This window comes from Chroicocephalus ridibundus, chromosome 4, assembly GCF_963924245.1.
Source record: "Chroicocephalus ridibundus chromosome 4, bChrRid1.1, whole genome shotgun sequence".
Classification (NCBI taxonomy): Eukaryota; Metazoa; Chordata; class Aves; order Charadriiformes; family Laridae; genus Chroicocephalus; species Chroicocephalus ridibundus.
This window is the reverse complement of record NC_086287.1, coordinates 21,222,905-21,294,233: the sequence shown is the minus strand read 5'-3', so window position 1 is coordinate 21,294,233 and position 71,329 is coordinate 21,222,905. Positions and strand designations below refer to the sequence as shown.

The 71,329-nt window shown below is 42.1% G+C and overlaps 2 protein-coding genes across 6 annotated transcripts; one reads left to right on the top strand and one right to left on the bottom strand.

Annotated features, from left to right (window-relative positions):
* Window positions 1–36,962: 36,962 nt before the first annotated feature.
* On the bottom strand, window positions 36,963–41,152 carry LOC134514231 (basic proline-rich protein-like). Its single transcript, XM_063331736.1, has 5 exons — window positions 41,144–41,152; window positions 39,935–40,199; window positions 38,737–39,386; window positions 37,812–38,108; window positions 36,963–37,475 (listed from the first exon to the last, which is right to left on the bottom strand). Exons 1-5 carry the CDS (start codon window positions 41,150–41,152, stop codon window positions 37,350–37,352), a joined length of 1,347 nt encoding a protein of 448 aa, XP_063187806.1. The 3' UTR covers window positions 36,963–37,349.
* On the top strand, window positions 39,085–70,664 carry KMT5B (lysine methyltransferase 5B). 5 transcript variants are annotated; one of them, XM_063332035.1, is made up of 10 exons: window positions 39,085–39,763; window positions 47,644–47,886; window positions 48,717–48,864; window positions 58,721–58,886; window positions 60,032–60,141; window positions 62,091–62,257; window positions 62,869–62,888; window positions 63,046–63,182; window positions 65,768–65,964; window positions 67,304–70,661. In XM_063332035.1, exons 2-10 carry the CDS (start codon window positions 47,727–47,729, stop codon window positions 68,770–68,772), a joined length of 2,574 nt encoding a protein of 857 aa, XP_063188105.1. In that variant the 5' UTR covers window positions 39,085–39,763; window positions 47,644–47,726; the 3' UTR covers window positions 68,773–70,661. The 5 variants fall into 5 exon arrangements, with proteins under 5 accessions (XP_063188105.1, XP_063188104.1, XP_063188106.1 ...); XM_063332034.1 differs by having other exon boundaries at window positions 47,641–47,886; XM_063332036.1 differs by lacking the exon at window positions 39,085–39,763 and adding an exon at window positions 41,747–42,840.
* The last annotated feature ends 665 nt before the right edge of the window (window positions 70,665–71,329 follow it).

Here is a 71,329-nt window from a genome sequence, read left to right as displayed (position 1 = left end):
AAATCTCACACCATCCTGTCAGTATGCAAATCTTCCCTCCTTGAATCAGATTCCCCACCCACCCCTCAAGTGTATAACACAATACTTGAGGTACTTGGGACAAGCACTTGCCATTGTGTTCATGTGTCATTGGTTTTTTGTCATTGTGCCAGGTCATATGAAAACAAAGTAATTTTAAGTACACTGGGTGTAATTGTTACAAAAATAGTTGAATGGGCTATTATAGGCACCGTACTTTCTTTTGAAATAAACTCCTCTTGAGATATATTGTAGGATGCTACTAAATTTTAGGTAATTTTCCTGATCTGAATGCATGGGAATATCTGCACGTGGGTTTTAGAGAAAATAAATTGCAAATGCTTTGCAGCCCACCTCCTGATGTCTCATAGACCACAGATTAAGAACTGCTGTTCTATATCAAACCATACCACTTTTTAGAGCCCATTTCAAATTTCCTTTCTTACTTAAAAGCCTATAAAGATAGCAACCTGTAACGGATAAAATACCATAAGCCTTCAGGGTGCTTGAAAATAATGGTAAGTATGGCACAGTCAGCTTCCTAGGGATTTTCAGCCAATCTTACTAATCTGCTGCGTTACGCAACTTTTTTAGATACGTCAGCTTCAGAACTGATAACAAAATAATTCTGTGAATTATTTTCAGCTTCTGAATCTATTCTCATTTTCCTTGTCCTGGGCATGCACTCAGATGTATAGAGTTCATTTTTTCACCTTTTTCTATGATTGTGAGCAAGATGCAAGGAGCCACATCAGCCAGCTGATATGCATTTAAGTCTGCCAACGATACCTATCATTTTCAATATTGGATGTGACTGATGGGGATGGGCTGGGCACACATGGCAACTCAGGGTGGCTCAGGAAAATACGTTCTTATTAGCCTACTCCTGGCTGACCTGGTGATATCTGTCTCAGCATCTCCTACTGGCTCATCTCCTCCATCAGTCAAGTACTGATAGCCCAGCATCATCCACCCCAGTCCAGGCTCATGGCCTCTCACATGATACAGCCACGGGTCACTCACATCCTCACAAAATACTTGAATTCTGAATTTTCTGATGAAATTGAAAATTGTTCATGGAGCACTCTCAGTCCTTTCTCCTGACGATCTCTGTTCTTTTGGACCGGTCCATGCTTGCTTGCTTTTCTTGCATTTCTGTTGTGCCTTCATTGATCTACATCCAAAATGCAATTTCTCTGTCTCTTCCTTCTGGATATAGTCATTGCTCTTCTGCTGTTCAGTCCAGTAATTTCTTATCATATGATCAGAGGAATCAGGGCTGTCAGAGGATATTTTGGCTGCCAGTTTAGTGTTGTGCTCTATCCCAACAATTAGCCACAGGAACGGGCCATTAAAATGAATGGGAAAAGCATGGCCAGTGCCCCTTTGCCTTCCTTTTTGGCAACGAGGCTTTGTGCACCTGTCAAAAGCCTTCCAGTAAGAGTTCGTTTTTACAGAAGAAAAATGGAGGATGAAGTGGTGAAGCTTTGTCTCCTTCCTTAACCTGTAACAAGCTTGCAGCCTTTATTTTTTCTACCTGATTCACACTCCAGACCCATATGCTCGGAGAAACAGAGATACAGTGGCCTTATCATGGGTGTGAAATGTCTGATCCAGACCATCAGACCGTGTATTGCCAGATGGAGCATATACTGTCATGCATATTTATGACCACCAAGCAGGACCTGCATTGCATCGCCAGGATCACCAAGTATTTATTGGTTTTGGATGTATCTTTGGCCATACTTCTCCAAGTCCTTTTTTTGTGCCCTGGAGTCCACTGTTCTGTTTTGTATTCCTCTCTTTCACATGTCTCTGTTTTGAAAATAAGGTCATACAGAAAAGTTGTGCAGATGTCTACAGCCATATGCCAGACTTCGTGTCTCTCTCTCAATTTTTTTTTGCTTGTTTACAGCTACTGTGCACCTGAGATTGACAACCTGTTCCATGGCACTACAACTGTACTTTTCTTTGTCCTCCTTTTGGTATCTGTGGACAGCCTCCACGGATAGTTTTATGTCTTCCTGTAGGTCAAAAAAAATTCCAGAAGTGATGTTCATGTCAGAACATACTTGACATTTTTCAATTCCTTCACGTTGTAGCCTACCCACTGGGTGACATTGTGAAGGAGTGGCATTTTGAATTGTATGATCATCAGTGTATGAATTTACTGACTTAACGTGAATAACAGTTTCATGTTTTTTTTCAGACTCTGTGTTTCAGATTGTATGTTCAATATTGCTTGAGTCTTTGCATCCTCAACTAAATTTCCCCTTTGAGAACAGTCTCACCCTCCAAATGAAGTGATTTCATTCTTTGAAACTGATATTCAGCCTTGTTTGGTTTAAGCTTACTAAGCTCTTACAATTTCCAGTCCTGTCCTCTACTGTTGTTGAGGTAAGGGGCCCTGCTGCCCAGTCTGTTAGGCCATCGATGTAGATTTTCTTCTCTGCTAGACATAGCGTTTGGGCCCATTTTACTGCAGCCAGAAGGACTGTGCTGAATATATTCAAAAAGGCCATTTAAGAATGCAGTAGCTGCCAAATGCTGCTCTCAAAGTGTGGATCTTGGATCATGTTGTGTTCAAGGAGATCTGTTAAAATCCTGCCGTTGCATTCAATTTACTTAAGAATTTGGCTCGTGCCATCTCAGAATGGTTTTTATTTCTTATGGTCAAGTGAAAGCATTCCCTTTCATTTGTTTTTGTTTCGCTCCTTTGAGTTCGCACGAAGTCCGCTATGTGCTCTTTCCCTGATCGCTCTGGAGTCAACCCATGGTTCTTTTACTCTTCAACGTGTCATGCAACTTTCCTTCTAGCCTCTTTTTTAAAACTTGCAGAAGTTGTCATGCAGCAGGCCCTGCGAGCGTTGGGTCTGCTGTTGGATGCGGCGGGGAACTTCCCATGCAGCCTGTGAGTCTGTTTAACGCCCATATATGTGGCTCCAGTTTGTCCTTATGAAACACGGCGGCATGTAGCCTCTTCAAACTGAGGCACATACACATTTAAGTCCACGCTAGATGGCTTACATCTTAATCTTCTCACATTTTCCCTTTCTGTTTGAATGTCAGGGTGTGCTCTCCCAGCTTGGGCACTCTTCTTCCAAATGGCGCTTCTTTGCGGATGTGTTTTTGACCCTTCCATTTTGACACACGCCTTGTGCTGACTCCGCTGTTGCCAGTGAAAGGCAGTTTGCGACTCTCAATTGGAAAATCCTTTTCAGTTTGCTGCATTGTGTTACAATCCTAAAAACATATCATCATTACATAAGGAATCCCTTTCCTCATTCTCCAGGGACATTTTCCTGCATTTTGTAAATGTTTTAACAGTGGCCTGGGTCTGTTATAAGTTCTACATATTTCTTGCATCATTTGTGCTGATTGCCACATCACTGGTATTGTTTTCTGCTTTCCATTTTTCTGCCCTCCGCCAAATTTCATTCTGTTGACTTTTTCCTAACCAATACAGCTATGTGCACTGAGGGATCTTTTCAGTACCTTTATCTTGGACTTGTGTTTGCATTTCATCTTTTGACTTAGTGTATTCATATGGGCCTTTCCCAGGGTCAGTCTCACCAAAGTAGCTGTTTATGAACTTTTTTATTGCTGTGCTTTGTGATCATCTGGTCAGTAAACTTTTTAATATCCCTGATGGATAGAAATAACCTCTTAGACCTGGATAAATCTCTGTACTGTCCTCCTTTTGTTCCATGCTGTCACCTTGAGCCCTTCCCTGGTAAATGACATCTTTTGCAAGAATACATGATCCTCTGGTACTTCCAGACTTGCCATAAAATGCCCTGCCTTACCCCCCTGCCACCTTCACACAGCGCGACGGCTTTACCTCACAATTCCAGGTCTGCGCTGTTGAGCTCTCTTTTCTACTCCAGTTTAATTGTCCCAGTAACTTTTAATTCCCATTTGACACTTTTCCAGATATCTTTATTGTGTCATCTGGCTCTCAGGGCTGCACAGGACCAGCAGCAGCTTTCAGTATCACCTCTCTTTCCAGGTCTCTCACATTTTGTATCGCTGTTTTCTTGATGAGCAAGGCCGGTTTCATGACAAATGAAAACTACGCATGGAATAAATTTTGAAAGTTCATAGCGTATATGCCACCTTAATTCTGCTCTCCTCATGCAACTCCAGATTGCTATATAACCAAATATAACCGTATGCATTTTTCAGTAATATTTGATAAAGAAGTTCTACACTGACATGTTCACAGTGCAAGAAACTGTTACTATTAAATGACTGTGATTCTACCTTTTCAGACCGACTATCCGGACTGGCCTTGGCAAAATTGTGCTCGGCCAGTTCATCTTATTGAAATAAATCGCTCGGTGACACATTAAGACATTATGGACCCGTTATAGACAAGTGAGAAAAAAAAAAATTAGTTCAGCTTTGGGACTTTTCTCTGCCTTTGTTGTATCAAAAAGATGTGTGTGGCAGAGGATCCCACGTATAAAACCTTCATTCAGTGTCATCCTGCCCTCTGCTTAAAGTCAATATCCACATGCTCATGGCTAAGGGCTCCAGGAAGAATTGCTGCCCTTCTGAACACAGTTTACAACATCAAAAGCTTTCCGCACGGCTGGAAATTTTCTCTGCTCCAGGAATTTCATCGTAACACAAGCACGGATCTGTCAAACCAGCTCTGCCTCTCCTTTAGCATGTTAGCATCCAAACACCAATCATGGAAAAATACAAGCCAGCGTCAACAAAACTCAGACCTGAAGAACGAGCCTTCCTTCCCTCGTTCCTGGCCTGCAGCCGTGCTGGGGCTGGCTGCGCTCTCGTCACACGGCATCCTGCAACCTCAGGAGGGTCAGCTGGGGTGGCTGGGGTGGTAGCTTACACCAAACTCAGCTGCTGAGGGGTCAGAGGGGGTTTGTGGCAACTGGTTATTTCGGGGCCTCAGCTTGTGTTTCCCTTCCCTGTGAACTTCACTCTCCATGATGTGGAGAAGGTTGGCCCCGGGAGTGGAGGAGGTTAGCTCAGCCCACTCTAGACGATGGCTTCTGCTTCCTGCTGTCTCACCTGCTCTGACAGTTTCAGTTCTCCATTTACAAACCCGTGTATAACACCAAGGGTCCGAAGAACACTGGTGCATGTGTAAATATGTGTGTAGGAGGAAGGGGGGGGTGGAGTACTTCCAGTTTGCAAAGAGCTTCTAGATCAGTCTGTGGCAAATAAGATGTAAATGTAGCCCCGCATATATACATACACATATGTATGTGCACATATACACATGCAAAGGTCCATACCCTCTCATTTATACAGCTACTTTAATCTTCAGACTATCTCACAGTAATAAGAACATTCTTCTGAGATAAGATAAAGGAGCAGGTAAGATATGAAGCAGAACATAGAGGTGTGAGCTGTATCTAGAAGAATGAGTCCCCCCAGCCTAATTTGTATGCACTGAAACCGAATTATTAAAACCACTGTAGCAACTTTATAGAGGGAAGTTTATGGACTCAGATGAGAAAACTGCCCTTCCTCAGATGGGCAAACAAATTCTTCCTGGGGCAGCTTGAGATATCCCACCGCCCTTAGGTTTCTGCTAGCCCTGCTGCGGCAGGAGCGCAGTTGGCAGAAAGGGAGAAGTTGCTGGATGCTCCAGTTCACAGACTAATATCTTAGTTCAGATTCCCCTTTACTAGCAACTGAAGCTGAGATGTTGGACTGTGAACGAGACGTACGCTGTGTGCATTTTGGGCCATGGCTAGTCCCATCCAGCAGTCACACGTTCAGAGTTAGTGCCGTCTTAAACCTGTGCAGACAAACGTGAGTCAGAACCTCACGTGGGACACCCACGATGGGCCCAGATTAGACCCTGGAGCTACTCTGGTAGCAGGGTGTTTCTGGACAACAGATTGTACTGTGATCCATTAGCACCCCCAACAGATATCATTCAGGGCAGGGCTCATTTTCCCCAGGCAGGATTACTAACCTCTCTGGTGTCAGAAAAGCATCACACTGGGAAACTAGACAACTGGACTTTTGCACTGACCAGCTGTGTGGCTTCAGATAAGTTGCTCTGCACCCCTCTGCCATGCTTTCCTTACCTCTAAACGGAGCATACGCTGCCAAGCATACAAATACATGCCACTCCTCATCACAGCTCAAAGCAAAGAATTCACCACGTTGTGGTGGTTGTGTCCAGATGAAGACACCAACAAAAGCAACAGAGCAGTTACCCTGTCTTCATTCTCTCCCTTCCCCCTATGTTACTGTGCTCAGTGGTAAAATTTACAGTCTTAATATTTGGAAGTGCCCCAAATGCCTTTCCCTTAGATACCCTGTGCAAATTGAATTAGGTCTTAGTTTAAGAATGTTAAGAAATTTAACAGCTCTGCAGAAACAAGTGCAAATCACCCAGTCCCCTACCTCCCTTCCCCAGCCAGCGAGACAGTCGTGGAAGCGCAATGAGGCTACCACAGAACCAAATCTGCTGTAGTCCTTCTGGACGGAATTTAGTTCCGGAGACAAAATTTCAAAAATGCAAAGGCTTCATTAAGCAAGGAAGACTCAACCACCACCAGCAGTAGAACAGGGAGGAGGAGCGATAAGATACACATACCTAATGATAAGATTTGTGTTACTGGTGGAGATCATTGATGTAAAATGGAGCCCATGGCACATGCTAATTGCTCTTCTTAGTGCACTCCCCTCACTTCAGAGCAGAAAGGGGTCATACTATGTCAATCTGGGCTTGGTTTTTCACCTTGGCTTCCCACTTGCCTGCTGGAAATTCAGATTCTGTGGCCAATAAGTGCTATGATTCAGGTTATCCCCAGTTCGCTGAGAGACTTTTTTTGGCAGCCTTCTGGGCTAGGGAAAATGAGTCTGTGATTCATCTCTCTTTCTGTTAATGACGTGAAGGGACAGAGCCAATCCATGGCTTCAAATTCAAACTCTTTTAAGGCTAAGTTTTTAGGACTTGAGTGGAAATCTGAGCGTGCCTTAGACTGCCGTGTGAACGCAACAACTTGTCAGCTCAGGAAGGATCACTGCTACTGCGTGGAGGGTGAGCTCATTTCATCTCCCCTGAACCTGAGCCAAAGCCCCAGTCACATCTTGGATGTTGGCACAGTCCAATATAAACCTCTCGAGACCAGCTTGTCAGCATCCCTCCCAGACCTGGCAGGAGCTGTTGCTCAAGTTGTGAGGGTTCACAGTCCCCTCCACTCTACACCCTTGAGGGCAACTATAAGCATCCGTTATGATGTGTACACTGCCTGGCAATGGGCAGCTCACATTCCAGGGGCCACCCAGTCCTCTACGACTTCTTGCCGCTACAGGGATGGACTGCATTTCAATGAATGCTGAAGAAAGCACATATTTCCCAGCTCAACCCAAAGTTCACTCAAGTCACTGAGCTTTGGTACAAACCCTAGCGTTCCCACGAGTCATGACGTGTAAGGGGAGTTTACATTATCAACTTTTCCTCTGTCTTCTTAGCAAGGAACACCTCTTTGCAAAGGGCATTATAACGTAAGCTGAATATTTTGTGTCTGAGGGACCTAAAAAAGGGCGTGAGTCACACATCCCTTTCCATCATGCTTTGCAAGATGACGGGATATGACTTTGAGCAGTCGCAAAGAAATACAGTTCTTTTCCCTCTTAAAGAAAAATGTTTATTTTATTTTTCTTCCATAAAGGAGGCTCAAGCTTCGGGTCATGCTGAGTTAAGCTCCTTGTGAAGAGCAAGGGGCCAGCATGGCTGGTTTTCACAAGGCAAAAATAAACCCGGTGTTAAATGGAGAAGTTTATTGCTAGCCATAAAAAATTAAATTATGTTGTTCAAAGCTTTGATTTTGTCAATGAAGAGACTATTTTCCTACAAAGGTTTTCCAGAGGAGATTGATTCTCTAATTGAAAATAAAATGATGCAGAGAAAGGTCAATAAGCTTTCTACAAGGGTCTAGTACTATCACTGCCCTCTGTGTCAGTCAACAGCTCTTTGGCTTCACAGTTCAGTTAAAACGGGGATCCTGTCATCAGAGCTTGTGTTGTCTAGGAGTCTTCAAGGAACATGGCTAAATGATTATATTTCTGATACTATGCATGGGAAGCAGAAGGCTGGTTTATGCCTCTGGGCCAAATTCGGTTCAATAATTTGCCCTGCAGGCATGGCAAATATCCCTCACGCCAAGTGAAACTGCACATGCTTGTACTTGGGAAGAATTTGATCTTGCACGCACCTCTGAATTAAACTGCAAAAGACTACATTGCGATCAAGTTATATGTCATATGAAATCCTAAGTAGGGTTTAGAATTGCTAACGTCCAGAGAATACCTTGAGATTCTTGAAAGAATAACGCTTTTCCAGCTCATATATTAAAATAAAACCTCAGACCTTATCATCAACACAATGCCAAGTGGTGAGGAGGGGCCTTTGTTACATGACAAGTGTAGTGCAGGCTGCCGTGCATGTCCTCGGCCATGCTGGAAACTATGTAGTTCCAGATGCAGAATACCCTAGGTGTGAAAAGGGACAAAACCATCTTACTTGCACCTTTCATGAGAGCGAGGAGTTACAACTTAGGCCAGATATTGTGGATGGGTCTGCACAAAGTAAGGGTAGACAATAGTGTGTACACTAGCGTGATGGACACTTGCAATATCCAAATTTCTGTACTGACACCTTACTTTATGCAGTACCATTCCTGTTGCTTCTCAGGAGATAGCTAATGTCAGAATCCAAAAGCATTAGGGTCAATACCCTACCTACAACTTCGCAGTTAAAATGTTACATCACTTACAGGTTTTGTTTGCCTTTAAAGTGTTAAGTATTTTAGCACCTAAGAAAATATGACCGCAGGGTAAACAAACTGCTGATCTGATCCAGAATCTGCTCTGCGGTCCTCTCTTGGTTGGTGGAGATAGGTTTCTAGGCAATTCTCTGCTTCAGCCACAAGTTACAAGACCGAATTCAAGACTTAGAGAAAGAAGCTTCTCTCTGTTAGACGGGGAGGATGCAGCTAGGCAATAATAGCGATACTTTCCCATTTAAGTTTGTGACTCTGCCTTTCTGCATTAGCCCCATGGGAACAATCACACCGATCTCTGAAAGCAGCAGATCTTATAAAAGAAGAAGTAGTGGGAAGGCAGGATGATCTTCATGGTAAAGCTGACAGTGGTGGCGGCTGTTGCTTAGGAATGCACATAGAAGCAGAATCACACGGTGCCTGGGAGTGCTTTCCAGAAAGCAATGGCTGGGGTTTCGCCACAGAGACTTAAAAGCTGAACCCCAAGGGAAGAGGAAAGCAAACTGCGAGCAATGCAGAAGATGATTGCATTATCAAGCAAAGCTTACGGAACTGAAGGACTCTGAGATAAACAAATGTCACGAGATGGACAGACAACTTATTGTGATAAATGAAGTCAAAGAAGCGATTGTCTCCTCGGCAAGTTGATAATTTAGAAGCAGGTCAGGTACAAGCTCCTAAAGCTCTGATGCGCTTCAGAACCACTCTGCTCCAGGCCACTGGTACCTGAAGGGAAAATCAATGGACAAGGAGGGAAGTGGTAAGGCACACAAGAGAGGGAAAGGAGGAAGTTCTGGCAGAGAAAAAGGAGAAAACAAGAAAAGTTTGTGCTTGTGGAATCCAGAGGGTGCTTCTGGTTAGTGCGTTTCTGTGGGCACTGCGATCAGCCCGAGTGGCCATGTCCAGCCACCTTCCTTTCTGGTGTGTCCCCTTCTACTCAACAACAGGAGGAAATAGAATATGAAATCAAAGAAATTAGTGAGAAATTGGCTACTCGATAGACTGTGGGGTCTAAGATGCCCCCCTTTTCTTCCTAATTCTAGGCTAAGTGTCCTTTAACACATGACAATAACAGAGTGTAAGCCAAGCACAAAATTTTATTGACATTTTCTGTACGTCTCTGTGGTTTAGGAGAAGCCATAGCTTTCAGGTCATCATCATCTATCCTGGATTGCTGATTGCTAATATTTGCTGAATGCCAAATTATATAACGTGTTTTATATATTACATGTAATGTAATTCTACTTAAGTTCCTAGCTTTGCCTGGTTGCTGATGTATCTGAGTGCCTCCATCACTGCATTAAATGAATTGATTAATGTCCACCACATGCTAAATGGTTCCTCATCTTCTTTCCAAGAAGTACGTGCAGTAGAGTATCTTCTATCATGCAGGCACTTTCATGTCTGTTGTAGGGGGTTCTGTCATGTTTTTTTGGAAGGAAAGAAGTGTTTTTGTTTTCTTCCTGTACATGTTGCTCTTTGTGTCAGGGAAAAGAAGCAAGTTTTGCTCTTTGTGGAGAATCTTGCAATGGTGCTTAGTCCTAGCTGGCCTCCATGCTGGCTTCTGGGGAAGTTGTCTCTCTGATTTGGGAGAGCCCCTCCCTTTGTGAATAGACCCCAATAAAGGTAAAGGAGATGAGAAATCACACACCTAGAGTCATACACAGTTGCTGATGACTACAGTCAAAGTATGTTTCTGCCATGGAAGACACCCACTGAAGAGGCTGCAGATTCTGAATCTCCGTTAAGGTCCAATTTATTTTACAAATTCTTATTGTCCTACCCCCACCTGAAAGAGTCCATGGGCACTGACCCCTGCTCTAGCTCCTCCAAAACAGCTCCACTGGGAAGTCCATCAAACTCCCCTGGAAACACAGGCAGACAAAGTGATGGAAGGGGATGCTCCCCATATGTAAGAGGAAGAGCATTACAGACGTGGGGTCCCTGGGCTGAAATGCTCTCTGACAGAGCCTGAGTGCTGCCAGAGAAACTCTCCAGACGTTTCTGCAGGCTCATACAGCCTCCCATTGCCCTCCCCATCACCCGGCAGTGACATTACCATCAAGTGACATCTGCCAGATCTCCCTGACACATGACCCTGGGATCTCCTGCGCTGACAAAGAAAGAAGGTGAGCTAGCCAAAGCACAGGCAGGAAACATCGATCCTCTTCTGGGAACGCTCGCGCCAGAGTTCCAAAACCAAATTAGGGTTGTTCAAAACTCAATGGCCATGTTTCTATAGTCTCCAGCCTGCAGAAGGACTTCAGGGTTCAGTGGGGTGTGGGAATATAATCCAATGAGGGCAGAGTATTCACACAGCAGCAGAGCAGAGCTGCTAGCAAGTTCTACTGCACATGCAGGAATAGTAACTTTCAGAGTCTTATAACACAACCAAATTGGGCAGGATTTTTTCAGGGATGACAAAAACCACGTCTTTGACTCCAGGAATATTTCCTTGCCAAACCTCAAAATCCCGTGCCAAACCCCTAAGGTACTGATACTTCTTTCTTTTCTTTTTCTTTTTTTCCCTCTTCAAATAAATGTTAACATTGGCATAACTACCTACATTTTCCCAGCTAAAATGGTTCTCTAAATTAGCCTGAAAGTGTATGAAGAAGTTATCCTGAACCTAAGCATGCTTTATCTCAATAAGTTTAAAGCTCAAGACATTCTTTTGTGATTGAAAAGGAGGGGGGTGCCCTGGGAAGGTGTTTGACATATTAAATATAACTCCTAGACCCCACTCTTGCCCAAAATGAAATCTCAAAAGATGCTGGGGTGGGTATATGAAAAGCTCTAATTTTCAAAATAATTTCTACTGAACTTTTTATGAAGGAGAGGGCCCACTGCAACGCTGGAGCTGCAGCTATTTGACCTCATCTCTGTGGGAAACTGGACAGGGATGTCCACTGACTCCCTTCTTCCTCCCTGGCCAAGACAGCATTAGCTAGGCTTCCCCACGTGGTGCCTCCCCAACTAGCACTATTAAAACTTTTCTCACTCTTGGGGAGACAGACAGTGAGAAAAGGGGTGGAAGCTAGAAGGAGGAGGGGTCTGATCATTAAGTTTCCAGAAAGAGCTGGCTTTGGAGTCCCCTCTCCTCAAGAAGGTTAAACAAAAAGCACACTGTGATCACTAAGCAGAGGTGGCGTTCCACTAGCACAGGCTCCTGAGCATACGTTAAATAAGACTTTTTGTGATGTTTTTTTTTTGTTTGTTTGTTTTTTAAATAAAAAAAAGGTAACTCGTCTGAGTTTGGGGGAAGGTTGTGTTTGCGCCTGGGCGGTGTGCAAGGAGGGAGCTGCTCCACCGGCGGCTCAGACCCAGCGCTAGGGCAGAGCCACAACACGGGAGTGGGGCGAGAAAATAGCGGGGAGGAGGCACGGTCCGACTGCACAGAGATTAACTCCTTCCCTCCATTTCCCATCTCTCCGCAAAACTGTGCCGGAGGGAGAGGAGAAAACTCCATTAAAATGCCTTCCCCTCCCGTAGCTGGCCAGGAGCACGTCGTGCTGGGACTGAGACGGGACCTACTGAGGTGGGACCCGCTTGTCCCCTCCTCGCCTCCTGGCATCCTGCGACGGGGTCACTTGCAGTGGAGGCGACCACACGGTGCTCAGAAACACCAGCCGGGTTTTCCTTTCAGCTCTCGTCGGAGGCTGCGCCGTTCCCTTAATTCTTTGGGTTAGTTCCCGTTTTCATTATCTCTGCCTTTGTCTTGCTGGTGCTGGCTGCGTCCCATCCCTGCTGAACCCGGGCTGTGCCGAGCGGCGGTGACATCCCCAGACACGGAGTTTGGGGCCACCCCCGGCCACCGTGGTTTTAAACTTGTCTCCTTCAAAAGGGGACAGGAAAGCCTTCCTTTATTGTAAGGCACAACCTTGGGAGGTGAAAAGAGGATCAGCAGATTCCGACGTTTAACTCTTTCCGAGGTGGTTGATGAAATACCAGTGTAAATGAAAAAACAGGGTTCACCCGCCACCCCCACCCCAAGTCTGCACTTCTTGCTGGCTCTTCCGAAGCACTTTGCTCTGAAGGTTTTTGTTTAGTCGGGATGCTCAGGGAATGGCTGCTTTTCATACAAATAGCCGCATACCGATGCAAACAGTGCATAAACAAAGCAACTGCCTCTTACTCCTTCACTACAGTCTTCCTGGATTAAAAAAACCCAACAGCCATCCAAGACACCGAGACCACCAGTTACCCAGTTGATCGGTAACTAATTTCCACACCTCTGTTTGTTTATTCACAAACAAACCATAGGGTCAAAGTGAGTCAGTAAGGGCGGGTGGGCTTTTTTTTTTTGGCTCTTTGTTGGAATTCCTGAGGTATTTGAGAGAGGACACAAAGAATTTCCCTCTGCTGCTGAATCACATCATCACCACCAAACATTCCCCTTATCCATCTTGGAACAGGTTGCCCAGGGAGGCTGTGGCTGCCCCATCCCTGGAAGTGTTCAAGGCCAGGCTGGATGGGGCTTTGAGCAACATGGTCTAGTGGGAGGTGTCCCTGTCCATGGCAGGGGGGTTGGAACTAGAGGATCTTTAAGGTCCCTTCCAACCCAAACCATTCTATGATTCTATGATTCTATGATCTCCTACACCATAACTGGCAGCTAATTCAAACCCGCAAGCCTGGGCACACCTGTGGGATGACCACATGTGATATGTTGGCATCCAGTGGCCTCCCAGTCCAACAAGCTAAGGTCTGGGTCTAGGAGCTGGACTCTGGGTCTGGCTCTGCTGACAGTCGTCTGGGCCATTGGGGCAAGTAACTTCTCGGCCTCACTTTCTTCTGTCATTCTTTGTGTTGTGTCTTGCAAGAGCAAGCACTGCAGAGAAGCAGTTAATATGTATATACAGTGCCTTCCACTATGGCACCCTAACCCCAAGTTTTTCTCCAGGCTGTACTGTGATAATTGTAACGTACAGAGATTAGCCAAGCCATGATACTAAAAGCAACTTGAACGCACTAGAAGAACTTCCAAAAGACTAAAGTAAAAGGAAAGTAAAAATTACATATTTTGCTTAACAACCACAGCAACAACATCAAACCCATGAGCAAGTAGATTTGATAGCCAGGGTGCTGTCTCATTCAATCAGCAGTATGAATATATATTAATTGGCAAGCTCAGAATAGACTTCCTCGAGTTGGGGCAGCGGGGGTCCAAAACAGAGGAAGGTCAGCACTTGGTCTTTCTCCAGTTACCTCGGTTTATTTAAAGTGTAGCAATTCCTTACTCCGTGCAAGTCAGATTTAGATTCCAGTGAGACCCAGGGTTTATGCAGAGCTGCAAACTATGCGTGCCTGCCAATGTTTTGATAGGATTGCTGCTGCTAAGTGACAGTCCCCACAGAATGCTTCTGTCTGCCATTTCATGCACCATATCACTGAATATAATCTGACTGCACAAGGCAGTCAGATTAATAATAATTCATACCGTATTAAAGTATGGTATGAATCTTGAGTACTGGACACCCAGCTTTGGATTTCAACCCGTGTATCTGTGCAAGTGTATCCTGATTCCTGAACTAAATGGAGAGTAAGAAAGAGTGAATATTTAACCTCCATTTTCATGCCAATCCTGCCTCTCTATAAAAAAAGTGATGTAGAACTAGGATTGCACAGCTTCTCAATTTTTCCATAGGAAAATCACAGAAGTCACAGTGCAACATAAGAGAATACAGGCCAGGCGGAGAATGGATTGAGAGCAGCCCTGAGGAGAAGGACCTGGGTGTGTTTGTGATGAGAAACTCAACATGATCCGGCAACGTGTGCTTGAAGCCCAGAAAGCCAACTGTATCCTGGGCTGCATCAGAAGAAGCGTGGCCAGTAGGTCGAGGGAGGCGATCCTCCCCTCTACTCTGCTCTGGTGAGACCCCACTTGGAGCACTGCGTCCAGCTTTGGAGTCCCCAACATAGGAAGGACATGGACCTATTGGAGCAGGTCCAGATGAGGGCCACAAAGATGATGGAGAGCTGGACCACCTCTCCTATGAAGACAGGCTGAGAGAGCTGGGGTTGTTCAGCCTGGAGAAGAGAAGGCTCTGGGGAGACCTTATAGCAGCCTTCCAGTACCTGAAGGGGGCCTACAGAAGAGATGGGGAGGGACTCTTTATCAGGGAGTGGAGTGATAGGATGAGGGGTAACAGTTTTAAAATGCAAGAGGGTAGATTTAGATGAGATATCAGGAAGAAATTCTTTACTGTGAGGGTGGTGAGGCACTGGAACAGGTTGCCCAGGGAAGCTGTGGATGCCCCATCCCTGGAAGTGTTCAAGGCCAGGCTGGATGGGGCTTTGAACAACCTGATCTAGTGGGAGGTGTCCCTGCCCATGGCAGGGGGGTTGGAACTACATGATCTTTAAGGTCCCTTCCAACCTGAACCATTCTGTGATTCTATGATACTATGAAAGCTGAGAAGACTAGGGGAAAACAGTAGAATTAGCAAGCAGACATCGTGAGAAGGCAAGACCTTTTCTATCCTGCCTCTGTAACCTAGCTGGAGCATCTGCTACCTGAGTTGACAACAGCAGTCATAGAATCATAGAATCACAGAGTCCGGCTAAAAAGAAATGCCTCCTGGCCCGTACAGCTTCCGATGTGTTGCAGCAGATGCTGTCAGTTCGAATTAAGCAATGCTGTTTTCACGCTGCATCCTGCCTGCTGCCCGGCTTCTTGCACTTGTGTGTGCAGCTGCATCCTGCCCTGGCAGAGGCTGGTCCTGGCGAAGCAGCACAGCCAAGTCGGCAAAGCACTGGAGTAAGGACCGGACTTGCCTGGCTCTGCAGCCCTCTGGAACTAGGTTCCTTCGCTCCCTGTTTCTCTCTCCAACTTTTTTGTTTAGGCAGAAAGACGGGACAGGAGCCTGGTGCTTGTGCAGCCCCCAGCAAACAGATTTCCAGGCTCAGCTAAGTGCGTGGTCCCAAATGAACGGCAGCAGCACGGAAAATAAGTGGAGAGTGCCCAACTTCTGCTACACTGTATATTTAAGTGTTCCATGTCCAGATGCTACGAATAGATACAATACTGTACCAAGGATTTTTAGAGGGGATTAAAAAATCTCCAGCTGTCAAGATGTAAAATTTTGTCCTTTTGAAAACTGGAATAGGTAAAACCCATATAGAACATCTCCAGACTCTATGGCTTGCCCTCACAATTCTTATGGTCAATATCCTCTTGGATCTAGGACAAAGCACTCTTCATTTCCTCTCAACTATTGTATGAAATCACCGGACTGTCGAGCACAAGAGATTAGATCACAGCAAATACAAATTTTCCCCCATGACATGCTGGGGATCATCCTACCAGACTCTTAAGCACTACCAAATTAGTGCTCTGTTTCATCTCCCCAGACCAGAAGACACTGAGTTTCCAGGGCTTTTAGAAGTTGTATGTACAAGGTTTCAGGCTGGCTACTTTAGGAAGACCAGCATGGGTCAGAAAAAACCTTTTGCTTTGCTGTGGGTCAGAAAAAATCTTTTATCTCTGCTGATTTTAGAGACTGTCATAATTTTCCAGATGCTCCAGTAACATTTTAGGGTTTCACCTGTTGGACAAAATGAGGTCTACTTTGCGCAGCTCAAGCTTTCTTGAACCAGATTCCTATGTTCACCTGCGAGATGTCGCTCATTCAAATGTCCAGCCTTGTGTAGCCATTGACTTCAGCTGCAATTATGCCCTTATGTACATGTGGTGATGGGAATTTCTTCACAATATGTGTATTTTTTTTATGGGGCACTACACCCATCTCGTAGGAGGAATTCCTTGCCAGAGCATGTTTTATTTCTTCTTTGTCAAGACACACACTCCACTGCAGAACAGTCCTTTGTGGACTGTGCAGAGGACCTTCTCTCTCAAGTACAAAACAAGTGTCTCAGAAGGAGACATCTCTTCTCACAATTTATTCACAAATCTTAGCACGCTGCTGCTGTAAGAAAAAAAAAAAAAACAAAAACCAAAAGATGGCCAAAGTACAGGTTCCCTTAAAGTGTCCTGGGGATTATATACACTATCCATTTGGATAGACTCTGGTGTGATATGATGGGAAACACCACTGGAGTCCATAGCCATAGAAAGCCCACAGGACATCCTGGCAAGTTTCCAGCCTAAACATGGAACCATAGTCTCTTGACTACTTCGTTTGTGTTTCTTTTGCCCTTGCATTCCTTCTCTGTTCCCAGTGCATTAATTTGTCTTGTACACAGGCCTGAAGAAGCTCTGAATACTGTCTTCTCTGCCTGCCTCCTCTCAGGTAGGGCATTGCCGTACTCCTGAAGACTTCAAGAGGGTGCCCAATCAAGTAAAGAAGTGCAACTTGCACTTGCTGGGACTTGCACATACAACCACACCTTTTCAAACCACTCGGAAGGAGTGATTCAGAGCAGGTTTTCCCACTGAAAGACATGATCTTCCACCTGTTGACCTCTGGCATGGAAATTAAGAAGCAACCTGTCTCAGTAGACCATGCAAGTGTTGTGAGAAACCCTGTTCCTGCTACTGCTGGGAAAATCCACTCCCCCTCCTCTTTTCCTTCAACGCTTCTTCCCAAATCGAAGAAACACTTCTCATTTGGCATGTCTGTTATATTTACAGACACCCTGCTGCATAAGAAAGGGTGATGCAATGAAAGATTTCTGCTGTCTCTTTCCAGAACTTCATGGTGCTAAAACCAGTAAGGCACACTCGCCATGGAACACAGAAAAGCTGGGAACAACCCAGATCAAACTGGCCATGCTGTAGGAAAAACCTCACAGCAAATGGAGGCTGAAAATTTGTGGGTTTCCAATGTCATCATAGCATGGAGTATTAAAATAGCTACCTCAGATCCTGAAAGCTATGAAGCATAAACAGCATAAAGATTCATACAGGCTAATTTACACCTTCTACTCTGCAGTTAGTTCAAGAATCTCCATGGAGTTTCACTGAAGACAAACAGTAAGAAGAAGAACGCCAAAAACTTGATAGACTTTGTAGAGTTTACTATAAGGACATCCAACCAAGGTCTTTCTGTGATCACTATTATTGGAAAGAGCAGGCAAGAATGTTTGTTAAGGCAAAGGAGATTTGGATTTTAATCTTCCCTCTAATTTTTGCATAGTTTGGGCACTTACATTTAACAACTCCGTTCTAGTGCCTCTCGCTGAACAAGCAGCTAGGTGTTGCAGTAAGCCTACGTCTGTAACGCAAACTAAACACTTGTGATCCTGAGCAGATGGAGAAATGCAGCTGAGTGGCATCGCATGCATTTTCCTTGTTTCTCCTTTCCTCTTCTCTCCTAGTCTCCACTACCAAAATAAAGATTGCTGAATCCACTGAGTCCTTCCCCATTGAAGGCCAATACCCAATTGCTTCTGTAACATTTTCTAGTGCTTTATCGGTCCAGCCTTACATGACTCATAACAAAGCTTTCACCACTTTCTTCGTGAGATAATTCAACAGTCTCCTAGACAACATGACAGCAGTACATAGGTCCTAAAATTAAGCAAGAGAAGCTGTATTTTAATTCCTCTGTAAAGACATCCTGTGAACTAACCTGGTTCCACAACTTTTCTCTTTGCATTTTTCAACTACCACCAGATAGTTATCAAACCTCTGTAGTATAGCCAAGTTCTTCTTTATCTAGTCCTTTTTTCTCGTTGTCTTGTTTGAATGTAAATATGACTCCTGGTTAGAATCAGAAGCTGAAAGTTCACAGTGCTGTCACTAGGTAATTTTCAGTCTTGTTCCACAGCCACTGAAGTGACCAAGCATTTCAATTTAATCCAGATGCTCCCAGTTCTTTGTTGAAAATTGCTAAGGCAGATTTGAGACATTTTCCTAACCACTCCAAGTTGCTCTCGTGTTTTCTCTCATTTTTGGGTATAGGTTTAGGTCTTTCCCATTCAATAGAGCCCTTCTTCTGGCAGAGTAAAGTGTGTTGGATCAGACACTAATATTTTTTTAAGATACCTGGCACTTTTTCTTGTTAGATCAGAAATCCAACAAACACAGGTAGAGAGGACTCCTAGCTGTGTAATGAATGGTCCTCATTTAAGACAAGATTGTAGGCATGAGCAAAGGCTTCTACAGAGCTGAAGTTGCAACATTGTTCAGTTTACCAGTAACCACACATCCTCTGGAAGTCTTCAGTGCCACGGATTGATGTCCAAGTGGAAAGCAGTGACGAGTGCTGTTCCTCGGAGTCGGTACCAGGACCGGTGCTGTTTAACAACTTTGTCAGAGACATGGACAGTGGGATTGAGTGCACCCTCAGCAAGTTTGCTGATGACACCAAGCTGTGTGGCACCGTGGACATGCTGGAGGGAAGGTATGCCATCCAGAGGGACCTGGACAGGCTCGAGAGGTGGGCCCGTGCAAACCTCATGAAGTTCAACCAGGCCAAGTGCAAGGTGCTGCACCTGGGTCATGGCAATCCCAGGCACAAATACAGACTGGGTGGAGAACGGCTTGAGAGCAGCCCTGAGGAGAAGGATTTGGGGGTGTTTGTGATGAGAAGCTTGATCTGCTTGAGGGTAGGAAGGCTCTACAGAGCGACCTGGACAGGCTGGATCGATGGGCCAAGGCCAACTGTATGAGGTTTAATAAGGCCAAGTGCTGGGTCCTGCATTGCAGTCACAACAACCCCAAGCAACACTACAGGCCTGGGGAAGAGTGGCTGGAAAGCTGCCAGCAGAAAAGGACCTGGGGGTGCTGGTGGACGGCCAGCTTAACGTGAGCCAGCAGTGTGCCCAGGTGGCCAAGAAGGCCAACAGCATTCTGGCTTGTATCAGGAATAGCGTGGCCAGCAGGAGCAGGGAAGTGATTGTGCCTCTGTGCTCGGCACTGGTGAGGCGTCACCTTGAGTACTGTGTTCAGTTCTGGGCCCCTCTGTACAAGAGGGACACTGAAGTGCTGGAGCATGTCCAGAGGAGAGCTACCAGGCTGGTGATGGGTCTGGAGACCAGGTCATATGAGGAGAGGCTGAGGGAGCTGGGCATGTTTAGCTTGGAGAAGAGGAGGCTGAGGGGAGACCTCATTGCCCTCCACAACTACCTGAAAGGAGGTTGTAGAGAGGTGGGTGTTGGCCTCTTCTCCCAGGTGAATAATGACAGGACCAGAGGAAATGGTCTGAAGTTGCGTCAGGGGAGGTTTAGATTAGATATTAGGAAGAATGACTTTACTGAAAGAGTGGTAAGGCACTGGAACAGCCTGCCCAGGGAGGTGGTTGAGTCACCATCCCTAGAGGTATTTAAGAAACGTCTAGATTCGGCACTTCAGGGCATGCTCTAGTGGCAGAGATTGTAGGTTGTTTGGTTGGACTCGATTATCTTAAGGGTTCTTTGCAACCATGAAGATTGATTCTGTGATTCTGTGAAGCTCAATATGATCCGGCAATGTGCATTCATAGCCCAGAAAGCCAACTGTATCCTGGGCTGCATCAGAAGAAGCATGGCCAGCAGGTCAAGGGAGGTGATTCTCCCCGCCTCAGTCACTCTGGTGAGACCCCACTTGGAGCACTGCGTCCAGCTTTGGAGTCCTCAGCATAAGAAGGATGTGGACCTATTGGAGCAGGTCCAGATGAGGGCCACAAAACTGATCAGAGCGATGGAGCACCTCTCCTATGAAGACAGGCTGAGAGAGCTGGGGTTGTTCAGCCAGGAGAAGAGAAGGCTCTGGGGAGACCTTATAGCAGCCTTCCAGTACCTGAAGGGGCCCTACAGGAGAGATGGGGAGGGACTCTTTATCAGGGAGTGGAGTGGTAGGACAAGGGGTAACAGATTTAAACTGCAAGAGGGTAGATTTAGATGAGATATTAGGAAGAAATTCTTTACTGTGAGGGTGGTGAGGCACTGGAACAGGTTGCCCAGAGAAGCTGTGGCTGCCCCATCCCTGGAAGTGTTCAAGACCAGGCTGGATGGGGCTCTGAGCAACCTGATCTAGTGGGAGGTGTCCCTGCCCATGGTAGGGGATTGAAACTACATGACCTTTAATGTCCCTTCCAACCTAGCCATTGTATGATTCTACGGTATACACCGAGGCCCAAATCCTAAGAAGTTGCTTAATCAGCTAAGTGGAAATCAGAAATCTTATTACTCATGGATATGTGATGAAGTAAAATATTCAAAGGGATGACCAGGGTGTGCGTTTAACATCTCTGAAATTCAGCCATGTTCAGGAACTTCAGGTCAAACTCTATTACAAAGCAGGGTGGGTCATGAAGAATACAGTCACCATGAAGGTCTCTCAGAGATCACTGGGAGCTTGGCATGCCTATGCATAAATAATGAAAAGTAGATTTATCATTGTCAAGATTTGAAATGTAACTCTTTCATGTATGAAGCTCAGACTTAGTTGATAATTATTTACGTAGATACGCAGCAGTGTGCACTACATATTAATGTTTATAATACAGGGACTCAAATCAATGTAACAGGAAGGTAGCAACTGGAAAGAAAAATCAGCAGAGAATTTTGACAGGATAGCATCTCTCTCTCATATCTTACTTATTACTGAAAGAAATTGTCCCAAACAGACAAATATGAATACAGACTTGTGTCATTCCTCATCTAGAGAAATTTAGATTCAGTGCTATAACACGAATCTGTAACACAAAATGCTTATTAGCTAGAATCTACTAAACTGCTTTGCTAAATCTGGCAGACGGTTACCCACACTGTTGACTTAGAACCATTTCCATTGCCTTTTAAAAAAGAAAACTTGGTATCTTACTGTTTCCCCCCTACTCCTGAAATACTATTCTTCTTCTTTAAATGGGGCTGTCACTGGGAATTGCACAGAGATGCACGAGAACGCACAAAGCAAGAAATGGTGCAATGCAAGCATGCAGTTCGCCCTCCCTTTAAAACATACTACCTATTAAAGATAGAAAATACATCTATCTTTCTTGTAAACTTCTTATTTTAGCTCCAGATCATTAGTATTTCCCTGGCTTATTCAGAGATTCAGGAATCAGTTCACCTACAAGAGGGGAGAACAAAATGCTGCAGATGAAGGGAAGAAAAGAAAGGAGGGCAACATTAGATATGAAACGTAATATCCCTCAGGCTATTATGTTACTCAATTGTGTTTTCATTAACATTCAATATTTCTTCTTTTAACTTGCAACTTCTATGCCCTGTATTTTAAGGCATCAAATTATACTGCCATATTGAGGATTATTTAAGCAATCCCAGTAAGTAGGTCAGCCAGTAATTTACTCTTGGTTTATTAGAGGGTGCTAAAAGAAAAGAGTGACACCATTACTTGTTAAATAAACAGCTGGACCCAAACTGTTGGGGGACAAAAAGCCATTAGTTGAGAAAGTGTTAAGATTTCTAGCGTAAAGAAAAGTATGGCAAAATCTTTGTTTGCCACACAAATCTGTGTAGCGAGCAAACACAATTAGAGCAGCCTCTTTTGCGCAGCAGGTTAGATTAAGCATCAGGAGGAACAATGCAGAGAAGAGCTGTGTATGACCCAGGGGATCAAGATGGAGGATGCATTTGGTCTTGTGTAGCCTGATTAGACTAGGTTTTTCCCCAACTATGTCAACAGTCCAGAAGCTGCCACTGACAGAAAGAAGAGAAAATGATCCCAGTCAGATTTCTTTATAATCACAAGGAAGATTCATTCAGTTATGATTCTGATATACATAAAAGCAAATATGATGAAGTTGTCCTTACGAAACTAGAAGAGCCTTCTGGCACCAGAACTCAGACATTTACTTGTGAACTAATCTTCAGTTTCCCAGTGTTCCCACTGGAAATTATCTCCAGTACTGTAACACGTTAAATGAATTTTAAAGAGAAGGTATTGATTTTGATGCGTGGCTGTAGGTAAATACGTAAGGCTAGCATAAAGCTTTTAAAAGACACTAACTGAATGGCAGAGAAGGGGTGAAAAGGGCAAAGATCTGGTCTGAAAGCTGTCAGATCGAAGCCCTAATGCTTATCCTTCCTTCTGAAAGCAGTATTAGCAGCTCCTCCATGTGAATACTCTGTAGCGAGGGATTTTTGTGGGTTTGGATAAAGATGAGGACAATGTGTGCATCATCGTCCCCAAAAAAACTGTCACGGTCACCCAGAAGGAGCAATTGCGTATGTTCACACTTAGCATTCATAAAGGAGGTAAATAGTAATGTTCTTCTGCCTCAGTTATTTTACAACAGTGCAACCACGCCTGGGCTGCGTTAGCAAACCAAAAGTTTTGCTAATGTTGGCCCCAAAAGCTTTCTCAATTGCAGTTTATCTTTTCCTTTACTTAGAAGCTTTGCTCCTTAAAAACAAGTTTTATTCACGAACCTAGCTCTAGCTGGCCTTCCTTAGTGTGGGAGACTGATTTCGAAAGTTCAGCTTCCCTTCCCCTTCTCTCTCCCTCACTAAGAAATATTTTTTTCATAACCTCTGAAGCAAAAACATCATTAAATTTCCAAATCGCTGCTAGAGGGTTTTATGGGAGGCTTAACTTTCCAAAGGAGCAAGAAATCAGAGAGAGGGTTTTATTAACTGCTAATTAAAAATATCCTGATAATTTTTAGTATTTATAAAAATGCAGAGGGCAAGTAAGAGGATCATGTTGCTCTGCTATAGAAAAGAGAGAATTTGGGGCAGTGATCAAGAAGAAACTGGTGTTCAGAAGGTCAATATTGGAACAGTCTCTGGTCTCTATTCAGTTCTCTGTTTTCGAAGTTCATAGCTTGTGGTGGATAACAGGATGTTCCTGTTAAATATTGGTGAATATTAAGCAGTTACAGAATACATTTTTGAACATATTACAAGGACCAGCTTTTCACAGACAGCAGCACATCCAAGTCCCCGCTCTTCAGACCATTTGGAAACTTTGGGCAAATGCATGCACACAGGCAATCCCATTTTTAAGTGTTCAGGAAAACAAGTATAGACTCAAAATATGAACTGAAAGTCAATAAATTAGGGTTGTACCAACCTGATGGGGGAAACACATTTCATCAGAAATTAATTTTCAACAAAAGTCCTAGATCCTTCTCTGGCAACCATCTTGTGACTGAAGAGTCATTAGCTCAGATACCTCAGACAGTCTTGTAAGCAGCAGTATCAGTCTGGTAACCAGGAATTGATCCATTTAGGATATCATGCATCACATTCCATCTGACAATCCGAAGGCAGCAGAGACTGCACAGCACAAATAGCTGTTTCCTGAAGAAAACACTCCGCAGCCAATGGGTGATCACATCAGCTGAAGTTCATGGCTAGTCCTAAGGCACAGCTGTATGAAGAACACACAGTTCATGTGACATAGAATCACAGAATCATAGAAGGGACGGTTAGAAGGGACCTTAAAGATCATGTAGTTTCAATCCCCCTGCCATGGGCAGGGACACCTCCCACTAGACCAGGCTGCTCAGAGCCCCATCCAGCCTGGCCTTGAACACTTCCAGGGATGGGGCATCCACAACTTCCCTGGGCAACCTGTTCCAGTGTCTCACCACCCTCACAGTAAAGAATTTCTTCCTGATATCTCATCTAAATCTACCCTCTTGCAGTTTAAATCTGTTACCCCTCGTCCTATTGCTACTGATAGGACCTGATAAAGAGTCCCTCCCCATCTTTCCTGTAGGCCCCCTTCAGGTACTGGAAGGCTGCTATAAGGTCTCCCCAGAGCCTTTTCTTCTCCAGGCTGAACAACCCCAACTCTCTCAGCCTGTCCTCACAGGAGAGGTGCTCCATCGCTCTGATCATCTTCGTGGCCCTCCATCGCTCTGATCATCTTCGTGGCCCTCCTCTGGACTTGCTCCAACAGGTCCATGTCCTTCTTTCTTATGTTGGGGGCTGTTGCATGAAAAGGGGCAAAGCAGTTTTGGCAGAAGATAAACCCCCTTGTGTTCTAACACTCCTCACTGAGGTGGGAGACTAGGTGCGGCTAGGTTTAAATTCTGAGTGATGCCAAATTCAGCACTATCAGTCCAATCGTGTTTAATAGGTATTAAACCATTACAATTTGGATACACTAATAGTGGACTGCACCTTCAGTCTAGTCATGCTCATGAACTAGCACGGCCACTCTTGAGTCTTTGGCCGCGTTCAGTGAGAAACCGAAATGACTAGCTACTTAAACAGTGCAGTTTATTTAAACAACAGATATATATGTTCTTAGGATTGCCGGTGATAAATACACTGTCTGCAAAGCACGTGCAAATAAAGATATTGTTAAAGTCTACAAAACACGTGAAAAAGTTATAAACAATACAGCCTGGCTATAAATGTAGGACAGAGATTCTCTAGAGAAATTTCTAAGTTCCCCGAGGAAACAGTCGGTGTAATCTAAGTCTTACCCAAAGGCGTCCCTATGGGGGGGAAGAAAGGCTCAGCCCCTTGGCTGGTCCCGGAAGTCAGTGATGAAGTTCTCCTGACTTGTTCGTGATGGTGTCTTCCCCAATATCCCCCCTCTCTCGGGCTATTTTTAGACTATTTTTTTATCTTCAAAGTGGAGTTTGAGTGACTTTAGTCATAAATACTTTTATTATGATTGGTGTACTTAAGGAGCAGTGGTCACACCTTGGGGGCAGGTAGCCTCCGGGATAGAGGTGTGTTTTGGTACGTTGTAATGAGCAAAGTTCGCACAAAGGACAGCATTTCATCAACATTTGACAAAATGTTGGCTCGGGTAGCAAGCAGGGCTGCTTATCTGTTCCGTAGTATCATCTCATTCCCATACCTGCTATTCGTCACAAGGGAAGGCCATGGAACAATCGCGTTCCGTTCCATCCCTTGTGTAGTTTCACAACCAACCTTGTACAGGGAATCGCAGATGTTGCATTCTCCTTGTGCCAGCTGTGGCTGTATTCTACCTCAGAAGCCTCTTGATTTTATGACTTTCCTTAATGTGTGAACAATGCTGTACTTTTGTATTCTTGGCCAATTTAGTAGTTATTCCACAGGGGCCCCAGAGCTGCATGCAGATGGGGTCTCACGAGAGTAGAGTAGAGTAGAGTAGAGTAGAGTAGAGTAGAGTAGAGTAGAGTAGAGTAGAGTAGGGTAGAGTAGGGTAGAGTAGAGTAGACAGACGTTCTTCAGGTGGTACAAGCACAGACTGCTTCTCCATCATTTTCTCCAAATTACTAACCTAACTTCATTACTGACATCTGTGGCCACCTTATCTGAATCCAGGCCCTGCTGCCAGCAGGCTCCTGCAGAACTAACGAACAAACCAAAAGAATAAATATGGCTGCCTTCAACACGTTGGAGACAGCATGACCTGCATGGCCTCACTGTTACCTTCAAATGGCTCCAGGACTGAGAACGGGCTAACAGAAAAACTTAGAATTCTCAGTTCACTTTGAGATACTAGAGGAAGATGACAGAGTCAAAACAGGTAAGCAAAGCTTGCTGGTGTCTTTTGCCAAAAAGTAAAGACTAAGACCATTAAAGAACACGTATGTCCCTGCCATGATGTCTAAGCATATCAGTACTTCCGAGGTCAGGAGAATCGGAGAGATGACCCAAAAGGATCAGCGTTGACAACAGGCAGCCACAAAACTAATGCAGTCACCCAACTTTGTCCAGGATACACAAACTACCCAGGCTCCAGAGAGTCAGAGAGTGCCAGGTATTGTGAGGGATGAATCACCTTTCCTCACAATTCTCTCCTAAAATAGGGGGATTAAGAGTAGAATCATAAATAAGTTTGCAAACGGCAAGAGAGCAAACAAGGATCCAGTAAGGCCTTGTTTGAAAACAAGCTTGACTCTGTGCTGCCCTCCCCCAAAAAGGGCACTGTCAGTCTGTCCTGTGTACCTACTGTCTCGCCACAAGACGTTACAGACACATGTGGTCTATTAATAGAGTCCCTCTGCAAAACTGCACTTCAGAAAAACCTTTTGCTTCCAAGAAACTGAAAATTCAAATAAAAATCAAATAATCTTGCCCACAAGACATGACAAAACTTCCCATGTCAAGAAACAGATAGAGGAGCTTTCAAACAGCCAGACAAAGGCAGCAGGATTTTGCAGAATGACTGATATCACAAATCACTAAATTAGTGGCTTGTGACCTGTGGAGTTTCCATTCCCAAACATAGCAGAGTGGAATGTGGGCTAGAACATGCTCTAGCAGAACAACTCAGTAGTACGGCACTTAGACGCTAACTACAAAACGCTGATGAAAAATACACCAAAAGCAGAACCACCCCTGCTCGTCCTGCAAATACCACTTACCTGTACTTTAACCAAACACATTTTTCTGCCTTGAGTAAACAAAAGTATGAGGAAAAAATGAACAGCAGAGAGAGGTTTGGAGTTTTTTTCCTTTTTTATGTCTAGTTTAAATAATAAATAGATTGCTTCTAGGCTGATAACTTCTCAGTCAGGAGGGCCCATTTGGTTTTTGAGATCTTACAGGGACTGTAACTAGGCCACCGCTACTTGCTTGTCAAATATGGTTGTCAGCTAAACTTTCATCCCCAACACAAAGCAACTGCAAGAAGAATGCAAATAAGTATCTGCATTTCTATGGGAATGCAGAAGGTATCACCCAAAATCCACACACGGAGCTTAGGTTCAAAGATGCAACAGCCTTATGAGCATCAACCCAACCTCAGGAGCACCAGATGGTCAGAGCGGCTCTGACAAAGACAATGGCTGGAGGAAGAGGGCATCAATGTGAAGTAGCCTCTTTGGGGCAAGGATGCATGAGACTAGCCAGCCCTGTCCTACTAGCCCTGCCTGCTACACCCGATGGATACTGGATGAAAAGGAAAAAAGCCTCGAGAACAGTTTAGCTGTTATTACGGGGTGCAATAGGCCTGGCAGACTGGGCACTACATACAGACTGTAGCCTCACAAAGACGCTGATGCAGGAAAGGATCTTGTGAGATAGAACTTTGGAGTTTATCATTAAGCTTAATTTGCAACCCAAACATCACTTTAAGCAGGTTTTCACCTTTCTTTTTTTTTTTTTTTTTAAGCATCTGTATTCTAACTGAGATCATTTATCTGTTCTGTGTATCTATACTGTCTGGGCAAAAAAAATGATGGCAGAAGCCAAGAGCGAACCTGTATCAGATATTAGGTGTTACTATAAAAAAATTGAAACAAATTTATACTATTTGACCATAAGGGAAAGAAGGCCCAGACTTATCAGGGAGCTATAATAAAGAACAAGTTCTGGTTTCAGTCGTGCAGTCCTTTAAAGGGGTTGCTCTTACATAGCAGCTCTTCTGCTTTCTTGTGGAGACGAGCACACTACCAAAAGCAAAGCTGTGCTGGAAAAAGGATGATTATTCTTCTGTGCTTCCCAGTTTCAGCACAGAAGCTGTTTCAAAGCGAAGAATAAACTCGCTGTATTTTTTGAGGCAGCTGAGGAAAACCTTCATGGTTTGCTGTCAAGGTACACTAATCCCTCTGCATTCAGCACAACGCTGCACATGCAGCAACATCTTTGGCAGCTGGGGCTCACACACAGTGTCCTTTATGCACAGGAACACAAGGCAGTCCTTAATGCCCGATCTCGAGCCTGGAATTCTGTTGTGGGGACATAAGGCAGAGTCTATCAGCCTAATTAGACATTTAATAAGGCATTGCTCTTACCCTCAAGGTCCTCAGTGAAACCAGGGCCTTCCCACTGCCTTCAACTTTCCCTAAAAAAAATCACAAGCTGCGTGCATCCTGCAACCACCTAGATGGCTCTTCCCTGCCAACTCCCCTGCCATGTCGCGGATTTGAACCTAATAGCCTTCTCTTGGGACTAAGCGTTTATTAGCTGCCTGGCAGCCAGCAAGCAGTTATTTTTTTTTCCAGGGTAATTGGGTTGTGAAGAAAGCAGTGATAAACGGGGCTCTGACTCCCTGAGAGAGAACAGTCACTCTCTGCTCATGGCAGGTCAGGCCGATGTGACCTTTCGTGTTGCAGGCATCTGTTGGAGAAGCAGCTTTCTGACAGGATGGTGCTGTGCACTTCTGAAAGCAGAAGAACAGCAAAGTTCCTCTTCACGTAAAAAAACACTGGCTAGAAAAGCCAGGTTCTCCTTAAAAGAAAAAGGGGCTTCCCATCAATATTCAGAAGTTTCGAGGAAAGTTTCCCCTGTCGTCAGACGTTCCCTTGCATTCAGCTAATAGGAATGAGGAAGGACAGTAAGGCATAGAAAGGAGAAGGAAGATTCGTTTGCTTTCTGTATGTAGACATGTGTGTAAGTATGTACTCTGATCACTCCATCCGTGTTCTCACTAACCCTGAATGTGGAAACTCCTTGTTTATCCCAGTGCATCACTGAAGAAGTTTCTCTGTTCCTCTCCCCCTTCCCTTAGAGGCATCTTAGAGTTCTTCAAAGAAGTAAATGGGTTTGGCGTTTAAGCGGCTGGCCTTCAGCTACAGACTCAGAGCCCCAAATCGTGTGAGGCAGACCTGCCCTCAGTCTTGGAGCACAAGGCTGCTTCTTTGTCAACGCTGATGCAGTACCTGCACACTGGGCTGCCCTTCTCCTGATGATAAAACTATACCCTCCCATAAAGCTCATCCAGGTCTTCAAAACCCGCAGAGATTTCCACAAAGATGAAATTGCCGAATCAGCCTTCGTCTTGCAAGAGCTATCATCTGCAATGCTACCACCGTGGTTACTTCTGTCAGAAGACTGAGAAGGAATGCCAGAAAGTCACAGCAAATCAAATAATATATGTGGGTACAATTTGCATCTGCAATTCAGAAGCAACAGTCTCCAGACTATAGCTTTGGTACTTTTCCTCCTAGATGGTCTGAACAAGAATGACAATTTTTGTCTTCTAATAATACTAAACAACTTTTTTTCCCCAGCTCCGCTAGAAAGCTGGACGCATGTTAATTCTTCCTCTAAGCAAAGGGTGAGGAGGAGGATGTGAAAGGCTGAATTTCGGGAGGACCTTTTACTTCGTTGCAATGCACTTTAAGTCACATAGCAAACCTTTGGGGTAGATTTCATTAACTTACTGATAGGTATAAAAAAGAGGATTAGACAATGAACTAAGAGGGAGACAGGAGATTAGTGAAATGTTTCACGTGCAAAACTAGAACCGCATTGAGGAATCTGTCATCCCAGTCGTTCCCTAGCCTCTAATGGCACCATTTTCAGCAGAAGGATTTTGAGTTTTCATCATGCTTCCTCTGCGAACTGCTAGCAAAATGTTACAACTAAGTAGAAAAGCAGACAGACAGCTTTTGATATTGACCAAGAGGAAGGTGTCTTCTGCAGAAATACAAAGTCAGAAGAATAGGCAGGCACACCTTGAACACACCATAACCAAATTTTTTCCACTCTGTCTGATCCCATCCTTCTGTCATTAAAAAGTATTAGCGCTGGTCACCAAGTTCAGAGGTTGCAATCCTGCCTCTTGCATCTGCCAAAGTTTCACGCAAAGGGCAAAGACAGCAGGATAGAGCCCATAAAGGAGCAAAAAAACCCTTTCAAGCAAAAAAAAACTTGTTGCCAAGGTAAAGCCCAGTCCAGATGTGTTTGTAATTTCTCACTTGCCTGTACGAAAAAATGTATACAGCCAAAATTTCCATCTCTTGCCTTCCATTCAGCCTTGATGAATAACACAGTCTTTCCAAAGCTTAGAACGGAGATATCAAGCCATCTCCATATACATCCATGACAGTAGCCAGGTGTTTTTTTCCAAACTTCAGTTTTGGACAAAACTGAGAGTGAAAAGGCCATTTCCAGTGACATATTTCAATGTGTTTTACAGGCACAAGGAAGCAGGTCAATTATGACTGCTCCTGAAGTAATAATAACTGAGGCAGATTTATTGCATTGCTCTTTGGAGTCCAGCAAGACTTTCTATCATATTTAAGGAAGGGATGTTATCAAAGCTGTAACTCCATTGCACTCAGATATACATTCTTATCACAGGCACACTGAGTGAAAGCCTCAAAAGTAAGCATAGGCAAATGACCTAACTTTCTTTCCTCTCTGAGTAAACAAAGTAACTCATTATTTATCCCAGAGACTCTAGCAGAACCCACCGTTGCACAAACAAAATAGCCAACTGGGCGTTATGACCAAAATTTTCAAAAGCAGCTAGAGACAGGGTGCCCACTTTGTGACATTTTACAGCTATCCCTAATTACAGAAAGAGCAGAGTAACAGCCTCTCCCAATCAGCCCAAGCTTGGCACCTTAAATGGCTAGTGACTGGGAAAACCAAAGGGAAAGTCACAGAAAACGCCATCTCTATGGAGCAAATTTGTCTTGGACCTTCATGAACCTCTCCTGAGGCCGAGGAAGTACTCTTTGTGGGCCAATGTCCTCTAAAATGGTGTGACACTCTCATCTGCAGAATTGTAAGGGTGGTAAAACAAAGCAGGTACTTTGGACCTGCAGAGTTGTATCACCAAGGTCGGTGTACGTCTTTCAACCTTAAATAAAACCAAAGGGTTTTTTGCTCACATAACTGATAGCTGGTACTGTATCCAAATGCCTAAAAAAAAAAAAATCGCTGGCTTTTAGAAAGAGTTTTTTCTGGCTTCCTTCCAACCTGGACTCAAAGCTACTTCTGTAAGATGCTAGCCTCCATCGTAACAGAGATGCAAGAAAAAAAAGATGCTCAATAGTTGCACTTATTAAATCCTGAGCCATTTTCCTTCCTTGCAGGTGTTGATATATCATCTATCCAAACTTGCTTCAGCTTGTACTTTTTATTATTCCCCAAAACAGATGAATGAAGCAGACAAGGACAGAATTTGTTTAATTCCTCATCCTTCCCTCCCATAAATTAACCTCTTGCATGCTTCCAAAATGCAAAATCATGTAGTGTAAGGCAATCTTTTCCCTTTCTGAGCAAGTCATCAACACAGTACACTCCATTTTGCATGATGAGGATGCTGCAGAGATGCGCTCAAATTATTTTTTGTCACTTGATAGAAATGCTCCATTTTTCTAATTTTTAATTTATTTTTTTTTCCAAGGAGAGGAAAAATTCTTATTCCAGACCTGGGACATGAAGTTAAAATTGCAAGCACACAAATTATTCTTCTCACTGCACCATTGCTGGGTAAAGCATCCTCTCTGGAAACAATAGCTGGAGCTTGAGGTATCCACAGGGAAAACAGAACATCGTGCCTGATTTAATGCCCTTCTCATGGGATTTACTCTTGGCAAAGTGCCCGTGTGGTTTATGTCAGAAGGAATATATGATTCGCATGTGGATCCAATGCTCATGTGAGGTAACTCTTTAGTACTGACGGAGCATAAAAGGAGTGAACATCCCATGAATTTAAAAAAAAAAATAAAAATGCACCTGAGAACCGCCTTCTGTCAGGAGAAAATCAAAGGCCTGCCAGATTCTGGTAGGAGAAAGATTAATATCCACATATCTCTCCAATATAACCAAAAGCAGTGAGGAGAAGAAATTACTCTTAGGTTCTATAACCAGGTAATGATCAGAACAGTGTCAATGCATGAAAATCTGCAAACAAAAATATGAAACAAGCACATTTTGGGGTCCTTTTTTGCCCTTTTTCTGCCCTTTGGATCATTTTAGAAACAGACACTATTTTTTCCAGGTGTGAGATAATTAATACAGGTAATAGATACGGACAAATAACACCTCAATCAGCATGCTCTGTTGGAATCCGATCAGTACCCATCAGAAATTTTCCATGATCCTGTAAAAAAACGCAAACAAACAAACAAACAAACAAAAAGCACAACCCAAAAACCAATCAAACTTTACAGTAACAAAACTTGCAAGGTGAAAAATCGGTTTGTTTTTGTTCTGCCACTTGAAAAAAAAGCATCACATTGCTCTTCACATGGCTGGAGACTCTGTTCAGCGACAGAACTGCAAATACCATCATTTTGGATTTAGAAATCTGTAGTGGATGAATTAAATTCCTTCCTGCCTTATAAGAGGTGCAGTCTAGGCAACCCAAAGAGACTGCATAGCAGAACCTGGTCCACTGCTATTTATCATGGATCTCTAGATAATAAATAGTACATTGTTTATTTCGGTAGCCATTCAGGATTAGATCAGCTGTAACAACTACCTCTATTTTGACGTTCAGAGGATTTGGGGGACTGAGAGCATTAGGCAGCTCGCTGTTTATGAAGAAAATTGCCTCATAACTTGCAGAAGTAATGCAGGAAGAGGGAGAAATACTGTACATCATAACTCCTTGGGACCCCACAGTCTCGCCGTGATTTGCCAGTCTGTACAGGGAGGAAAAACCTGGCTATAAAAGGGAGACAAGTAAGCGGTGTTGAAGCATAGCGCTCGTACAGAACTAGTACCCTTCCTTCTTGGTATGACCCAAAAAAAGAAAAAAATCCCTGCCAACATAACGAATCTCTGAACGACAATGGAGCTTTGGGAAGACAGTAACAACTCCTCCCACCAAAGCATGAAAACAATGGAGATTAAGACAACTTCAGGGCGACGCTTGCCAAGCTCTCAATTTTCTTTTGCACAGCATCCTTCATATAAACTGGGTCCGAAATCAGCAAGGTGACATGTAGAAACAAGCAAAAAAAACCCAACAAACCCAACTTCAGTTCAAAAAGGAAAGAGATGGATTCAGATACGACTTGAGAGGAAACGAAGGAGCCTGCTTCAGAACTGACCTGGAAGCTGCAAATCACAGAGAGACAGTGGTCCAGCTGGTCATCTGCTCTATGTATAGTTCCCACACAGTTAAAGGTCTGCAAAAGGAGTCAAGCTTTTGGATATATGCTGCTATGAATTCATAAGCAATTTTAAAAGCACCCGAAGGACAAAAAAAAAGAGGAGGAAAAAAAAATGGCTATTTTTTTCCTGTTTCTTGATACCCTTCTGTGCATTTGTATAGTATATAACGTAGTGGGATCCTGATGTGATTGGGCTTTGTCCACGACACTGTAAGAGCAATAACAGGCTTACTGAAATTAGTAAACTCATAATGACTTCAAAGGGCTTTGCCTCAAGGGAGTGAACAATTTCTGGAGCCTGTTTTTCTTCGAATTCTAACCTTTGTTTTCCATACAAATATCGCCTTCCTTCTATTTGTACCACTTACATAGAGACAGACAGAGGTTGGTGAAGGAAAACAGGAGTAAAGCAGTATTTGTTTGGTACCAAAGCAGTGTTGCTTGCTGAGGCCAAGAACTGTGGCGCTTTCCTAAGAACCTGTAAAATCGAACTATCAACAAACAAAACTAATCTCGGAGAAGAGGGAAGGCTGGAAGAGTTTTCACTGGAATCTCGCTGGCATCCAAACACTCGCTGTGAGTTCTGTCGAGAAATTCTGCATCATTAGCAAAATGAGTTATTTGCAAACGAATATTTTCATTTTTACAAAAATACATATATTCAAATAAGAATATTATTCGTATTTGCAAACGAATCTTGACTGTTCCTTCCCACCATGCAACACTTCATTTATTCTCGTCTCCTTTTCCCTCTCTCTCTCTACAACTTGCATTAGTTTTTGGAAATGTATCCCTTGTTTGAGAAACACCATTTAATACCATCCCAACCACCTCCTATTTTTGGGGGAGGGGGAAAAGGGAGTGGAAATAAATATTGTTTCATTTGCTTGCTTACATTTTAGAACGATGTGATTAACCTGGGATCCATACTGAGAAAATTTTCCCTTTCATGATGCAGGAATTTTATGGAGGAATAGAATTTCAGGTTTTCTCCCTGAACAAGGATAGTGTTAGGAGAAGGGCCAGTCTCTTCCCTATACACAAAGAATTTTGGTTTCCAGGTGCCTTTTATAGCCTTCTGGATCTGTTGCCTTCTTCCTAAAGAGAAAAATCAGTTATTAGAGGTAGCACTTATTCCTGTTTAGCACCCAACCCTCTTCTGTATTTCTGTTTTGGACATACCCTAATGTGCACAGAGGCAGTGAGTACAACATTGAGTGACAGAGGTTCCTGGATCAGAAGATACTGACATTATTTGTATTTGATGGTGGGGTTAAAAAAAAACCCAAAACCAGAACTTACATAAACCCCTGTAGAAACTGATTACCTTATTTTAAAAATAAAGGAAAGGGTTGCTGTTGATATGCATTAGTGGAGAAAATCTGCCTTTACTGCAGGCAGGGAGCTGAGCTTTTGCACTCATCATTTCTGCACTGTGCCCCTGTATTAATGTCACAGAAAAGATCCCTACAATAATGAAGAAATACAAACCTCCGTATTTTATAAATAAAAATTTGCAGACCCTAAATGAATACAAGGATGTAATTCACTCTAGGATTTCTGCAGCTGTTAATAAATCACTCAAGCTGCACTCTGGCAGCTTATGACATCAGCAGATCCCCTCAAGTGAATTACAGCCATTAATTTACACAGAGGCGGCCATCTATCATCTATTATTGACCATCTGCCACTAAGAATATGTACATTTTTGATAAATTAATAAGATTTCGATAGAAAACGTCTTTGATTTTATTCCTATGTACATTTATATGCAATGTTCAACATTGGGTTTGTAGCCGTCAGGGAAAACTGGCTTGTGACATCAGCCAGGCGTGATGACGCGTTGATTGCAATGGTACACCTCACGGCAAGTTGAGCGAGGCACCGTGGCTAGTGCTTAAGGCCACGCTCCTGCACAGAGGGAAGGGACTGATCCTCTCAAAAATGTCACAGGGAGGTATTTACTCACCCAGCATTCAAAGGAAACAAATCCTCTGCGTGCCCGCGGCCAACAGAAAAGTGTCGTTCGCAATGTGAAACCTGTTACGCCTTTGCACAAGATGATTTCTTCCCCGCCGTAAAAATAACGTCCATAGAGCATCTGCTTGCTGTAAACAGAAGATAAAACATTACCGTAAATGACAGATCAAGCTCATTACACCTGATGATTTACTTCGGCTCCTTCCTTGTATTTCTTCCTGTTTCCTCATGCTTCTACTTAGCTGGGTGATACTGCTGGGCTCTTAAAATCGGCAGAACTGACAGTAAGGATCTGGGCACAGTATTTCCAGTTTAAAATGACAACGTAAGTTGTATACAAGCTGTAGCGCAAGACACGGTGTGCTTTAAAACTTTCACGGCACCAACGTACCTTACAGCCTGGGAGGCCTGCTAAAGAGCCAGAACATGTATGACAATTCGGCCTTGTTATTGGCACATAAACACTCCCAGATGTCCGTTTCAGAAACGCTTACGCTGGGTCTATGTAAAAATCCTGCAGAATCAGAGTAAGCAACAAAACCTCCAAACGCCTGCGTGGCTGAGTAAAACTGTCAAGCGGGTGATGGACTTTTCAATTGTGGTTATACGCTTGGAGTTGTCCAAATTACCCATTGCCACAGTATTTAAGTCAGATTTGCACATAAAGTTAAGAATGGACATACAGGGACGAAACGCCATTCGCTCAGCTAGAGCTGTATCTTTTTCAGCTTAAGCTGGATTTGGCTTTGTATCATTGGAAAGGTTTTGTTGCAGGGGTGATTTTGAATAAGGAGGCTTAGGGCTGAGGGCTGGATTCTGACCCCGCAGCTGTGGGCAGAATTCTGGACCGATACACAGCCTCAGAGATTGCAACGCAGCAGCAGCTTCTACGCCTAACTGAAGTTCAAGTTTTGCTGCTTAGAAGAACCAAAGTGGTTTTTACAAAACCGCTCATCACATAAATATTTTAATAACTACATTTTTTCAGTGAAAACTGGCTGACCAAAAATGTTTGCGACTATTCTGACTGTACCATCATAGCATATATGGGATGCTGAGAATACAAAAGCTACTATTCCCAAAGGGGGGAATGTCTACAAAATCAGCAAAAAGCAAATTTTTAGAACTGTAAAAATTTAGGAATACTACTTCAGGAATTAAAGACTACTGGTTCTTGCCAATGCACACCAAAATAAACTCATCCATTGCCTGGCGTACGCTTGAAATCTTTCGGTCTTATAGTATCAGAAAAAAATTCTCCAGCAGAAGTCATAAAATCACCATAGATATATCGAGTAACATGTGACTGTAAGAAATTTTTATGCCTTTAAAAAATAATGCCATCATCACCATCCTTTGATAAGAAATTAGAAAACAATAAAAGTTTATTATCTGAGACGTTTCATGTTCCGGTGAGGGTTAAGCCTGATATGGTAGTATTAATTTAGGAAGCGAAGCCAATGTTGAAACTATCGATGGGTCTTTCACAATACAAAATATAACAAATTTCTGAAATTACATTTAGTTGGAGCTAGTTGCCCTGTCTCTGCTGGTTTCCAGAAAAAAACACAGGCACGGAAAATTGTTTAACATAGTAAATTTATTCCTGAAGCATCCCATCATGATTTGACCAAGGTTTGACTACCCAACTGTCTTATTTTCCAAGACAGTGTTTTGTTTTATCAAATGAAAGACCTACAATGGGAAAATGCTGTAACATAGAAGAAATAACAAACCCAACTGTAATCAAACTGGAAAGGGTGCTTATTTTTTCTTTAACTTTTCTAATTGTTGCCAGAATAGCAGAGGAAATAAGGTTCAGACGAATGTGTTCTGAAAAAAAACCATAACATCCTTTCACACGCAGCCAGGGCTTTGTCACCAGATCACATTGCTGGAGTCCATGGTGGGGGTGTAAATAGGGGGGTTTAGGTCCGCTGCTTCAACCACATTAAGGACTCCACACCCGTCATCGGAGCTGTGGAAAACTCTTGTTGCTGTTAGGACTGAAGCCAGCATCCTCCAGTCTAGCAACATCTACGATTCTGAGATGACTGTAGCCATTCCCAAAAATACACAGAGCAACCTGGTGCATCTATAAAACAATATACAAATGTTGTTACTAATATTATCACAGTGTCGCTGCTTGCAATGCTATTAATAGTCCATTCTGGTTGGAAGTAAATCTTTCAGAGGTTTATAATTTAACTGTTAAAGTCTCTGTTAATCTGGTTTAGCAACAGGGCACACAAAATCTCAGCTTCAGAGGCGATTTCTTGTTATCAAATTATAGCAAAATCAATTTACCTAGCAATTTGGTTTGTCAGGACACATGCCATTTCCAGATCTTGTTTCACTTGTATGACTAAAGCAAAATTAAACCCAGTTCCATGCAAAATTGTATTTTATTAAAAAAACTTCAGCATCCTACTATGAATAAAACTGAGGATTTTGGTATTCCTGGTGAGTAGCTGTTGAGGGGAGAGATGTTACATGGCAAATCTTTTCCTCGTCCACCAACGGCTACGGTTGCCTTAAAATGAACGTAAATGATCTGAAACCTTCTAGCAAAGTTATGAAAATAAAACTTGTATTTGAGAACAGCCTGTGCTGCAATCAGCGTTATCATATGACAAGAAGCACAAACGGGCAACGCGAAACATTGAGTCCGCCATAAAACTTCTGAACTTTGAGCAGAGAAAACGCTTGCCTGCGAGTTTTCCAGCTCCTGCGAATGTAGAGACGTCCACCGGTTACCGCATTAGCAGGGTTTGGGGTGCCCGCCCCCACCCCCGCCAATAAACGCGATTAATTGCGCCCGTTCGTGCTGATGGGCGGTATCGCCATCACACACGCACCACCCTCCCCCCGTCTCGCCGCCTTCAGCGGGTCCCGACAGCAGCGAAGCCACCTTTTGTTCCGAGGGGACCCTGCTGAGGCCGGCGGCCCCGAGCACCCCCTCCCTCGCACCCCCCCCACGCCCGCCCGCGAACACGCGTGGGGAGACGGGGCCTGGAAGGGGGCGGAGGGGGAGAACGGGCGGGCCAGCCACCCCGCTCCGGAGCTGCCCCGTTCCCGTTCAGCGTCCCGGGGAAAGAGGAGGCGCCGTGCCACCCCCTCCAGGCCGCGGGGGCCATTTTTAAATGCCTCTTGTCAGGCAGCGGCGCGGGAGGAGGAACGAGGGGGGGAAGCAGGTGCCGCGGCTCGGGAGCTCCCGGAGGCGCTGAAGTTGCGGTCCCTACTCCCTCAGCGGAGGGGGGGGACCTGTCGCCTCACAGACGCCAGAACGAAGGTGGAAGGGGTGCCTAAACCTCCCCCCCCCCCCCCCCAACACGGGACGCACATGAGCCACCCACCACTCGCCCCCACGGCGGGGAGTCCCTCGCATTTAAAGGGCAGCTCCGGGCGGAGGAATCCCTCCACCGCGTGAGGCGGCCGGGACTTCTTTCTGCGCACACACGGCCCGGGCGGCCCAGAGCCGCGGGGTGGCCCGGGACTTGTTTTCTTTCAGCGAAATCCCTCCGCCGCGGCGCAGCGCCGGCCTGTGAGCGGTCATGGGAGCTGCGGTCCGCGCTGTCCCTCCTCCGCGGGCGAGGCGCGGAGGCTGGCGGGCTGGCGGGCTGCCTCTGCGCCGGCCGGCGTGAGGCGGCGGCGGCGGGGGGAGGAGGCAGGGAGCGGCACGGGATGGGTGGGGGGGGGCGGTCTGTATTTCCTCTGGAGTTGTGTATCCTTCCGCAGCGGCGGGCGTAAGGCAGAGCTTGTCCGCGGTGTCCCTCCGCCGCCGGGAGCGCAGGGGCAGGCGGCGTCTCCCCGGACGGGGCGAGGAGGTCGTGGGCTACGCTGAGGAGAAAGAAGAAGAAACTTCGGAGCGCGGTAGCCGGCGCAGCGGCCCGCCTGGCTCGGCAGGCCGGCGGAACGAGGGCTCCCCGCAGAGAAGAAGGAGAAGGAGGAGGAAGCGGCGGCGACGACGGCGGCGGTCGGTGCTCGCCGCCGCCCCGCGGGGTCTCTGCGAGGGAGCCCGGGGGACTCTTTCTCGCGGGGCTCGGCGGAGGGATCTCTAGGCGGCTACTGCCGTCGCCTCCTCCCTGCACCGTTCGCCCCTCGGCGCCGCCATCTTGGATTTTAATCCGCCATTTTTTTTCCTCCCCCCACTCGGAATTATTTTTTATCACTACCGCTGCTTTTTCTTGCCCCCCTCCTTAGGCGCCCCCCTCCCCCCCCGCCCTTCCCTCGCTCAGTCTTCGCTTCCTTCTTCCCCCCCCACTTCCTCCCCCCCTTTTTTTTTCCCCTTGCTCCTTTCCCTTTGATGATTCATTTTCCCCCAGTGGCGGCGGGGGCAGCGCCGGCGGCGGCGGGGGACCCAGCGCGGAGGGCAGCCGGGAGGTGAGTGTCTTTTGGGGGGAGGGGGTGTGGTGTCGCGACTCCCGTGGGCCCTGTGTGAGCAGGGTGTCCCCGCGCGTGGGAGGCGCCTGTCAGCGGGCGGCGAGGCGGGGGCGCCGGGGGCCGTGCCCCTCAGATTGGGGGGGAGGGGGGGGGGTGGACGGACGGACACACGACACGACGGGACCGTCCCCATCTCCTGCCCCGCCGCCCGGGTGCTGCCTCCCCGCCGCGGGGACGGCGTGCGGGGCCGCCGTCGCGCCCGCCGCCTCCGGGCGGCGCTGACGGACGGACCCGGCGCCGCGGGGCGGTTGAAGGGGGGCGACCCGCGTCCGCCGGCAGAGGGGTGTCTGCGGGCCGTGCCGCCTCGCTGCCGCGGCTGGGGGCCGGGGGAGGGAGGTGGGGGCGGCGGGAAGGGCCCGTGTCGGGAGGCCCAGCCCTAGGGGGCAGCACGGGGCCGGGGAGGCGCCGCCCGGCCCGGAGCCCCTTCCGCCGGCCGCGGCCCCCGCCGGGTTTCGTGCGAGTCGTTTGAGGCCGGGGAGGCGTGTGGGGAAGCGAGAAGGAAGCTCTCGGTTACTCGGTGGATGGTTTGTGGTCCCGACGGCGCGGCTTTTCCCCTGTGAGCGCTAACAGGAGCCTTAACCCGGGTTTGTCCCACTCGGCGCTTTTATTAAGGGCTGTTTTGAGTGACTGTTCCGGCCTCGGAGCTTGCTGCAATCAGCTCGAAACGCCCGGCGTCTTGTGTTGGTTTTTTTTTTGTGATTTTTCATTAGGGAGTATATACTTCTAAGGAAGGGGTAAAGCACATCTACATCTGAAACTTTAAAGCCGAATTATTTTCAACACATTACTCTTAAAAAAAAAAAAAAAAAAGAAAAGTAAAGATGGGGGGTGAGGGAGAGAGAGTACGTGGTGTTTTGTTGAGTTGCATCACAGGCAGCCTGAGAATCTTCAGTACTTAACTTGGTGTAGTTTTCTGGTGGTTTGAATTCAGCACAAGGTGACAGATGTCAGTCTGAACAGGGTGTTTAATAGTGTAACTGTATACAGTGGGAGGTTTTAGTCAATGAAGTTAAAATGTATTGTAGAATAAGTTTGCACAGAGTCATGTCCTCTCTCCGTAATCTGGTCACTGTAGCTATGGATGCATCCTTTTCTGTTTTCATTAAAAATGAGCTTTTTGTCTTGAATGTTTTAAGCCTTCTTCCTTGCAAGTAACGCCATGTGAGGAAATCAAGGTGTACTTGATTGAAAAATGGGACTTGTTTGTTTGTTTATTGTGCTATTTTGTTACTAGAGCCAGATAGGCACCATACTAATATCTCTGTTATATATTTATTTGATTTCGCAAACTGGAAAATAAGATTTATTTAAAGTAATTACTTGGTGCATTGCCTAATAAATGAATAGGTGGGATGATGTGTCCTCGTATAGTCAGTAGCAGGACTAACAGGGCTCTTGAATACTTGTTTTGCTCTCTTAGCACTATCCTATTGCAGGACTACAATTCCCAGTATTCTTTTCGCTTCAGACAGCATTGTGCTTTAATGCAACAGACAGTTGCCAAAATTAACATAGTAAGTGCAAGGTATGATACTTCTGCGCTAAGCGATGAATCCAGACCTGTGGTTTGAGAGTGCAAAGCATTTGGGAACAGTCCTAAAAAAGTGCTCCTGACCACTTCCCTGACTTTGTCCCCCCACCCTCCCTGTAACATCCTCTTGTACCATGGTTCAGCCCAGCAAGGTTCAGGCTTTTCTGGTGTCTTCCCTGGTTTGGTCACTGCTTGGCTTTGCAATTGTTCTGCTGGCGCAGGGGGAGGTGGTGTGGAAGTGGGCACGGGCAGGCGAGGGGGCAGCAGGACTGGTTTGAAGTCTTCCTTGAACTGTAGTGCTGTTTGTGCCAGCCACGGTGGGGCTGCCCTGAACTGCCATGTTCAACTGAACGTGTGTAAGTCATGCAGCTAAACTGTCACAACAGCTGATGCTTTTCCTTCCCGTTTCAGTGGTCTGCTGCTGCTCCTCCGGTACTGTGTCCTCTCTTGCTCTAGTGCCCATTGGATCTTTTGCTAGACCTGCTCAGCACATTAAACCGGCAGAAAATTACCTGCTGTCCTCCCTGCTGGGTTAAAGAGCTTAAACTGAGTTACGCAGAAGTTCACTGAGCTCCAGAATTTGTAGAAATGCTTGTGTGATGGCAAGGGAGAGGAAGGAGGAGGTTCTTCCTCTCCCAGAAGGGATTTCTTTTTTTTTTTACTGTGTCTGTGAAAGTCTGGCGAACACTGGAGTCGCTGCTGTGAGTTGGGGGGGGATCATGCAGCCTTTGGGCTGCTTTGCTCGGCCAGTTATTCAGCATCACCCTGGGAGGCACCCAGTGGAGGAAGAGGCGGTGGTGGTGGTGGGAGATGAGAAAGGGTCAGGAGCTTCTGAAACACCTCTGTCTGTGCATTCCCTCTCTGCCACCCATCTGTACTGGTATGCTGTTGCTTCTGTGCCTGCATTGTACTTGGATTAGTATCCAAATTGACACACAAAAGTGATGTGGCTGCAAAAGAACTGGCACAAGAGATAGTGGGAGTGCACGGACTGAGCTGTTGGTGGGGGACTGAAGCCTGGGTTTGGGTCAGGTTTGGATCCGTGTGTGTTCTCATGAGCCTGCATCCTGGGGCTGCAGTTCTGCAGCAGTTTGAACTGACCTGAGTCAGTTTTGACACGGTCTTACAGCCTCCCACGTGCCACTGTTAATCCATGTCCAATTCTGCACTGAGCTTATTCTGAGAATTAACTATCTGAAAAGAAACACTCAAACCCCCCCCCCTTTTTTTTTGCTTTTTGTGCTGATGGTTTAATTTACTGAACCAGTTCATTCCAGGGGCAAAGAAAGTCAAAAATGGGTGTGAAATCAGGTGGCTAAAATAAGCAGCTGCAGGGGTGGGACTGAAGTAGCGCTTTCCTAGGTTTGTTCCTTAACAGCTTTTACCCTGTTGAGGAATTGCAGCCTCAACTCCAGAATCTTGAAGTCCTGTGGGACCACCTGACCTTTCTTTAAGATACAGCTTTGACTGCAGAGATTATGGGAAGGTAAACTCCCAAATAGCTTCTCTTTTTGTCACTTTCCGTAGTTGCAAAGACCTCTGTTCCACACCTGATTTTGCTGTGTTTTGGTATAATCAATAATAATTTGTATCGTAGCATATGGCATTAGGTTCCTGTTTAAAGTGACACTCTGCATTGGTTTCATACTCTTTGTGAGACAGATGCATTCTGTGCCTCCCTTTCCTCCCTGACTTAATGGTACTTGTCTGAGCTGTCAAAAACAGTAACTGAGAGAAGATTTGAGGCTGTTTCGAATAATTCCTTAAAGTTGTGCAAATTTTCATTCAGCTTTGATTTTGCTCAGTCTTTCGTATTAGAAATCTGAACACTTTTTAGGAGTGGGTGGATATTTTTTTGTTATCCAGGTGGGGTGGCTGTAGTGAAGTCCTCTGCAGCCTGGTGATCCTATGGAAAAACTGGTTACATAGTTTTGTAGTTTTGCTCTGCTTCCCAAATTCAAAGGTCTGTGGCTTTTTTTTTTTTTTTTTAGAGCTATCAGTAATGAAACATATATCTTCTGTCTTGATACCATTGATTTGTCCAGAAAAGCTGGGTGTGTGGTCATTGTGTCTTTTGGTTTTGTGTCCTATATTTGTTTTAGGATGCTGTTTCGTTGAGGAAAACTTTTTGCAGCTATAGTTAACTTAAAAATAGCAAACAAACAAACAAAAAACACACTACCAAGCCGAAGCTGGTTTAGATGGCTGAGTTTTAAAGAACAAAAATCCAAACCAAAACCAAACAAATAACCATATTTTTAGAAGGAGGTCCTTTGACTGCCTGTGTACTGGAGACCATGGGAAAGGGGAGGATGACCCTGCCTGTTAGGAAACTTCCTGATCCTGGTCTTTGCCTGTGTCCTGGACAGGGATGAACAAAATCCACTGCATCTGTTTAGAAGCTGCCCCTGTCCTTTTAGTAATATATATTTATATGCAAAAACTGTGCTATGGAAGACCAAAATAAATCATATTTTCTTATGGTTACTGATGTATGTGTTTGTATGGTTTAGGGTTTGATTGATTTGGTTTTGTGCAGCTTTTTTTCCTCCTCATGAGAAGACTTCTCTGAATTGATAGATTTCATTAGACCAAAGCCCAAAACCTGGGAGGCTCAGACAGCCTTTGAGATCTGTTTTAACAGCCATAGATTTTCTTTACTCAAATACATAGGGATTTACTACGCTTTCCAGTATAAAAGGGCTAAGGCATTTCATATGATATAAATCTGAATGGTACCGTTTAATCAGTCTGGTGAACACTTCTGGATAAATCTGGCTTTGAGTATCTTATGCCATGACAGCATTAATCGTGTTTGTGCATCAGTTGTCAATGGGTGCTTCCAAATGTTACTGAAATGTAAATAATGCTGAGAAAGTGTGTTAATAGGTTTAATAAATTTAGAACCAGGTAAATGAAGCTTGAGTTTTCATTTTTGAGAGTGCTGTTGCAATGAGATGCTAAATTCCCTGATGAGAGGGGCCAAATGCAATTGAGCTATATTTTGACATGTGAGGCAATGTGCCTGTAAAACTACCTTAAAATAATTATAAAAGGCAATATAATTGTAAAGAGTAGTGGTGTAATTAGTCAAGGGTCGAAACAGCAATGTGGACATTTACATTGAAAAGAAAAAGGTCCCTTGGAAGCTGTAATTGTGCTGGTAAATTTAACAGTATAGATAAACCCGAAGTCATGAGTGATCCATGCATGGTGTTATATTATTTGATGGCAGATCCCTTTAGCAGAAGTCTCAAAGTGTGTGGATGTGTAAGTATGTTCCAGTTTTTTCTTGAATAGGAAGATGGTGTTCATCTCTTCCTTTTTTCCCTCTGTGCCTAAAGATCTTGCCAGCATGAGTCTGATAGAGAAAGTACTGAGAGCAAATCACATCTGAAGTATTAAAGATCACATGGTGGTGATGAGTGGGGCATCTTTTGCTCTCTTTTAGGTTATTTGTTGGTGTTAGAAGCTGTGATATTCACTGGGAAAGGAATCCTGTCTGTTGGTTCTGCCTTTTGATACCATCTCTTGAAAGCAGTGTGTGTATATTGACAGAAGGAATAGAGGCTGAAGAAGCACATGTGCACTCTTCAAGTTTGTCATTTATCTTGTATCAGAAAATAAAAGGCAGCAGTAGATGAAGATGGGTTTTCTTGCTCACTAGGCTGCTACAATCAAATAAATAATGATTTTTCACATGAATGTTTGCTAGATTTCACTAAAAGACTTCATTTTGCTTGGAGAGGATTTCTGTTGTCATCTATATCAATATATTTTGCAGCAAAATAAAGTGTTTTTCCTACATGGTATGTTTTGAGTATTGTTCTGTGGCCACATTTCTTCTTACCTTTGCCACCATACTTTCCTTATCACTGTATTTGTTAGGCAGAATTGTCTTAGCACCAATAGTACTTACCTTCCCCAAACCAGACATAGGAAAATCAGTTTCCTTCTTTGTGCAGAGTGCGCCTTTTTTCCAGCTGAAGGTGTAGCTACAGTACCTGTCAGTTGTGAGAAACACTACTGTATTGAATGTTTTTCCTCCCCGTTGTTGCATGCATCTACAGTCAACTTCATGGTAGACTTCATTTATCTTTACTGCTCTTGAACTGTAGCACACCACAGACTATATATAGTTCAGTCCTGGTTTGCAAAGAGACCAAGACTGAATTTCGTGGAAGTCTTTAATGTAGTTTCTGTTGTAATGCTCTTTATTACCACTGTTACAAAAATGGGGAACGGGGTTTAGTTAAGAGTATGTACAGCTGGAAAGTGAATCGATTGAGAAGCAGAAAGAGGGAAGTTTAAGCACAAGCTTGTCATCGCGTGATAGTCAGTGCAGATCTTCATAGGGTAGCTGTCGCTCAGGGAAATTCAGGTGGGATGCTTAACAAGAAAGTTTGGGGGGGTTGATCTTTATTCCCCCTTCCCCCTTTTAAAATGTATGTTATCAGGCAAGCTCTATGAAGAGGAAAAAAAAATAAAAAAGCCTAGTGTTTTCTAGTATAGGTTTGGCTGAAAGAATTCCAAGGGGTTTTTTTTGGAGGTACTACGTAAAAATGTCTAGTTCTGTGTATAGCTAAATGCAATGAATAGGGCTTTCCGTAGCAAATTTTAAGTGTCTGGTTTGTTTTCTGAGCTGCATCTGGTAACTTCCTAAAGAATTTGTCAGTATGGAGAGCAACTTTTGCGTTCTGGAAGTCAAAACTGTTTGGTTCCAGCTCTGTTAAAGAGCTATATTAAAGCTTGCTGGTGCAGTAAAAAGACATTTAAACTTATTTTTTAATTATTATTATTTTAAACATTGCAGTCAAAACCAACCCTTTCTATCACTGTCAGCAAGAAAATTCCTTCTCCACTGAAATCATCTCAGTTCTTTTTCTTTATATTGAGGCAGTAATTCAACTAGCTTTTCCTCAGTATGATGCTGTTTCACTTTGTCAATAATCTTACTATCCTTCTGTGACAATTTGTAAAAGGTTCTAAAACCTGTAGATTTCTGGATGATAGTTTTAGTAAGACATTTGAGCCAACACATCTGTTAAATCACTTGTCTGCTGGTTTTCTCTTAATACCTCAATCATCTGAATCTTTTTAAGTAACTTAGTTACTAATCATCTAGCCATAAATATTTCTGTAGCTTTAAGTAGCTGGATCACATGGGTGTCTAACAGAAATCCAGTATTTTGCTACTCTCAACTGATTAAAAACGGAACTTCTACAAAAGACACGGTTTCAAAACATCTGTTAGTTTGTTGGGAATTTCTTCCACTAGATTGAAATAACCTGTTATCTGTTGTGAGCAGAGTATTAATGCTCTAAACAAATTGTGCCTCTTCTTTTTATGTTATTATTTTATGAGGAAGCAGTAGGGAGGAGGATAACTGAAAACCAAGTAAATGAATTACTAATGCATAAATGCAATTGTAAAATAATCGTGTAACTCAGATGTTTTTCCTGCAAGTTACACAGAGTGAGACACAACTGTGTACAAAATCATTAGTAACTTTCTTATAATTATTTACACGAAAGGCATGGAGACTGCAGGCAAAAACTAGCAAGTGCTTTGCTGGACATTTTTGTACTGTAAGATTTCAGCTCTGCTTGTGAGCCCACTTATTGCTGGCCCATTGAGCCAGATGTGTTGTGACTTTTTTTTTTTTGTTGTTGTTACATGAAACAGTAAAAATAGTAGCCTGAGTCCTCTAGATCATTATTGAGGGCTTTTTGAGCTCTGATTTTGAAATAAAGATTTAACATGTTTTCCCCCACCCCCATTCCAAAAATGTTGTCAGTTTTCTGGTTGTGGGTTTTTTCAACTGCGTTCGTCTTTACTTCTGGGAGGATGTTTGTGTAATGTCATTCTTTGCTGTACAGTTCCAAACAGGTTACAGGTTTTTATTTATTAGGAAATATAATTTGAAAATACTCTGGTTTTGGAGTCACATAGCTGTGTGTGTATTTATCCAGGTGTATGTGTGTGTATTTAAACACATAGGTAAATGTGTGTATATAGTCCAGCTCTCAAAATTGAGCTGTCCTTAGCAATTTATCAGCTCTAGAATTCTGTCTTTGCTTCCAGATGTGGTTGTAAGTTGTAGGACAAGTTGTTCACCTCTGGATGTCTGTATTGTACTAGTGCTAATGAACTGCTTTTCTTTCTTCCTAATGCAAATGCAGATCACCATCTCCCCCCCTCCACGTTTTTTTTTCTTTTGTTAAAATCTGTGTCTTGCGAACAGTTTCCGAGTAAGTTCTAATCATGTTTATGTTTTGCTTCCAGTAGGAATTGGAACTGAAATTATTCATCCACTTCTCCAAGCCTTTTGAAAAGTGACTAAATGCAACTGAGTCAGATTGTCTGGGGGAATGAAGTGGCTGGGAGAATCCAAGAACATGGTGGTGAATGGCAGGAGAAGTGGAAGCAAGTCGTCTAATGACCATGCGCAGAATCAGACCAAATTGCAGCATGTGGGAAAGGAGAATCCGAAGATGGGCAAAAATGGAGTTGAGAGAAGATCAAGCAGATGTATGTAAATTTTTATGCAGCTCAGTGTTGTGTGTGATTCATCTATCAATTTGGAAGTCAGATTCTGTCTTGTCTTAATTCATGAAGGAGGTCTGCATTCAGCATGTAGCTATCATCAGAAGTATTAATTATGTTTGTGTTTGTTGGATGCATTAGCTCACTTCAGGAATATAGATCTCTTCAGTTTAAAAGTTAAGTGAAAATAACTGAATGTAAGTTAATTTTGAACTGGTATAAGTATAAAATACATGATTGGCACTAAGTGAGAACTAGGGTGATTGGAAGTGGATAATATAATTAGAATTACTAGCCCAACTTTTTAGTGAATGCACATTTAGTAAATCCCATTTTGAATGGTCACGTATATCAATAGTCATTATGAAATGGTTTTAAGGAAAACTTGGATTTTTATTTTTGCTATTGGTCTGTGATAAAGGGCTAAATACAAATTCAGAGGAAGTCCTTCATTCAGATTTTGGGAAGATGAGATTTTAAATTTTCATGGCTTCATCAAGTTTATAGGCTGGAAATCTTAGAGGCAGATGTGACTGAACTGTGTCATCTGGAAAGATGCTTGTAGTTGGGGAGGGGAAGAGAGAAGGAAACCAAAATTAGAGACACCCGTAAGAAATATTCTAAAATAGTTTCTTCATTGGCTGCTACAGAAATGAACAAAAGCAAGAGTGGAAAAAAATAACTGTACTGCTGTTTCTTCAGATATTTTATCATCTTCCTTAATTGTTCTATGTTTTTTTTGTCTCTAACCCTAGTGTAGCTGGGCTTTATAATGTTCTTTAGATGATACCTAATTTATGCTCTCTCATTTGCAGGTAGCGGTGCTTCAGGATTTGAGGGTCAAAGTCGTTATGTGCCTTCCTCTGGAATGTCTGCCAAGGAACTGTGTGAAAATGATGACCTAGCAACTAGTTTGGTTCTTGATCCCTATTTAGGTTTTCAGACACACAAAATGAATACTAGGTAACTTGTCCTTATTTTTCTAGAAAAGAATTAATCTTTTTAGCTGATGTAATCAGAGCAAAACTGAGTTTTCTTGCACATTTACAAAAGTCTGAAAAAAATGGCAATTTGTGAGTAGTTTCTGCCTTTAAAATGGTGTTGCATGTGAGACTGGAACTCGGAGTTCTGTGGCAGTGTGCATTTGTAATGCTCTCATAGGTCTTTCCGTTAGCTCTCGTGCATTTATGCTGTAGAACACGTTGGTAGTAGACACTGTTTCCTAGCTTAAACAGTTAACTAATCGTAAGTTTTAAACTGTTAGTCATTTGTAATATTTCAAAGACAGAAGTTAGTGTCTGGGGACTTCTGTTTATTTCTTGTGCCTGGGTGCCTTTTTTTTTTTTTTTTTAACTACTTCTTACAACATCACAAGAAAGAGAGAGTTCCTGAGCACTTCAGTGTTGTTTTCACTTGATCTTAAGGTCTTGCAGACCCAGGAATGCTACTCAGGCATGTCTGTATGTATAAGATAAATTAATGTGCTTACTGGGAACTTCCTTACCAGAGTTGCATGTAGTTTGTCACTGTTATGCACCTGTTTGAATACTTCTGGTCTAAATGCGGTGTGGTCTTAGGGTTTAGTTGGTGCATGCTTCTTCCTGTTTTACAGATGTACCACTGATGATAAGTATATTCCATAGATCTCTGTTAAGGTTTTGTTTGCATACAAGATCTGCATTGCTAGTTTAATTTAGAAGCTATATATAAATGATAAATTTCTAAGGACAGGAATCACGTGCTTATTCTTGTACAATAAGAGCTGGGATTTCCAGGCAGCACATCATGGGAAGCAGGCTGCTCAGTCATTCACACTGTTGCTGTGGCTATTTTTAAAGAAGAACAGTTTACCTGTGCAGCTTCTCGTAACTGTACTTCACATAACCAGAGTACTGGTTAAGTAGATAATTGTATGTATGTAACAAGCTGATCGCTTCAAAAATGACTGCTAGATTAATTGTTCTTGTCGCATAACGTAATGGTTGCTACTATAACCTGACAGCATGAGTTGCACATGAATCTGCAGCATTGTGGTCCTAATAACTGTAAAGACTTACTCCAAAGAGGTTTTTCTTTTTCACTGGAGAGTGTAACATCCGTCTTTGAGGAATGCTTGAGTTCTTCCCATTCCTCCATGCTATCGGTTACAACAGCACATAGTGCCCAAAACAGGGTCTAGGTAGATACTCTTACATTTCAGTTTGGAGTGTCTTTGTATTTCTGTCAGTTAATCAAGCTAAATACATACGCTCAAAAGACTTCTTGGTTTTGTTGCATGAATGCCAGTCTGCAGACTATGCACAGGTAGTTAATTCATATGCTTTTTGCTAAGGAAATGATGTATTCATTGTTTAATAGTTGGAGAAACTACTTCCATAAATGTTGTTTTTTGCTGATTTGTATTCAGCACCTAAAATACTTTTTTAGTTACTAATTTGAATCAAAAGACTACACGAAGACTATCATCATGTATTTTTTCCTTTCTCAGAGAACAGTTACAGGCAGTCTTCAAGGACAATAGTTAATCATTTTGGAGCACTATGGGCAATCCTTAGGTGAGGCTTACAACTTTTACCAGAAACACGTCTTCTTGCCTCTTTCATAATGGACTGTTGAGAGAGTTTCTATTGTTGCAATGAATGAAAATTAAGGCATCAGCATAGTTCATCATCTCTTTGGTACAGTGATGACATCTGCTTCTTATTGTAGCTGTAGATCATCTTCCTTCCGTCTAGTAAGCTGTAGTCTTTCTAGAGCTCCTGAGATTTATTGTTGTCAAGGGAAGGTGGGGGGGAAGCAAATACAAAAAGACCATTTTCAAAATAACCAGATGCCAGTACTTAGGTCATTGTAGTAGAAATTCAGATTTGCAGCTTCTGTTTGGGCATCTTCCGCTTCAGTCATGAATTCATACTAGTTACATAGTTTGTGTATTGAGGTGTGCTTAAAATAAAACAGCCATTTATGATGGCAAGCAAATATCTCCTGTTCACTCGTTCTGGTTTGTTTGAAGACGTACTGTGACAGCATTCTTCTTTGCTGTTGGAAACACGTAAGAGGTTTGTATTTTTGCAACTAGCAGCCCAGCATAAGTTGATGACCGCTTACTGAAGTTGTACTTTACCTTGTGTGTGGAAGCCAAGACTGCATTTTTATATGTATAAGTGTCTTCTATATAAGCACTTTCTCTACTTCCTTCATTCCTTATGTTGAAGAGTTTTTAAAGACCTCTTGTTTTTCCCAGGGTATATTGATTAGAAGAAAAAAAACCCTCATAACATTCTAGAAAAATATCCAGATTATTGTTGGAACATCCTTGTTTTCCATCTTCTTTATACTGAATTAGTGGTCTTATGGTAGAGTGGTCACAAGAACACGATTGTTATTTTTCATCTTTTGGTTTTTTTGCGGGTTTTTTGTTTGTTTTTTTTTGTTGTTGTTGTTTATTCGTTTGTTTTTTTTCCTGTGGCCCATAAAAGTAAAGTCCTGCAATTCCTGAACACCCTTCAGCTTGGGAATTGGGCTATTAGCTCTGTGAGCTGTCAAGTCAGTAATGTATGAAAGAGCTGAAAACTAGTTCTCAAAAGATTACAGGTGGATCCCCCAGTGAGTTTGCCCAGTATTCCTCTGAAATATCTTCTTGTCACCAGGCTTTTGATGGACAGCATTAAATATAGCTGTGGAAATGTCTTCAGTGGCTTTACTTAAAAGTAACTTTTTTTTCATCCTCTTGGATTTGCAAGAGAAAGCAGGTGGTTTTCAGAGCTTCTGGTCATTCTTTCATCAAATTGGTAGCTCTTATCTCGACAAAAGGTCAGGTTAGCAGTTAATAAAAAAATACCCCGATATGTTAGGAAGTATTATCTTGTCAGTATAGCTGTTCTAAGAGGTTTTGTTGCTTCTTGTACAAATCCTGTTATATCAGCTTGTGTGTGTGACAAAGACTATCCTGATTTCACAAGCTGTTGGACTGAAGGTTGTCTAACACTAGAGATTAAAACTGACACTTCTAAAAAGCCAAGTGAATTCTTGCTTATCTTACTGTCTCTTATTTTCAGTTACTTCTCTGTAGTTTGAGCACTAAATCTTGAAGTTGCATACCTTAATGGCTAATCTGCCCTTTACTGTCTTGCATAGAAACGTGTTAGTATTATCAGGAGTCTAAGATTTAAATACTGCTGCTGTTACCAGTCATTGTTTTTTCCTGGTTCCCTAAAGTACTGGCGTCACGCTAGGGAATACTGAGAGCAGTTACAGTGTCTCTTTAAGTTTGCAAGTGATTTAGGAAGTCAAATGCATTATATTCTGTTTCAGGAGGATCTAGGGGTGTTTGCTAACTCCCTGTTGCTGCTTTCAGTGAAGTTACAAACTGGTGTGTGGTGCAGGTGGTTTTGTCTGATAACATGAGACTAAAGGACCAAGCTTTAAGAATTTCCATGTTTTCTGTAGCAAACGTGAAGTGTTTGGGGATGATGTACGGGAAGCTGCTTTCTCTCACACTGCACTAAGAGCAGTTGCTGGCCTTGGTGTAAGTTGTCGGTCATTCCTGAACTGAACAGGGTATGTCACTCGGTCCCCATTGAGCAATAACAACAAAAAAGGCAAAGCGGTTCTATATCGCTTGCATTCATGGGTCCATGCTGAATCTCTTCTGCGCTCCTTAGCTCATCTCAATTAAAGGGCTCAGTATTCATCTTGAATGGGGTTTGGAGGTAGAACAAGTCATGTGGCTTCTGCTAAATAAGGTTTTGTGGCTGTGGAGTTCGGTGTTGTGGCACTATGGGGATACTGGATTAGATACACAGCTTTTATGTAGTGACACCCTGTTTCAAAATGAAGCTTTTACATTCGTAAGACCTCAATGTTGGTGTACTTTCCAACGTGATTGTTTGACTTTCGTGTAAAATCTGCTTTCTTCATTTTCTTAATTTTTGCTGATAACTTAATTCAGTAGAGTTCAGCTTGGTCCTGGTTGTCTTCCTTCACTGTGTGTAGTCGCACACAGTGATTGCATTGGAACTAACTGTTTTGCTGCTGCTGAGTGTTTTGGATTTTAAAAAAAAAAAAATTCATCACAACCAACCCCCCCCCCAAAATCCAAACCAGCCCCCCGCCCCCCAACACCCCCCACTTCATAATCTTACATGTTTTTTCTAGTTGCACCTTTAACTTCAATAAAAAGTGTTATATCTCCAAAAGATGGGGTGGCTTCCATCCAGTAGTTGTGTTAACTGCTAAATTGAATCTACCATGTGGAATGTCAAAATAGGAATGAAGGAAAGTGTTGGGGTTGTGGGGGTTTTTTGTGTTCCCCCCCCATTTATTTTTAAAAAAGTATTTGCTAACGGTATTAAGGAGAATGAAACTACGTGGCTGTTAGAATATTCTTCACTTCTATTCTAGGCTGTATTGGAGTTTTGACCACACCAATGCGTGTATAGTTTCAGTTCAAGAAATTTAAGTAATATGGATGACTTTCTTTATTAGAAATGTCCTTTTGAATTCTGGCCTTTAAAGAATGTATTTTTTGAGATAGCAACACTGGAGATTAAACACAAAACAAGTTGATTTTTATATAACTAGCTTTTAATTAAGATACTCATACTCCAGGGTTGGATGGAGGGAAGCCAAAACGTATGTTAACTAAATAAATTGTCTCCACTTAACAGCCTTGCAGTTTTGGCTTTTATGCTGAATCTCTGGTACCAGATTAATGGTAACTTGCTGTCTTTCCATATCCACTTAAATAAAAACATCATTCATAAAAATATCATTCAGACAAAGTGCCTCTTGTTAAGAGGCTAATGGGATACTATGTTTTGATAAATTCACCCTTCTTGATGTTCCCTAGTCAGAAGCTAAGAAATAGGTTTAGAAGTATAACTCGTTAGCTTGCACTGGTACACTATGTGGAGCTCCGTACTGGATCTCTTGCAGGATCAGTTTATCCTTTTTGTTCAAACTCACTGCTCTCAGTGACTGAGACTGAGCAAGGTACTGTGCTTCTCAACTTACCAGAAACTCTCCTTTAACTTCCTTTATAGGCAAGCATCTCACTGACCTTTGGCTTTATACCTTGGAGTTTCAAGATTTAAGTATTCCCGAGGTAAGAGAAACTTGAGAGAGAGAAAGAACTTTGCTTCTGAAAGCCGTTTTCCTACGTCTTCCTTATTGAGACCACCTCAGTTTGCCCTTAACTGGGATAAGATCATCTTCTAGCTGATTTTGAAATTGCAATAGCCGTAGCTTTTTTGGATCTTGTTGACTAGGGAAAGATAAATATTTCCTAGTGAAGTGTGAAAAGCTTCTATTCTGCAGCTTGTCAGGAAGAAGAGCTATTATTATTTCTTTAAAGATACTGTGATAGCCGAGTTTTTCATTCCTAGCTTACTTTTAATAACAGACTGTTTTGTGGCAGACTCCACAATCTGTGTGATCTGACCCCTGAAGCTCTTTGTAGGGTGGCTCAAGGGGTCTGTGCCTGTGAGCAGAATTAAACACCAGAGGGTCTTGTTCGGTTTCCATGATGGAATCTAATAAAGGTACTGTTCATAGAAGCAAACCAGAAGTCTGGATAAACAATTCTGATTTTAATTGACGCTCTATTTAGAGGCTGGGTTGTCTGGTTTGTTTTGTTGGTTTTCTTGTGCTCTTTCTATCTATTTCTCCTCTTTGAACTAGTCTCTTATTTTACTGACACTTAAAAGCCAATTTCTTTGGCTCAGTTTATATATATACATTTAGCTGTGGAGTCTTTTCAGGCTCTCTTCGTAGTGGTGCTCACTCATGTAGACTCTTCCAGGAGATGCATAGATTTTTTTTTTTTTAATGTCACGTGTAAGTGAGGAAGCTCTGTCCCACAAAAATGATAGTATTTAAGGTTGCTTCTCAAAATCGATTGGCTTTTTGATAGCTAGTGCTGTGAAAGACTAAGGAATAAACTGCTATTTCACGATACTCCTGGGAGAAGTGAAGGGTCTATCAGCAGGCCCTCAAATTCTGAAGGAACACTCGACTTCTAGGCTTTCTTGGCATATTGGCTTCTTCAGTGTCTGAAATCAGAAGGTATCTTCTAAGGTATATATGGAGATTCACCTGTGAAAGCACTGAAGCTTTTGTGAGGAGTCTAGGTTGTAGTATTCTGAGTTAGCTCATAAACTTTGTGTGCTCTCAGTGCAGTTTACATGTGCTGTTGAGCTGTGAACAACTCGCTCAGGCTCAGGGTGTAAAGTGTCATTCTATTCCATTTTGTTGGGAACCCTTGAAGTGAAGTGCTGTATGTACATCATGATGTTGGTTTCCAGCATCTTTCCATGTGCTTGTGGACATTTCTTGCTTTTTTGGATTCCTGGTTATCTTTTCTTACTATCTCTGTCTTGTAACCATGTAAAAAAATATCAGTACAACGTTTTCATAGAGGTGCTGCAGGAGGTCTGTAGTATTAATTTTTTGAACCATTGGGTGTCAAGAGTCATGTTCTTTGAAAAACCCAGTGCCTGTTTCAGATGCCTGGCATACAGCATAACATTCATCTCACCTTTTGATGTTTTGGGGGTTTTACAATCTGTACGCCCCCTTCCTGCTTCCAGCCTTCTTTCTGGCCTTTTCAAGAGTTGGGCATCCACTAATTATTCTGCATCTTATGAATGATATTACATGGGTTTCTGCTAGACATTTCAAGGAATTCCTCCAACAGTGTGGAATGCTTGAGACAAGAACTGGTAGTAACACTTGCTGAATGTGATCCATGGAGGTATGCAGGTGACTTTTAAAGGGTTGGGGACAGGTTCTGCAGTACCTAAGGTAGCTAGTCAGACAGCTAGTCAGCCTCTGAGAATGGTATGTTGTAAAAGACCTGAAATATGAACATCGCTTTGGGGCTATAAGATGTGCTTCTAATTGCTAGAAAATGTAGGGTGTTGATGACTCTTCTGTAGATCTTGAGTGCCGCTGTTTAAGCTTAGCATCTACCCTGCTTTTTTTTTTTTTTTGCCTTTCTTTTCCTCACTGGTGGTTGACTTCTGATGCTGCTTTCTTTAGCTAGCCTAGGCTAAGCTTCTTGATAATAAACAGTATGATTACGCCTATCAGCGCATACATTTCCTGTCTCAGGTCCCAATACAATTTTGAATGTGATGGTTTTTCAACCTATCTTTGCTCCTGCAGGTCACTTAGCTAAAAAAAATGGTGCATTTCAACATATAACATAAAATGTAAGGGAGAGGACAATCATTCATTTAGCCCAGCAAGAATAGACATAGCTGAAGACCAATTTTAGCTGTAAATCCCATGTCTCTTCCTCCTGTAATGTTTGCAGATGTAAACAAAATGTTGTCTTGTCATATTTGTGTATATCGATGTGCTTTGTACTTCTCATGATGTAAGTACAGTTCAGGAAACAGAACAGTTGGGAAAACTGTTCCTGATTGGAACTGAAAATCAGAGCAAGTCCTATTCTGAAACTAGTCAGGTTCAGTTCGGGCTATATAATTTTAAATTCCCGTAATGTCTGAGTAAGCTCTGTGTGTTATGACTGTCAAATCTGGGAGAAGTCTTTTTGGTTTGGGGAAAACTGGGAGATATTCTTCTTGCATCTGACTGGCAGGTCGAGGGAGACTTTGCTGTGCTACAGAACAGAAATAATAACAATCATGTCATCTGTAGTCCGGAGGGAGTTTTATTCCATGATGAGGTCTCAGCAGCTTGTTAGGCTTCTTGGGGAGATGGAATAAATATATTCTTTAATAAAGAACTTGATTTGAAACTTCTTGGCATGGTACGTACTACAATTCTAAGTGGGCATCTCTTTCTTGACTGACTCGTGTTATCTTCTTAGATGTTATCCCAGCCAAAAGAAGACTTGCCTAATGTCCTCTCACAACTTCTTGCTGTATCACCTTCTCTGAAAGCTCATAGGTTTATGCTGGTAATTTTTGACATACTCAAAGAGATATAAAAAGTTGCTTAGTCGTCATATTATAAGGAAGTTTTTCAGATGGAGAATGCAGAGAACGTGCATAAAAGCAGTAGCATGGAATGCTGATAATGTGTGCTGCTGCTGGAAGTGATACTGCAGTTAGGTCTTTATGTATCAGGAGCATAAATACAACATGTTACTTCTAATGAAGGAAATTGAATCCTCATCATTACTAGTTATTTCAGATTAAACTACTGTTTTACAAGGTGAAATAAAATTGGGATGTGCAAAAGTTAAGGTATCTTGTTTCCTTCATATAAATTGCATAGAAGAAGCAAATCTTATTTGGTCATCCAAAAAGAAGTTACTTGCAACATTCTAAGATGAGGATAAACCAAGTGATATGGTAATTTAGAAAACGGAGTATCAGTGAGGGCATTGATGAGGTTTCCTTCCACCAACTGCAAGAATTTATTTCCCCTTGTTTACTTTCATCATCAAATACAGGCTTCATTTGGTAAGTAAGAGGAAATAAAATGAGCATGGTAACACAACTCAAGCAATAAGTAATAGGACTTAGTCTTATGCATTTAATAAAAAGCTGTTAGCTTGTTTTAACGCTTGTCGTACGCTGTGTAAGCAAAAGGTGTAAATTGTAAAAGAAGCTGCAGAAGACTCATGACCCTAGAGAATTTTTATTTGTGAAGAGTCCCTTGGGGTGTGTCATACACTTAAAAGTACATACACCCCACCTCCAGCTCAAAGCAGAGCATATATAGGTATTTGCTCAGTCAAAGACAATTTATAGAGATTTGACATAATCTCTAATTAAGTGCTGCACTCTCTTGGTGGTTTTGCAACTCAGAAACGGAGCTCCTGCGTCTTGCAGTCATATAGGTTCTGTCTGTAACCAGTTTTTTCCTGTTGAATATATGAAGAATAGTTTTTCTTAAGCTTTGGGAAGAATGCAGAATTCTCTGCTAATGTACAGGGGGTTATTTTCATATTTTATCTACCCATGATTTTCAGCTACCTGTTTCCTGTAGCCAGTATTTTGGGGAAAAAATTCTTATGATCGCAATTATGTGGAACTGCAGTCTTCCACAGATGTAGGATATATGCTGTGTGTTACTATTGATACATATTTCTTGTGTAGTCATTAAGAGGTGTGTTTTATATGAATGCAAATGTTAAGTTTGCCATCTACATAAATCCATGTAGTGGATTTGTCAGTATAATAAGGCTTTGGTTTGGGCAAAAGTTGATTTGAAATAACTCTTCAAGGTAGTTACACATTTTTTCTGTTTTGAAATTTCTTGCTCAGTCTTTTCAGTTGCACTGTGTAATTGTTCATTCCCTGTTAAAAAAATTTAATGTAGTATGTGAGGCTGTTTAAAATCACATGCCCACCCCCAACCCAGCTATAAAAGCCAGAACTGTGCATACCTCCCTTGATACCAGTGTTAAGTAGGAAATTTAACAGCGTCTACTTTATTTGCTGGATTTTTTTGCACATGCACTTTTGATGATAGTAAATTCATTAGGAAAGTAAGGACAGTAACACTCTTATTATATGAGTTCTTTAGCTGCTTTGTTCCAAATGAGAGGTGTTGAAAACAGTGAAATGTTAATCTTATCAGAGATTTGTCTTATAAATAAATTGTGCTTTTCAGCAGAACGGAGGGTTTTAACGCTCCAAGTAGTATGCTTGGCTTTATCTTACCTCTGCCATTACCTCAGGAAATGAGGGCCTGTGATTTGAGTGCATAATACTCTGTTTCTTTACGCTAGGAGTTAAGTATTTATATGGCTAGTGAAAGAACTCTGTGCTGCAAGTAACTGTGAGGAAGAATTGAGTCTGAGTAACAGTGGAGACTGGAATAGCTGTATTCTTTATTTCAGATTTCGACCTATTAAAGGAAGGCAAGAAGAACTAAAAGAGGTGATTGAACGTTTCAAGAAAGATGAGCACTTAGAAAAAGCCTTCAAGTCCTTGACGTCAGGTGACTGGGCCCGGCACTATTTTCTTAACAAGAACAAAATGCAGGAAAGGTTGTTCAAGGAACATGTAGGTGTATTTGTAATTAATGTGCTTTTTCAGATGGTTGAAAGGCTAAGAAAATGTAAAAAATTCTTAGGAATGTAGCAATAGTAAAGGAAACTAATCCACTGCTCTGTTATATGTTGATTGTTTGATTGCTTTTAACAGAAACTTCCTTTGTTTTTTAAAACCCAGCTAGCTTTCCCCCCCAACACAACTTTTTCTTTGGAATTAACTTACCACTGCCTTTTATTTAATAAACATGTAGAAAGGAAAACACATTTGCCTCTTTTGCTGTTGGCTTAAATCATAAGCACAAGAGAGAAGACCTGCTTCCGGGAGAAAAGAGTTTCGATGACTTCCTTAATTCTTTGGAAGGGGCTTTCTCCCCTTTTCCCCCTTCTTTGTTTTGTGTTGGTGGTTGGGGTTCTTTTGTTTGTTTTGGTTTTTTTACTTGGAGCTATTGTAGTTCAAATTGTGTGACAAAGAAAAGTAAAGGAAAACAGAGAAGCCTTGCTACCTCAAAATACCTCTGTTCTTTTGGGTATAGGGGCTTTATGTGGGAGTGTTATTGTCTTCCTCCACTTCCCACACAACAAATCAATTTTGTGTATATTATAAAGGTTATTGTCTCTCAAAGTTGCAGGGAAATCATAGTCTTTACTGGGGCAGGGGGAGAAAACTCCTTCAGGAACGAGTCCACTGTTTTCAGATAACAACCAAAAGGAATTTGGCCTACTTCAAAGTGCATCAAATCTAGTAGTGTAGAAAAGGTAGGCAGCAAATTCATCTTCCCCAAAGCGTTTTTTTGAGTAATACAACAGCGCTTTAACTAAAAATAATTGATCCAGCAATCCCCGAGTTCAGTATTTTTGTCATAGGAGTAATACCTTTTTCAGAACTGTAAAGAATAAAATTGGATCCTGAAAATTGTTAGGTCTCAGTGGTTCTTAAAGACCTGAGAAGAACTCTTGAATGCAACTACTCAGTGACTTTAAGAAGAAAGTATACATTTTCATTGATGGGGCCACTTCTGTAGCATTTGAGGCATCTTTTTTTGTGTGTGTGTGATTTTTTTTGTGCAGTTTACTGACCTTCATAATTTTTGTATGAAGTTCCTCACTGCTTTTGTTTTGCTTGTAACAGAAAAGTACTGTTTTCTTTCATTCCAGGTATTTATTTATTTACGAATGTTTGCAACTGACAGTGGGTTTGAGATACTGCCTTGCAATCGGTATTCTTCTGAGCAAAATGGAGCCAAAATTGTTGCAACAAAAGAATGGTAAGAAATATAGTTTGCTGCATTCTATTTCTGTCAGTTATTTTGAAAGATTCCAAAAAAGATATTAAAAAAAAAAGATTTAGAATTAAAACTGCAGCCAGTGAAATATAAAGGTTTGTATTTTTGCTTAAAAATTAAATTTGTTGTCTGCTTTTGCTAAGTACTTAACTCACAACACATGCATCTGTAAGATATTCCTTTATGTATTTGGGCATAGCCATACAGTTTTCAGTATACAAGTTTTTTTTAATCTTGTTTTCAGTCAGATAATTATTTTCCGCTAATCGTGAGTTGTTGGCCTCCTGTGAGAAACACGACCATGTCAAGACTCACAGTGTGCTGGATTTGTTATACAACAAATAATTGTGGGGGAAATTATTTTTTCACCTTTGTGAAACTGAAGGGTGTTATTTGCATATTTTGATTCTGCAAGATAAATTTCTCCTAGAAACACAAAGTTAGAAGCCCAGTGTATTTTCCCCATCTCATTCTGGTGCATTTGAGTCTCATTATAAGCATGTCCGTGGCAGCACCAGCAGATCCCTGGGTTAATTCAGATTCTAAAATAAATTTTCTCCTCCCTTCCCTCTCCCCTCCCCCCCATAATTTATATTTATTTTGCTTCGTGGCAGTACATACTCATAACAGCACATCTGAGATGATGATATGCTATTATGTGTGGGCTAGGATTGAGTGGCTAGACAGGATGCTGGCAGTGTACCAAGTAAGCATGCTGTTACTGTGGGACTGTGGCCACAATGTGTGGGAGAGTAAGTTTTAAGAAGGTTGAGGCCAGTTTCTAGCTCTTCGTGACCGTAGCTGGAAGTTCCAAGGCCATGATACAATCAGTATTTTTTGGGTTAGTTTTTTTTTTCGTTTGAATTCTCCCCTTGGCTGATTGGGGTGGAAGCTTTGTACTTAGGTGTGTTGGAAATGAAATAACTTCCCACGCTCAAAATCTTGAGTGACCTGAGAGACAGTAAGACAGGAGGGCTGCTTCTTAACCCTGCCAATATCTGGAAAACTATTGGGACTCAAAACTGAGAGTGTTCTTTGCACTCTCTATAAAAGGAGAATTTTGCACGTAAAAGGCTTCTGGTTTGTGTCCCTCACGTATATTTAGTATCTCCATATTCATCTGTGTCAGAGTAATCTGGCCAAAGTTTAAAATGTACACTCTAAAGAGCAGTGGAAACAATGCCCTTGCAAGATAATGGAAATTGTGCACATCTTCCTAGGCTGAGTGTTGAGTACAATGGCAGATTGTCTGTCTGCACACGAAGGCATTGTGGATTTGTTGATTCTTGTTGGTCATTATGTCATTCTCCTCCCTCGGCCCACCCCCCAAGTGGTCTGTTTCAAGGGCCAGCTTGATGCTGAAGAACTACTTGTGAGAGAGGAAAGCATCTTACATAAATTCTGGCTTTTTTTGAGTCAATACCGGGCATTTTTTAAGAAGCCATGGAGTTCTAAACATCTTCACTATGCTGTGTTTTCCTGGCCAAAGGAAGAAGTGTAGGAAATGCAAACAAGAGCAGCTGGAGGAAGTCAAAATCTCTTAAGTGTTGATGGGGAGGGAGTGTGCACAAATTAAAAAAAAAAAAAAAAAATCTCGCTTTTGGTTTTAACAACTGCAGAAGCTGAAGTAATCAACTCCTGCAGTTTCTTGCTTGTAGTCTCAGGAAATTGTAGAAACAATGGTGGTAATGTCTGTCAGAATTGGCGTAATTGATTCTATATAGTAGCATAAAAATGTTTATTTCCTGTCTGAGAAAAAGTCTGTTTAGCCTAATATCCTGTCTCTGACTGAATTAAAACATGAGGTTTATAAGGGCTGAGAAATGGTTTACAAAACACTTCCTGTTATTGACAGCTTTTCTTTCTGTGAAATTACTTTGTCATTTTGGCATACGTATTCTTATTTCTGCTACTCTTTTTTTATGCTAAAGGAAACGAAATGATAAAATAGAATTACTTGTGGGCTGTATTGCTGAGCTATCAGAAATGGAAGAAAACATGCTGCTGAGACATGGGGAAAATGATTTCAGTGTCATGTATTCCACACGGAAAAACTGTGCACAGCTGTGGCTTGGTCCTGCTGCGTTTATCAATCATGGTGAGTAGTAAGTTTAGGAAGCATGTTAAAGGACATAAGCAGTTCTACTCAGAAGTGGTGTTATATGTGAGCTGAACAACACAGAACTTTAGAGAAAATGTCTGAATCTGGCATACTGGATTACTGTAGGACAAAATCCTGTCGGGATTTTCCCAGACCAGAGCTGAGCGGCTGTGAACTAGGGGACTCACAGAAGGCTCTAGGAAGTGATGCCTCTTTCCTTCACAGCGACTTTGGAACTGGCAGCTAAATTAGTGGGGCATATTGTGGGTTACCTTGAATTGTTTGTGAACTTGTTATGCCTTCTTTAACCTTTGGCACAGGTTATGCTGAAGGAATGGCAGGTAGGATTTAAGATAAATTATATTACCTTCAGGAGGAGGGAAATTGAACATTTGTGATAGCATAGGGAAGAGCTCAGAAACCAAACTATATGAAAATAGGTATGTTTTGATGTATAGCTTCGTGCAATACTGACATAACTCCCAGTATTTAGTTGAGATTCTACAGTTACTGAAGTCAGAGTGAATCCTTACTTTAGATATCTACAACTATTCATGTTTCAGGTCTTATCAACAGTTAATTGACTTTATCTTTTGGACCTTTTTCAGATTGCAGACCTAACTGTAAGGTAAGCAAGAAATTTAAATAAATAAAGCACCCCACTTTTTTTTTTCTTTGTCCCTACACCTTTTCCTCCCCAACTTTTTGCTTTTTTTTTTTTTCTTATTGAGACTGTTCAACCTTAATGATTAACTTCTCCCCCTTCCTGTCATCTCCTTCCCCAGTTTGTGTCAACGGGCAGAGATACAGCATGTGTGAAAGCTCTAAGAGATATTGAACCTGGAGAAGAAATCTCTTGTTATTATGGAGATGGTTTTTTTGGAGAAAATAACGAATACTGCGAATGTTACACCTGTGAAAGGTATGGGTTGATGTAAATAAGTTTCACATGGAATTGGGCATATTCGTGATGCATTTTGTGAAACTGCAAGTTCTTAATTATGAATACTCAGACTTTTGGACACATCATAATTATTTTGTAGGTATTTGTTACGATTTTTTTCTTTAATGTTGTTACTGAATGGTCATCCTCCCTGAGAGCTCCTGCGTTGTGTTGTTCTTTTGATTCTCAGTTTAGTAGATAACCCAAAATGTGAATTACAAAAAAGAAATGCAGATTCTTAAAAATATTTGTACTGAATAAAGTAGAATTGGAAGGAAGAGCAGTTGTAGCTGCTACAAGACCATTAGCAACTGACCACCAGCTTTTGGGGTTTTTTTTGTACTAGAAAAAGCGAATTTCATTAATGTTTTCTGTGTTGCCCTGAAGCTCTCTTCTGCTGGGAATTGGCAAAGTAGTTTTCACCGTATGTTATTAGAACTTGTGGGTTTGTATATTCATAAAGATCTGCTGGTTTGGACAGTACTTGCTTATATCTGTCCATTGCACAGTAGCAGCCAAGTTCTTGTTATATTTGTTCTTCCCATGTGCCATTCCAACCTAGTTTCTTCACAAAATCAGTTGAAAGAATTCCATAGTTGGTTTTCGCCATGTTGAAAGTTCTGCTTGCTGTGAGCATGGAGGCTCAGCGTCATTTGTGAGAGCTTCACCTAGTTCTAAGAGGAAGTACACAGAACATATAACAGTTCTGTTACTGTTTGACTTAACTGTAGAGAGAAAAATCCTATAAAGGACAAAATATTTTTGAGAAATAGCTTGATGCACCTTCACATAAGTAGTTTAATAAGCCTACCTTTATTTTTACTAGCTAGTTTGGTCACTAACAATTCTTGCAATTCAAGGGAAAACCTTCTGATGTGGACCTCCAAGCTCATACAATGTTAGTAGGTCATTCCAAGTGAAGGGTACGATCTCAGACTTTATATCTAGAGAGCTGCTAGTAAAAATGTACTTCAGTCCTGGGAGCTGTTTAGTGTTGAATAAATGGGCACCCTGATTGTTCTTTCCGTGTTACTTGGAGTGATATGTTTCTTTTTGCTCAAGTTTCTTTGATTGTTAATGTAATACAGATAACACTTTTAGGACAAACCAGTGTTTTGTGTATGAACATCTTCAATAACTTGTCATCTTTATATTTTAAATACATGAATATGTTATATTTTAAAGCTAACGTTTGGGTAATTCTAACTTTAGGAATCTGCTTTTCAGTCACAAGGCTGTGTTACAGCAATCAAATATGAGAGATTTGAATTCAGGGGAGTTGAGCAAGGAAAAATGAGTCCTTACTAACGCTGAGGCAACTGTCTCTTTGTACACCACAAAAAATAACCTATAAGTGACCCAATTTTGACAATGCTGTAAAGGGTGTTAGTTAGTGATGTTAAACTGCTAGACTTCTAAGAATCAGTAGGTACATTTGGGAGCTGTGGGAAGGTTGGCACTGTACAATTATTTTTTTTTAAGCCTACAAAAATCATCACCAAGAAAATTTGCATATCTTTACATATGTGCATGTACTCTTTCTAGGTGAGCCTGCTGTTCATGCTGGCTGACTGAGACAACTGGGCACCAAAGACAACATGTCAGAAGACAGTTGTGGGTGTTCATAGCACCCTTGCTTTCTGACCTCAATTGGGTGTTGCTTGTGCTAAATTCAGTCCAGTATCTTAAGATGTCTGTAACTTGCAGTATTCAAAATAATACTGTCAAACAATGTTCCTATCAAACAAATATCAGTTAATTTGAGAACAAGGATTGTGTCTGCATAATAATTAACCTTGTGGAGCTTGAGATCCTGCCTGATCTTTTTGGTGCACTTTTGGTTAAGTTTTGTAGATCTTTCAGTACAACACGCTGAAGTGCAAACTGAAGTTGTCTTCAGTAAATGAAGTGCAAGCATACTGGATTATTAAAAAGTACCAAAGGAATACTATAGTAATGGTTGAAGTGCAAGTAGAGGAATTCTTAATCTTCATCCTTTTCTGTGATTACTTAAAAAGAAAAAAGAAGTTCTGGGTTTGCTCAGCCGTTCCATTTTCATGGTAAAGACATATTGGAGTCTTTCAGTTACAAAGGAACACAGAACATGTGATAATTTTATTCCATTTTCTGTACTTTTAAACTCTTGCTGATGCAGTAACAAGCATTGTAGCTGAAGCTGGGAGTTTTTACTAGCCTGATGTGATTATGAAAAATTTATGTTATTACCTAAGCTAATATAAGTAGTATTTTGAACTACCATATGTCATTTTCACTTGTAAAATTTTACTATGAAACGACACTAAAATAGACACAAAGCAAGGGAAACCTACTCTTGCAATTTTTCTTCTTGTAAGAAATAAATGGAAGGTTTTTCTGCACATCTTACTAGAAAGAGGTAAGTATATAGATACCTTATTAAAACAGCCCACAAAATGCTAATAAATTCAGTGGCTATTGGTATTGTTTATCCAACTATACCTGGGATTCAAACTGCTGTCTCTGAAACAAAGTTCTAAGTTTATATTAATAGTTATTAATACATCTTGTTCTCTTTTTCTTTGTAGACGTGGAACTGGTGCTTTTAAATCAAGAGTGGGATTGCCAGCACCTACTCCTGTGATTAATAGTAAATATGGACTGAGAGAAACAGATAAACGATTGAACAGACTTAAAAAGTTGGGTGACAGCAGCAAAAATTCAGACAGCCAGTCCGTCAGCTCTAACACTGATGCAGATACCACTCAGGAAAAATCTAATGCAAGTAAGTGAGGGGAAAAGCTTGGACTGCAGGATTAAAGGTTTCATAAAAACGTGAAAAACTTTCACTGTGATGAAATTCCTCTCTTGGTGCTGAGATGCATCTCAGATACTGGTCTTTAGAACTGTAATTTATTCAGGAATGTGAAGGCAATTTACATGGCAAATTCATGCTTTTCTGTAAGTGTTTCCAGAACAATAGGGGTATGTTCTTGTTTTGTTTTTTCTTTTATTTATATCAAAAGCAAATAGTCTCATATATGTAAGCATGTCAGTTAAAGTTCTGTCAATCATGTATGTATTTCAAAATACAGTGATCTATCATATGCAATAGTATGGTTTAGGAAAGAAAACTTATGTAGTTTGAGTTACCTACATTCTGTAGGAAAGGTGTTTTTAAATAAATACTCTCAGTACAGGTTGTTAAACAAATAGTCGTTTCCTTTAGAGATCCTTTAAATTGGGCAGCTATTCCCTCACCATATCCAGGATTGATAGTTCAGGTACCCATTCTGAAGGGAAAGTGCACAGTTAGTAATCTCGAAAGAAATTGGAAGGGATTTTGGTTTGTGATGCTCTTGAAAGACTTCTCCTCATGAAGTAGAGAGTGTCATTTATTTACGCGCGCACACACACCCCTGCCACGCTTAATTTAGGCAAAATAAAAATAACCTAAACTTTGACTTAACTAGCAAACAGGTTTGGAGCCGCATAAAATATTGTGGTTCCACCTGGCTCCTGTTAGCTGCTGTGATATTTAAAAAGAAAAAAAAAACAAAAAAACAAAAAAACCCCAACAAACCATTTCCTGAAAAACACTTATGATCTCTAATTACAAAGCTTTAGAGTTGCAGCTTTGCTTGGGCAGACAAAACTCCTTTACTTACCACAGTAGGTGACAGAAAACTGGATATCTGAAGCTGAAATCTGTAGTTAGGGTTTTTTGGTTTTTTTTTTCCTCCCTCTGTAGGGAAAAAAATCTGGGGTTAATACCTAGAGTATGCTGATCCTCAGATTTTGCTAGAATAATACTCACTAAAAACTATGGGTAATGTGGGATGGATTTTTTTAAAAAATTGACAGAAGAAATTAAGTAAAAAACAAAGTCGGTATGTTGGGGGTAGTAAGGGAAGCATACCTGGAATTTAGATGTACTTTTGACTTACTTGACAATTCCTTTCATGTCTGAGTTGAAAGTTAAGCAGTCTCGCTCCTCACTGCGTACTTTCCAGCCTGTTTCACAGATTTCGGTGAAGTGTTTAAAATAAATAACTACAGTATTTGGGAGTGGGAAACTCGGGATAAAGCAGTGTCATAACAAAACCACTTTTTTTCTTTTGCAGCTAACAGAAAATCTTCGATTGGTGTAAAAAAGAACAGCAAAAATAGAACATTAACGAGACAGTCTATATCAAGAATTCCAGCATCATCAAATTCTACCTCATCTAAACTAACTCATATAAATAATTCCAGGGTACCAAAGAGACTGAAAAAGCCTGCAAAGCCTTTACTTTCAAAGATAAAGTTGAGAAATCAGTGCAAAAGGCCAGAGCAAAAGAATGCTTCTAGAAAGCTCGAAATGGGAAATTTAGTTCTCAAAGAGCCTAAAGTAGTTTTGTATAAAAACTTGCCCATTAAAAAGGATAAAGAATTGGAGGGACCAGTCAAAGTTGCAGTCTCCAGCGGATGCTTAACAAGGCATGCAGCAAGAGAACATAAACTGAATTCTGTGAAAGGTGCTCATGAGCATGGTGATATACCACCCTGCACATATATAACAAGGAGGTCAATGAGAACAAGAATGAATTTGAAGGAGACCTCTGACATAAAGCTTGAACCAAATAGGTTGGATAGCTATAAGAATAATTTGACCGGAACGCAATCGGACATTTTAGAGCAGCAGTCTCATGTGATAAATGAAACCGACGTGGCTCATGGACCATCGCATAAAGGGGATATCAGGTGCCAGAAAAATGATGCAGGCATGTCAAAAAAGAAATCTCGACAAGGAAAACCTGTGAAACCATCTGCAAAAATAGAAGAAACTGATACTACGCACAATACACCTGTGAAAGATGAAGTACCAGATTTGATTAGTTCTCATTCAGAACTCGGAGAGAGGAATAACATGGTGGACACACCTGTTGGCTATAAAGACTGTATCCCTGCGTCTGGTGGCTGCTCTGTTGTAACATCTGACAATTTTAAAGCAAAAGACAGCTTTAGAACTGCAAAAAGTAAAAAGAAAAGACGAATCACGAGGTATGATGCACAACTTATCCTTGAAAATAGCTCTGGGATTCCTAAACTGACTCTTCGTAGACGCCATGATAGCAGTAGCAAGGCAAATGACCAAGAAAGTGATGGAATGAATTCTTCAAAAATAAGCATCAAATTAAGTAAAGACCATGAAAAAGATAATAATTTATATGTAGCAAAGCTAAATAATGGGTTTAACTCAGGATCAGGCAATAGTTCAACAAAATTAAAAATACAGCTAAAACGAGAGGAAGAAAACCGAGGGACGTACCCTGAGGACCTTCATGAAAATGGTATGTGTTGTAGTGAAACTCTCTCCCTTTTGGAGTCAAGAATGGAAGTAGATGATTATGGTCACTATGAAGAGGAAACAGCAGATGAATCTTCATCAGAAGAGGACGATGAAGAGGAAGATGACTATGATGATGAATTTGATGACTTTATTCCTCTTCCTCCAGCGAAGAGATTAAGGCTTATTGTCGGCAAGGATTCAATAGATATTGATATTTCTTCCAGGAGGAGAGAAGATCAGTCTTTAAGGCTCAATGCATAAGCTTATAGGTCTTAAACTGACCTGGATGTCATTTTTAAAAAAAAATAAAAAATTAAAAAAAAAACCCAACCCCACAACAACAACAAAAAAAAAAACCAACAAAAATTCCATTTGATTATTCCTCAACTGAAGAACTTTCTGAAAACTTAGTGGCAGCACTTCTTAATTGTTTATTCACCTATCAACATAATATTGTAGAAAGTGTACAGCATACTGACTCTTCTTAAGTCTGATTTGTGCAGATTTTTATTGTACTTTTTAATAGCCTTCTTATGTGCAATTCTGAGTTAGAGGTAATGCTCTGTTGTAAAATAAAGGCTCAAGCAAAGTTATGAAATTGCATCAAATCTTTCCATGCAGGACAATGAGAATACAGTGTGGCTACATAATTATTTTTGATCAGTAAGAGCATTAGTTTGCTCTTACGATATTTGACTAAACAATTTAAAAAAAAAAATAAATCATAGTAGCAGCATATGAAGGTTTTCTAGTATATGTTAATATCACCAGCAATGATCTACAGCTTTTCAATTTATTTGCTAGATGTTTTTTTCCCCCCTTGGAGTTTGTCAGTTTTAACACTGTATGCTGTCCCAGACGTACTGTTTGTGGCCTTTGTTATAGTAGCAAACCGTTGGTTGGAAGTCAAATTGATTTCTTTAAAAAAAGAGAAAAAAAAAAAAAGAAAAGGTGTTGACAATTTGCTGACTTTTTAGTACATTATATGTACAAGGGTAGCAGTATGCAGAATAAAAGTTTGGATATGGTGTATTTATTGCTTGTTTATGTAAATTAAACACCTTGTATTTAACACTTTTCAATACTTTTAGATAAAATTGTTCTTTGCAAGAATGATTGGTGCTTATTTTTTCAAGAATTTGCTGTGAAATAATGTGATTACAATGGGCAACATTTATCCAATGAACTGCAGCTATCCTAAATTGGTTCTTCATATTTTTCTGTTGCACTTGTAAAATGCTACAAGGAATTTAAAGAAAATCTATTCACTTTAACTTATGATAGTTTTATGAAATTAAAAACAACTAAGTCACAGCTTTTGTTCTGTGGTAACCTATAAATTGTTTGTCTTTTAAGAACCAGTTGTAAAAGACTGAAAAAATATGTATATGTTGTAAATATTTGTGTGTTGTGAGAAATTTTGTCATAAGAAATTGAGATAACTTGCCAGAAGGGTTTTTAAGTTTAGAAATACATCCATGCCAATAAAATAGGAAATTGTAAACCTAGTTTTAAACTCTGCATCAGTTGGAGTTCTTTGCTCATACGTAGTTCACTTAATACTTCAGAGTCTGCTTTATAACAATGAAGAGCATCAGGGCAATCTTTGGCTCTTTTCTTTTTAGTAAAAGAATGTTAGGAAACTTCTGGGCACAATGAACTTGTTTGTATGTATAAACCGGCTCATTTATAAGCCAATTTTTTGAAACAGGTATAAAATGTCATAGTTGACATAACTGTATAGCACTTTGGTCTGTGCTGTTTGTGTTTCTACTCAACCATGGATAAAGGTTTAGAATGTTTGTATCTAGGGGTGTAGAAACAGAAGTTGCCTCATAAAACACGTGCTGTTGGGTTAGTTGAATCCACTGTTGGCTGCATAATATTTTCATGTGAAGTCCAACACTCTCTGCCCAGAAGAGCAAGAGTTTGAGTTACGTGACCACTGTATTATCACCCAGTTGTGAAAGCGTCAGTGGCAATGGGTGGGTGAATTTGCACGTGAGCTGATCGTAATGGTTTGGCCCATCTCTGACCCTCAGAGAAATGAAGAATTTTTTCAAAGAAATCGTTCCAAATGCATTTCAGTAGTTTATTAGACTGCAAATCAGATGGTGGAATCTGCCTTCGTCTCCCTTCCCTTCTGTATTCCAGCAGAGAATTAAGTGTAGAATTAAACCTAATACTTGTAATTTTGTTTTTATAATGTCCAGTCTCTGTTACAAAGGCCAGCTGTGTCTCATGTACGGAGTGTATGTATTCTTAAAAAACAGATGGGCCTGTGTGTAATGCACAGTCTCTCCTGTCAGACCTGGGCTTTTAGTTCATGGAAGACTGAACACAGAAGCCTTGGTGAGTATGCTGACATTCGGAGTTCTGAGTCAGCTGTGGTGGATTGTCTTGTGGGTTTTTTAATTGTACTGTATCATATAAAAATTGAGCTATTAAAAGTTGGGTTACAGGGAAGATAGCTGTGTTATTAAGGGCTTGCTCTGTAGTAGGAACTTTACCAGCAAACAGTTGATGGCAAATCACTAATACCGCTCTTTGCTCAAGGATTCACTCGCATTTTCAGCTATGTGCCCTGCAAGTATGTGGCTGTATCAGCGGAAGACGTGAAGAGCTGAGCAAAGCATCTGTGTGCCGTTTGTTCCCTGCCCCGTCAGTTATTCCTGCAGTGTGCTCTGGGGTACCAGTTCCCCTCCTTGGCTCCAGAGTCAGCTTTTCTTGCTGCTCTTCTGTCTCCCTGCTGCAGACTCACACTGAAGGGTCCTCTGGCAGTCTTGGTGCTTCTAGTGGGGATGGACTGGTTTGCAGG

Excerpts from the sequence above, each read along its gene's own strand:
- LOC134514231 (XM_063331736.1), bottom strand. Across the intron at positions 39,387-39,934 it reads GGGGACGGTCCCGTCGTGTC|AGACCCCGCGGGGCGGCGGC; the intron begins GTGTGTCCGTCC and ends GCTCCCTCGCAG. Across the intron at positions 38,109-38,736 it reads CCCCGCCGTGGGGGCGAGTG|GAGCTGGAAAACTCGCAGGC; the intron begins GTGGGTGGCTCA and ends CTACATTCGCAG.
- KMT5B (XM_063332035.1), top strand. The coding sequence starts at position 47,727 with ATGAAGTGGCTGGGAGAATCCAAGAACATGGTGGTGAATGGCAGGAGA. Across the intron at positions 63,183-65,767 it reads GAATGTTACACCTGTGAAAG|ACGTGGAACTGGTGCTTTTA; the intron begins GTATGGGTTGAT and ends TTTTCTTTGTAG. Across the intron at positions 65,965-67,303 it reads TCAGGAAAAATCTAATGCAA|CTAACAGAAAATCTTCGATT; the intron begins GTAAGTGAGGGG and ends TTTCTTTTGCAG.